Genomic DNA, 72,089 nt, shown 5'->3' with positions numbered 1-72,089 from the left:
ATTGAATGTTGATCAGCACATGTCGTGTCATCGTAATACTGCGTTGAAATTCTGTGTGGCTCTCTTGTAACTCCATTATTCGTTAGCAGAAGAATTCTTGTTGATGAGAGAGAAGAGAACGCATCTCTGCTAGTTCAGCAGCAAGGGTTGCGGTAGAGGGATGCGCCTGCGATGTTTCACCATCAATGGTTTGGGGTTGAGTAGAAGTGCCTTCACCCAAATCGTGGGTCGTCAACATGCGGCGATGGAGGAGAAAAATGCGGTGGAGATGGAGGTGAGGAAGATGCTGCTGGAAATGCGTTGGGTGAATCGGAAGCAAGGAGGAGATTTATAAATTGCTCTGGGAGTGGGGAGAGGGGTTCAGTAGATAGGCTTGGAGGGCGAATAACTAAGGGTAAGGGGTTCAAGGGTATTTGGTCTTGCATTGATTGCTCTTGGACTTTTTCCTTGCCTTTTTCATCTTTGCACTGTTTCTTCAGCTTGGATTGTTGCGACGCATTCAAATTGATAAGAGGCCGTTTAAGTGGAAGCTCGGGGCAATGAGGAGAGTCCTTGAGAAACATTCTCAAGATCTTTGTGTTGATGAGACCATGGACTTCCGGCATTGGCTCTTCTTCAATACCTACACCCACAGAGAGGCATAAGCTCGAAACCGTCCAAGGAAAGAAATATTGGCCTCTCACACGCCCCACAAAACCTCGAATTTACTTTGTGATCAGTTGGCCCATATCGATTGAAATACCGCGCGCTATGCAGTATGCGGCCATTACTCGATCCCTTGAAACTGTTTTTTCATGCGATGTAAGGATTCACCTTTTCACCAAGTAAACCCAAAGACGCGCTTCCGGAAGCAGTTTTTTGGACGCAAGGGTCTTAATGCCTTTCAAGGATACCGACCACTGAGTGCCCGGTTGCGTTAATACTCTCAGCGTATCCTCCATTTTCTCTTCATGGGGATCATCAATAATTTTTTTACCCGGCGCATCCAAGACGTCCTTCATCTTATATAATTCATTGATGTCCCTTGCACTGAATGACACTGTACACCCTTTCATGATCACCGCATCTTTGGTGCCATGAAGTCGTCCATTGTAGAAAGCTCTTACTATCGTTGGAATTATGATGGATGGGCATTGGCAGAATGTCTCCCACCCGTGCTCCAGCACAACACTTGTAATTAAATTCGGTAGTGGCATTGACGCAGGAAAGAACCCCATTTCCATCATCATGTCATCATTCTCCTTCTTCTTTGATGGGCGCCTTTTGGTCAACGCAGGCTCACTGCTTTCAACTTTCACTTTGCCTTTATCTTGTACCAACGCAAGGCGGGGCCTTTGTCTTTGTTTCCGTTCTCGTTCCTTGCGCTCATCTTCTTCTTCCTTTCTCCACTCCGCAACTTCTTGTCTTTTGTTCTTTCTAATGCGCTTCACATTTGCTTTGCGCCGTTTCTTCTTCTCTTCCTTCTTCTTCTTTTCTTCCTCTTCTTCTTCTCTCATTTCCCTTTCAAATTGCTCCGAGTCCAGCAATATGCATTGTTCATCCTCGAGCCTTTTTCTCTCTTCTTCTGCTGAAATTGCGTTGTTATGGTGCATTTCTTCATCTTGGAGTCTTCTTCTTAAATTGCCTTCTGCGATGATTTGTTGTGCTCGTAACATATTTTCTTGTTTTTCCTCTTCTTCTCTTTTTCTCCTTTCCTTCTCTTCTGCTACACTTTGGCAAAATTGTGGGTCGCTTGTTAACCTTTGCGGCGCATTCTCCTTGCGACACCGTATTAGAGGGGTGATGTATGGATCCTCTCGGTCTTCAATCGCAACCGTCTTGATATGCGTTGATGCCTCTTGAGGTTGCGCTGATTCTTTTTCTTGCGTTGACACCCCCTCTTCCACCCTTACGGTGGTGGATTCTCCATCGACATCCGGGCTTGCAGCCCTCTTCCACTTTTCTTCCTTCTTCAAGCGCTTCTCTTCTCGCCTGCACTCCCTCTTTTCACTCAACTTCTTTTCTTTCTTCTCCTTCTTTTCCTTCTTTGGCCGGCTTCTTCATCTTCTCCTGCCCGCTTCTCCTTACTCTTTCTTTTCTTCTTCCCTTCAGCCGTTTCCGGCATCTTCTTCGCTTCCACCTCCTCCAAAGCAACCCTGATGGATCCCTCATAGGATTCTGTTTGAACAGTTTCCTTAGGATCCGAAACGGCCAGGGCGCTTCTCTGCGAAGCTTCCGCCATCTCCTCCTCCGAAGGCAAGGGTTGATTAACAACTCCAGCTTCGGGTAGCCTTCCTCCTTCTCCATATTGCACAGGATGCTCCCAAACACTTCTCTGTCATCTCTTCTCTTCTTCTCGCTTTCTAATGATAGTGTTGGGAGTGGGCACTCTCCGTGCTCAGCCCCTCTCGGATTTGGAGTGGTTTGGCTACAAAAGATTTTCACTAAGGCTTTCTGGTGATTTTTTGGATGGGTTTCGGCTGGGCGGCGAAGCGGCGGCTTACTGCGAGGAATGCCGCCTCCCTTGCGGTGACTTGGGCTGAGAAAGGTGATGAAGGTAGGGAAGATGAATGTGAGGACTGCTCGGCCATGGCTTTGGTGAATGCTAGAGTTGGGAAAGTTCTTAGGACTTAGGAAGAAATTTCGAAGGTTGGGTATGCAAAGGATTCGCTAGGGTTTTCTTGTTTGCAAAAGATTTAAATAGACTTTCTCAGACGAAGGAGGAGGGAACTTATAGGTTGGGCCTTGATGGGCCCAATGCAAATTTTGCGTGGCAGGCCTCGAGATACTTAAAAAGTCTGCTCGCCGCGTTCCTCGCATTTATGAATTAGCAAAAAAGAACGTATTTTCATCTGCTAAGTCATCATTTCCTTGGAAGCCTAAGCGATTGGACTACTCTCTCACAAAAAGAATTTATTTTTTGTGTTTTATTCGGATGGGCGCAAAGTTAAAGATTAACGCAATGCATTCGTTAACGCAAATGCATATTTGCAGAGGACGAGCTATAACACATGCATTAATGCAACACACCCCTCAACTCAGCGCATTTCTTGAGGATGGGCGCACGATATTTCTACTGGCGCAACACTAATTTGACATAATGCACTTTCGCTAAGGACGGGAGCAAAATACATACGTGCGCAACACACCCCTCAGCACAATGCATTTGAGTAGGATGGACGCAAAGTGTATCTTGTCAGCGCAAGATGCACCCATCATCGCAATGCATACCAAATGTTTATTAAAGTTTATTATTATTATTATTATTATTTTCATCAACAATTCAAGTCACTAAGACTTTGCGGAGTTCATTTTCTTTTAGTCAGTCATTCACAGAGATTTAAGAACAACGCAACTAATGCAGAAAAGTAAGTGAATTAAACAAGGCATGAAAATAACGCAATTGAATTATATTGAAAGTAAACTCATAAAGCAGTAAAGGCTAATTCTAGTAAACAGTAAATAACGCAATGCAGAAAACCGTAAAGGAAAGCTGTAAAGAAAGTGATTAAACATAGATTTTAGAGATGCAGATTGAAATAATTTTCTCTCGATTACTGTAATCCACACCCCTGCAGGCGGTCAAGCTTGCCTGTGTAATGTCATCAAGGACATTGTTCCTTCCCATGAGATCCCGGGGCTTCTAAGTTACTTGGCAGCGTTCTCAGTGTTCTGTTGCGAAGCTCGGCTGCCAATTGCCTAACATGGATCTCCAAGTTCCTTATTGAAGATGGCTGCGACTGCATGACAACATCATTTTTCTCGATATACTGTTTCAGCAGGGACTCCAATGATGATGAATTTACAGAAGTGTTCGATGAGGACAATTGGTTATATAGTTGCCTTTGATGACTCTGATTCTGATTCTGGTGAAAAGATGGAGGATTTCCTCGATTCCCCGAATTGTTGTTCTAATGATTACTTTGGCCCTCTGGTTGTGATTCCCTCCCCAACTGAAGTTAGGGTGATTCCACCAACTTGGATTGTAAGTGTTGCTGTAAGGGTTATTTTGGATAGCAAACACTGTCTGTAGGTTCGATGGGCACATATCTGCAACATGGCCCCCTCCGCATTGGACGATACTTATTGCGGCCACTTGCGCAACACATTGGGTTGCGCTGAACTTTGAGAGAGAGCACCTTGATTAATTGCCATCGTTTGTAGGAGAGAGGTTACCGCGGCTTGTGTGGCCAAGGTTGTCATTGTATCCGTTGGTACAATGGCGTTTTCATTTCTTCTTCTATCGGGGCCTCTTCCCCTATACCCGTCATCCATCCAGTCATCCATGTTTCGCGAAATGCGATCAAGGATGACCTTGGCTTCCGTGTAGGTCTTATCCATGAATCCTCCTGATGCAGAGGCGTCAACAACGACTTGCATTGATCGATTCAGGCCGTTATAAAACATTTCCATCAGAACGCAATCGGGAATCCCGATATGCAGATAATTTTTCACCAATCTTCTGAAATGCACCCAAGCAGTGCTTAGAGTTTCATTATCCATTTGCTCGAAATTCAGCACATCCTTTCGTCTCCTTGCGTTGACGGCTAGAGGGAAGAATTTCTTCATGAACCGCTCCACCAACTGCTCCCATGACGTGATTTCATTTGGCTTCAACGAATGAGCCTACCTCTTTGCCTCATCCCTCAGTGTGTATGGGAAGAGGTAAAGTCTAATTCCTTTAGGGGTACACCAGGGATGGAGAAAGTGTTGCATATCTCCACAAAACTGGTCAGATGGGTGTGCGGGTCTTCACCTTGTAGACCTCCAAATTGCCCCGCATTTTGTATCATCTGGAGCATGACCGGCTTTATTTTAAAGCATGTGTTCTCCTCAACCATTGGTCGTGAAATCCCGGGCAAGAAGTCATAAAGATTCGGCACTGCATAGTTTCTTATGGGGATGTTGTGGTCAGCAGCAAGAAAGACAGGATCTTGCGTTGGCTGATTCGCCCCTTGATTTCCTTCAGGCCTTTCGTTGTTAGCCATATTTACTCTTCTTCGCCTGATTCTATTCTGGCGTGCCCTCACGCAAAAAGTACGCTCGATCTCTGGGTCAGCTTCGAATTCTGGATCAGTTCTAGTACTCATAAACCGTCAGCCTGCTCTTCGCAATAAACAAACAGTACAACAGAGATCTGTCCTGCAAAATACCACAAAAGTATTCAACATTAACCGTTACCAATCCCCGGCAATGGCGCCATAAACTTGTAATGGTAAAAATTAATCTTTCAGCATATGGACAATGTGAATATGAATCATACAAGCTCATGTCCCCGGCAATGAGGCCATAAACTTGTAAGGATACGAATTAAATGTTATGTTGTGTTATGTTTTGTATCGCTTATATACACTACTGATAGATGAATGTAATACAAGCTCATGTTGCCGTAAACTTGTGTGGATAAATGGAGTGTTATCTTTATCTATCGCGCTGATGAATGAATGAATGGTGCCCTATATGCGCTCAAGTGATTTGTGATAAAGACATTTTATGCTCGTAGTATGCAATGAAGTAGTGCGTGTCACAAGTTTCCTTGCGCTGAAACCAAGTATAATTCCAACGCAAGTTTCTCAAAGTGATCCGAGGTCGAACACGAGAATTTTTGTCGTTAAATGCGATACTTATGTAATACATGCGACCAGTTTTAATAATGAATAAAGAGTTTTGGTTTGCACAAAAATATAAACTGCGCTAAAAGTAAAAATGCGTTGATAAAGTAAAATGCGTTGTAAAGTAAAGATGCGTTGAAAAAGTAAATTCCTAAACTACTACGATACATGATACATGATACAGGGATCGAGGACTAGCTGTAAAGTTGTACAAAAGAATCAATAGAAGTGATGTCAAGTCTTATGAATGAGGCAGAAAGAGAAAGAGTAAAGAGTAAAAACATCGCAAGTTCGTCAATCATGTTAAGGACGCAACGAAGGTTCCGCTTTCCATTGGCGTACACCTTTCAATGATCGGCCGTGTTCTCATACGTCTATGGTGAAACAGAGATGAACGGGATGAACGCAATATTGTTTCCATTTCTGGAAATATTTCTCAATTTAGTTAACGCATTCTTCCAACCTTCTCTCGATAGGTGGAATAACATCTTCACTTCTACTCTCACAGGTGAAGATGCTGTCGAGCATGCTTTAGCTAAACTTAATTGATTCCTTGGCACAGATTAACTCACTCACTTAATTCTTGCTATTTACCTCGAGGATTAAGAACACATCATGGAGAAAATGGATGATAAATGTATGGAAAGAGACAGAGAGATGATAATGATGACGATGATAACATTTAATTCTAAAATTAAGTGTTTGATTCATGTTTGTGAATGAGAGATTAAAGAAGATGAACATAGAAGATGAATTCCAGAATAGAAACAAATATGGAAAAAGTGTCAACGTCTTGACACAGATCCCGATTGGAGAATTGTGCTTGCCGGCGTATGAATGTGGTGGAGAGGAAAGCTTCCCTCTCAGGCCTCTTTTCCCGGTAAAATTGACCTTTTGCACAGAGCTTCAGCTTCGGGAATTGGAAGAATTCTTTGCTCGGAGACTCACCTCTTGGCCTTGTCTCGTCGTTCTCCCAGATTTACTCTGTAAGTCTCTTCAGACTAGCCTCTCTCTTCTTTCAGTATATCTCTATATGTATATATCCCCAATATCCCAATATATCTTTTCAACGAATTTGAGGAAGCTATTTATAGGCAAGACCTTGGCTCTTTGAATTTGTGGTCCCCACTGTCTAATTATGGTAGTTCCTGCAATGGCGGAATGGAAAATTCCTTTCTGTTTTACGATCAATCTGTCAGAATTGCACAACTAAAAGCTGTACACTTGTCAGAATCGTCCGCGAATGCGTTGCTCTTCACATATTTGATCTATCGCCGCATGCGGTGTTGTTTGTGATTACCGCATGCGGTTGAAATGCGTTGATCGCTAAAGCTCTTAATCGATTGCGCATGCACCATCATTGTGTTGATCATCTCTTCATTCTTGATTGATGGGCGCATGCGATATAGATGCGTTGTACATTTTGTCTTTGAGCCATTAACGCATGCGGTGACCTATTTCCTGCAAAACAGAGACTGAAACATTCTATTTCGCCATCGCAATGGTGTTAGTGGGTGCGTTAACGAAATTTCATATTTTCTTATTTCTTAGCCAATTATTATACTATCGACGCAATTTTCCTTTCTTTTTGCCGCAATATCTAAATAAAATAGCATAAATAACTTTTATTTCTACAAGTTATCACAAGTCTTTGCTAAAAAACTTTTTCTTCATTCACCGCAATTTGCGTTTAGCTTTTGAGAATGCGTTCGTCAAAAATACTTCAAAACTTTGCGATAACTTATTCAAATGTGGTGTTGAACTTGGTTACGCCCTTCGTTTTGGCTTACCCCCAAGTGTGTCATGCGGGCATCCAACTTCGGTTGTGTTCCATATTCAACTCAACTCTTGTCTTGTTTGATTTGGCTTGCGCCGAACAGAGGAGTTGCGCTAATGCGCTGATCCTGGCTACTTGCCTTCGCTTTAGCTTGCCCCCACGTGTGTCATGCGGACATCCAACTTTGAGCAAGTGCCTTTTATAGCTTAACTCTTTTCAACATGGGTTTCCCCATTGCATTGACAGTAGAGTTATTATTCCCAAAATCTCACTTCAACTTTTTTTTTTCAAATGACCGCAATATAATGAACGCAATTCTCCGAGACCACTGCCACCCCCAAACTTAGAGGTTGGCAGCGTTTTCACCGAAAAGCTAAAAACAAAATTATAAGAATGCGATAATAAATGTTTGAACACAGGTTTGCGCAAAATAAAACTTAAGATTTTCAAAATTTGAAGAAGCTAATAAAAGTAAAGAATGCCTTGCGTTGATTGGTTAGAAGATGTGGTGAACTATACGTACCATCATAGAAACATCGCAAAACAATGCAATCGGGAAAGAAAGAATTTCAAAAGGATAAGAGATACAGATAACAGGAAAAGACCTTAGGCGGAACAACGCATGCGATCATGCGTTGAAGTTCACGCAATTGTAGCCATGCGTTGAAGAATGAAAGGAATTCTTCCGTTGACTACAAACCGGGGAGACTTATTGTTGCACCTACAAGAGCAAACGTACCACAACCAAGGAAGCAGCCATATATCCAAAATAACAATGAAAATAAAAAAAAAAAAATAACCTATACTAAGAAAGCAATGTAAAGATAGAGTAGAAGACGTCCCTGGAAAAATTGAATTGTTGTCACCGTAAGGAGTCTTCCATGCAGGAGATTGCTCCCAACTGCTTGGGTCAAGGATCATGCTCTGACCATTGGAACTTCCGGCAATTGTTGGGCGTATGTGGCTGTCATGAGCTTAGAACTGCCTTCAGCTCTTTTGCGACTGATTGCCCTTCTACCTTGGGGTGAATACTGACTTTCAGCGCCTCGCCTACACTCCAATATTGTTTGCAACCTAGTCGCACAAGCTGCAATACTCCCAAGATAAAAAGTTTGCTCGCAGAGACACAAAACATAACAAACATTTAGCTGCCAAGTTCCCGGCAACAGCGCCAAAATCTTGGTGATGGGAAATTAGAAGTCAATTTTACTCAACAACTAAAATCCTGTGGATGCGGTATGCGATGCATGTTCTTAAGATATGCATTGTTAGTCATGCGTTGATGATCATGCGTTGGAATGAAAATGCGCCAACAAATGTATGCGATGACCATGCGTCCTGTCACAAGTTTTCTTGCGTTCACGCCAAGTATAACATGAACGCAAGTTTCTTGAGTAATCTGAGGTCGAACACAGGGACTTGTAGCTATATGTATGCAGTGATGTGCATGCGGCGGTTAAATAAAAGAATGTTGGAGGGGTTACTAAGTTAATCCTACTCCTACTCCTATCTAATAGACAACGCAATGAGAATATGCATGAGAGGTAGAGATATGACAACACTTGACATGAAATAAATGTATGGGAAAATAGATAAAATACGGAGATGATTTCATTGCAACCCTTAAGAGTGACCGCAAGGGCAACCTTAGTCAACGCAAGCTATGCGATCATGCTACACACACGTAAACCTAACTCTAGGACGTATGCGGTGTATCTGCGATATTGTCGAGAAGCCTATGCCTGCCTAGACCTCCATAACCAACTCACTAGCTTCCGCCGCAGGAGCATGGCTGCCACATAACCACTTATCCTACTTCCTGGATGCATGCAAATTCATTCTGTAGGGTGCATACGCTGTGTGAAGCAAACAGAGCTTATCCCTAAGTTCCCCATTCTTACCTATGTGTTCCAATCCGCTCTCCTGAGTCTTAGATTTGTGTTTTAGACTACTCTCCCAAGTATGCCTAAATGATGAATGATGCGCTCATAGGACAAGGTTACCGCATGAACTTTGCTGACCTAAGATTGTTACTATCCCTAGTGAACAATGCATATAATGCTTAATGCGACCAACCACTTACTCTTTCGGGCAGTTGATTGTTGCTGACTTCACTCATAGACAAGCAATGCGTTAGCCTATAGACAGACATTGCAGCAGCTTCTCATTAAGCAAATAAGACTACTCACACACTCGCGCAACACACACCTCTCAGTGGGATGCTACATGCTTCATATCCTTAATCCACATGACTAAGTATGCGATACCCAAGAAATCCTGCTAAGTGTTGCAATGAAAGTAAAAATGCTAAGCAAGAAGATGAAGATGGAGTCGAAGGAACAGAGAAATGCATTAAAAACAAATTATATTAATTCCTTAATCTAAAAATGTCATACAATACAATATAAGAAAAGAAAGGAAAAATGAAATGACCAGCTGGAAGCAAAGACTTGCTTCCAGCAGATGTGTGTCAAGGCTGCCGGTGGTGCCATGGATGGGTGGAGGAGCTGAGTCTCTCGAGATCTAGCTCCAGTCGTCACTTGGAATGGATGAAGGAGGTGAAGAACTATCAGCATCTTCTCATGCATTTTGTCTGGATCACAAGGATCCGCCCTAGGCGAACCTCAGATGAAAACCTTTGATCCCTTGAATTTCCACTCATCGGCTTCTATTTATAGAGCTTGGGACGCCGACAACATTAATTAGACTGCTCTGAGTCTGACGTTCGGCGCATTAGTCCTTTCTGAACCTTTGTCACTAACGACGTGGCAGGTGAAATGTCAGCATCATCTTTTGTTTTTTCTCGAGGTAGATGCGTTGATGCGTTCATTCTACCAACCTTGCATTGATCCCATTAGAATGCATTGTCGCGTAGCCGCAATCATTTAATGACTGCATTCGCTTAATACGCAACCCTACACGATGACTGCAATAGCTAAGCGAGCGCAACTCCCATGCGATATACGCATACGGCTGATTATCGCAACATCCATGCGTTGATCGACGCATTCGGCCTTGCGATGGAGTGTTTCTCCGTATGCGATCGTCTATGCGGTGGTCCGGTTTTCGCGTTTGCATCATTTCCTGCTTTAGCTACAAAAATAGAACATTGAACGCATAATAACGCAAAATTACGAGTTAGCTGAGATTCAACATGCTGATCGACGCAAGCTCATTTACTCGTGAATTCCTATCATGATTGCCGCATATTCTACCTAACAACCTTCATAATTCTAAGTAAAAGGCCTAAGATGACAAGCATTTCTGCATGTCATCAGTATACGGTGAACGAGTTGAGAATGGTTTCGGCTAACACTTCCTAGGATGCGTTCATGCTTTGGGATCATGTAACATGCATACAATAGTAAATCATCTCTCGATGCGAATGCTACAGCTTCTAATGATAGAATGCTTGCGATATATGTAATAAGTCTATAGGACCTACACATAAGCCTCTATTCTCATTTATGTGATGACAAAATAACACACACACAAATAAGGCGACTACATAATATCATTCCTATCTATAGGATGCATGCGATGCAGGTTAGCAAACAGAGCTTATCTCTAAGTCCCTATCTCTTGTTTATGCAGTTCTAATCTTATGAATTTTGCAGGCAATCTTCCATCACGTGCCCATCAACGTAAGTCGCACACCTTGCGGTGTTTTGATGATTGCGTTGATTTACCCATTTTGCGGTGTTGGGCTGCTGATCACAATTCCCTGGATTAAGTTCATCATTGCGGTCATCTGATTTTGTAGTGAAGCAATAGCACCATTACTTGCGTCATTGTCTTTGATTCTCAATCTCTGGTCACTCTCTCTCTAATCTTCGTGGTTCTTAGAGATGCGATCCAAGATATTCTTTTACTCATCATACGTTTTATCAAGCAGACCACCAGCGGCTGTCGCATTGGCAGTGGTCTGCGAAGCGGGATTCAAATCATGATAGAAAGTTTCCATCTGAAGGTAGTCTGGCAAACCATTGTGTGGACAATCCCTAACCAACCTTTTAAACCTCACCCAGGCATCGCTGAGCGATTCGTCCATGTCTTGTTCAAAATTTGTAATTAGTTTCCTTTCGTTTGGCATTCTCAGTAGGTGGAAAGTATTTCTTCATAAACTTCTCCACGACCTGTTCCCATGAAGTGATCTCTTCTGGTTCGAGGGAATATGCCCATTTCCTAGCCTGATCACAAAGAGAAAATGGGAACAAAGTTAGTCGAAATCTTCGGCAGAGATGTTTGGGAACACAAAAGTATTACAAATTTCAATAAAGCTTCAAAGGTGGGTGTGCGGGTCCTCGCCACACCTTCCTCCGAATTGTCCTGCAGTTTGGATAATCTGCAGCATCACCTTCCTCCGATTCGAAATGATAACAATGTCAAAGTATTCGAAATGATTTCTGAAGGATGCCCTTGGTATTTATAGAATATCCAAGGTGAACGGCGGCTTCTCTCTCATGATTGCACAGATGGGACGACTTTAATTCCTTGACTAATGCACCGAATATTTGTCACCAAAAAGCTGAATGTACTTGTTATCATTAGCGGCTGTCAACTTAATTCGGATTTGACTGTCATCAACTTTCTGTTCCATCGTGATTAATTAGCCTTTTACTCAGATGCGCCCACCATGTTGCACCGACCAAGTTGCAGCAATCCTTCTCGAGCAAATGTTTACGAACACAATCACCGCAAAGCCTTGCGATGATGCTGTGCTCAACCAATAATTTCTTATAATCACAATTTTCGCCTTGCGTCATCGCATATTCTGCACAAAAATACAAAAAACAACTATTCTAATGCGATGAACGCATGCGGTCGCAATATTGTGAATCTGATGCTTTTTGCACGCAATTTAACATGTTTTATCAACGCAAGCCAGCATTTTTTAAGAACTTAGCACTATGATAACATGCATTTCTGCCCATTATCATCGTGTACACTTGTCGTCTACGCGATTTTGTCTCCTCCATCTTCTACCAAACTCACTAGAGCCCACTCTCTGGGTTTTTGACGCCGAGGATAGCCGGGTCTCCCTATTGGTGGTGTTGTCCCCGTCTTCTTGATCGTGTACGTCCGGATCGTGCAGTATCAGGCAAGAGTCTCGTCGGGGTGCTGGTAGATCAGTGGAGTTCTTTCGCTGTCGTGGGTTTATACATTCGAAGATCGTCATCCTCTAGTAATGAACCTCTTCTTTATGCTTTATTGTATATTGAGCATGCTGTTGTTGAATTGTATTACGCATAACTGTTATTTAGAATGTATATCGTTTATATTCTGGTCACTATGAAAATCGAAGCGATCTAAACCCGCTCATGGAATTCTCGGTTTTGAGTTCCTTCACCTTAGAAGACTGTTTCACCTTCTGCCAACTGTCTTCAGGAACTTGTTTCCTGTTCGATAGTACATACATGATTAGCGGCACCTGAATCAATTATCCAGATTTTATCGTTTTTCACTAAACATGCTTCGATAATAAGTAAATCATATTTATCTTGTTGTTTGAATTCAATATTCTCATCTACATAATTCATAATTTTAGATGAGTTTAGAGATAAAGGATAAACCTTTGTTAAAACTCTGTTGGTGTAATCGACCGCTAGTAATTTGTTTGTTGATTTGATTTTACTATTAATAATATCGGAAGTGAGTATTATAGAATTCGACATGCTGATAAAATTCAAAAAAATTCTAATTAGCAAACTATAACTAAATCCAAAATCAAATTTTTAGCAAAAAGTAATAATGTACCCATAACCATTATTTATTTGCAACGATATTTTAGTGAGTCAGAATATGCTACCATGGGGCAGTCAGATACTCCTTCACTAAAACAAACATTTTTGACCAAACACTATCCTCGAAATAACTCTTATTCCTATTATCTCCGGAATAACTCTTATTCCTATAGTCGTTTAGTTATCGTTTTTGGTCAAGATCTTTACTAACAACTTAGTAATTCTTGTAAATGTGACCCGCCATTTTCAGATCTTATAGGATGGTATGAATTTGCCTCCGAAATAGAAGACAACATCCAAGACGGAACTATAAGACTCTATTCATTTTACTGAAGTCTGGGTTGTTCCAAATCCTATGTTATAACCTTCCGTAGGGATCATCGCAGTCAACGACTAGCTAGTGCTGCATAAAAACGACATCAGACGTAACATAAGAATCTCACGGTTCAAACTAATGGAGGAGACCGTAGGACAATGTTGACACATTTCCTTCACCCACTTACTATGAACCACTTCTCTCATTCACCTAGTTATTGACCCATGCAAACACTTTCCGTATGGAGAGTCGAGATAAAATCGATAAGAAGCCGAGCATGGATCTCACGGTGTGAACTCTTGAAGATGTGAAAGCTAATAACTATATATCAAATATATTTTTAATCTCCCACTGAAGTGTTCTATTTGGGTAGATTTATACTTAGGTTCTTTTCGGCAATAAAACAATCCTAAGTTTATGTGGTTTGTCCAAGTATATCTCTTATAATTGGATTTTAACCTATGATGTCTAGGTGATAAACCATTTTATTACTTCACATCACTCACTTATGCTCATAAAACTGGTTACCAACGCTCAATTATTCGGCCATAATCCCCAGGTAGGAGGTGTTTCGTAACCCGTCAACTTAAGTACCCCCAGCCTTAGACAGGATTATATAACGGTTGGGTTTATAACCAGTTTTATAAGTTTTAACAATTAAAATAGGTGATCAACTTACATGAGCATGCAGCTGTTGTTTATGGATTTTATATGTCTAACCCAATTTTATAACAACTTATAAAACTTTAGACATGCTAAACATCCATAACATACATGAGGCATTCAACATTTAATATAAAATTTATATTAAATACGAGAAACCCCAATATGTATACTATATATTATAACAATTATAACATACTTTCAATGCATGTAACATGCTTCCTATGATGAGATTTTAAATCTAAATGGCATACTATATGCACATACAAGATTTATTTAATTATAACATACATCAAATGCATAAATAATTAAACATAGACTGATATGGTTTTTAGTTTTGGAAAAAAACAAGCAAACAAAACCTTATTATTACAAAATAGCTATCAAACCGCTCTCGAACCGCTCGAACCTCTCTAAAACGAACTCAAGTAGCTTGAACCGGACCCAAACCGTCTGAACCGGACCAGCCAAGAACTGGACCAGACCACAAGAGAACCGATAGCCCTTGCACATGTTCAACATCTCACTAAATCTCATCGTTTAGCAATGACGACCATTGCCTTGCATTTTTCCTGATCGTTTAGTAAATGCTTAATCGTCTAGCAAAGCTACGCGATTGTGTAGTATTTTCCTTCTATCGCATAGTGTCATCATCTAGTTCCGAAGGAAGCTACACGATCGCTTAATGTCTCACACTATCGTGCAGATCCATCGTTTAGCATGGACAATTTACTACACGATCGTATTGCTCCATCGTCTAACGCATGAAGCCGATCGTTTAACGCATGCAAAAGGCAAACGATTGTTTAATGCCATTGCATAGCATTCAACACATCGCCCAGCTGCCACACAAAGGTATGCGATCGCGTAGTGCTATCACATAGCAACTCGACGCATCGCATAGCTGCCACATAGAGGTAAACGATCGCGTAGTGCTATCGCTTAGCAACACAACGCATCGTTTAGCTATCGAGCAAAGATAAACGACTGTAGTAAGCGATCGCTCAGGGCTATCATATAGCTCTTCATCGCATCACTTAGTTCTATCATATAGAACCAAACGATCGCCTAACACCATCGTCTAGTGCTTCATGTCATCATTTAGTATCCGTCATAGCTAAATGATTGCTTAGCTTCATCGTATAGAACATCATCGCGTTGTTTAGCATCGTAGGTCAGCGATTTATTTAGTTCCATCGCATAGAAACTTCAACGTATCGCTTAGCACTTCGTCTACACGATCGCTCAGTGTTATCGCATAGCACTTCATCGCATCATTTAGCGCACATTATAGCTAAACGATTGTATAGTACCATCGTATAGTAAATTCAACGTATCGTATAATTCCCACGCCAAAACTAAATGATCGCTTAGTGCTATCGTATAGCAAATTAAATGCATCGTTTGACTCCCGCAGGTATACAATCGTCTAGCGCAGGATACCTCAACGATCAATGCCCAAAGCTACACGATCGCTTAGCTTTTCTTCACATCATCTAACACATGAAGCTAAATGATCGTTTAGCTATTGAAGCTCAACGACGATAAGAACAGAGGCTGGTTTTCTGGAACTACAACTCGGCCTCTTCGCTTGTTTCTTCGATTTATAGCTTAATTTCAACTCTAATGACTTCAAATAAATTATAGACTCTTGGGAACACATTAAGTTCATCAAGAAAGAGCCATTTACAAATTTAAATGAGAAATTAAAGAGAATTAAATAACCAAAACTCAGAAAACCATATCAGTGCACCAGTTTCATATTTCTCATATAAAACACCCACCAAACCACAATTAAACCAAATTGAATGCTTATTTGATGCTCTGATACTAATCGTAGGAATGTATCAACAACAGCGGAAGCACAAAGATCATCTAAGTACTCAAATTCACTAATTTTAGCAAAATATAAAGGATGCTTATGTAGAAACACAAGTGAGTTTCAAGACATACCTCTTGTAGAACTTCTTCAAAGCTCCTTCTCCAGCTGTTATCTTCTCCAAATCTTGTTGCAGACCACCCTCAAGATCTTCTCCACTATCTTAGTGCTCTAGATTGGGTTGTGGGACTCAAAACAAGCTTGAATCACAGGTAGAAGAAGAAATGCTCACTGCAGAAAACTAGCTGAAGAACTCTTTCTTCAAACCAAAATTTCTCTCAAAATATCTATAGATTGCATTCCTGATTTTCACTCCAATCTTTTCATTATATTCATATCAACATGCAAAGAAAAGAGTTGCATGAGTTGCAGCTCATGCTTGGAGAAGACAAGGCAAGAAGATGCAATACCATTTAAGTCTTTTGTTTTCTTTTCCTTTTTCAATTTTATCTCAAAAATCAAAATTTGATTTTATAAAATCTATTTTAATTTTAAAAAGAAAATTTAATTAATTTCATAAATTAATTATTAAATAAAACTTTATTAATTTAATATAAAATATTAAATTAATTTTAACACATATCCATCTTTATATATTTAAATCATATTTAAATATATAAATTCTCCTATTCCGTTTAATTCTAAAATTAAACATGTAATTATATCTCATAAAATTACTAATTCCCTTAATTCTAATTTGAATGATTCAAATTAACTTATTACACTATTCTAGAGCTAGTCGTTACGAGCTAGTAGGAGGACCTCGAGGACCTACAGATCATGGGCTCCAACGATCCGAGATTAATTGGCTAAACTCATTAAACCAAATTAATCCCCATTCTTAACTAATGGGTCACTCCACTAAAGCCCATAGTTGCACTCCCCTCACTGTAGAATATGTCCACATGATTTAACCATAATCAGCAAGTCGACCCTTCACAGGTTGTTCGTAATAACGGCTGGGTCAAATATCTGTTTTACCCCCGAGATTACGTCTTATTCCTCAAGTCTCCACTGATTCTCTAATGAACAACTGGTTTGTGATCCAATCACTAAACAAAACTCTCTCAGCCCAGTGAGAGGGTGGGACCCCTTGTTCAAGACCTGGATTCAGTACTTGAGAGAACAAACTTTCTTCTATCCCTAAATTGGGTAGGCGTGAACTCCATCTTGCAAGGTTATGTCCCCAGTTATTCATCTGGTCTTATCCCCAAAATGGTAACCTTATTGAGCAGTGTTGTTGGACTGCTCTCATCGTTTGCAGATCAAAGGATAATTCCAAACAAACAGGAGTTCATAGCTAGCTCAGGATTAAGATCGAGTTACCTAGGTCATTTAGGTGAAATAGTCAGTCTTAAACAGTAAACAGTATTATAAAGTAAGAGTGACTTATTTCTTGGTCCTGATCTTATGAAAACTCATTGCATAGGACGCCTTCACTCCTCATGTCATAACATGTACGAATTAGGATCACATTGTATGTAGCACTTTATAACTATTTGTAACAACTACAGAGTAGGCCGCATCCAATGGTGTTACCATAATAAGGTACCCAGCTTCATTCATGTACCATAGATTATTTTGACTATTTACTCGAACCCGATCCATTCTTATATCTCCACATAAAGTTCAAGCACTCATACTATATTCATGGGTCTTAGTTTATTGGATTTAGACTTTCATACAATTTATGAGATCAATAACAAGTATATTGATAATAGAAAACGTTTATTATTTTACAGACTACGAGTTTTTTGGTCATAAAACCCAACAATAGTGTCCACGATCGCCACGCCCTCTTACACTCGATGGTTGGCTTTCCTCTGTAAAGTGTATACCCTCCCCACGATGTCGGTATGTCACATACTGCTCATGGACATCTGGATGGACATATGAAGTTTGTCCTTCTTCCATACTTAGTGTATTGAGGGTTGTTGGAAAAAATTCAAATGTTAAGGGAGAGGACATCATGGAACTATGTGTAAAATGATCGAGTGGCATTGTTGGATATTCATTCCGACCATTAGGTCAAATAGGAACATCTTGATGTCTTGCTGGATCACCTTGTTCTTCCATTGGAACATCACCATCGAAATATCGTACCTGATATATAGAGGTGAGTCTACGCAAGGCTCTTTTAGCAGATAATTTCAAATTTGGAAGCTCGGCCTGAAAAAGAATTGAATAACAAGTTAATTACTTTAAAATTTATTTTGGTGTGCAATGAAGAAATAAAATCAAACAATCCTAGTAAACAACAAACTCATACCAACAAGTGATAGGATGCTCCTGCTTTAGTTATGTATCACCTACTCACAGTGGAATACCATTCAATATACCAGGCTCGGTATCTACATCGTTGTTAATAGGAGATCCATTAACAACCAAACTTTGGCGAATTTCCCATATTGAAATTTGAAGAGCCAAATATGCAATCCAGTTTCACTCATGCCTACCCCTTAGACCGTGTGAATGGAGTCGATCGTCTGTGTTGCAAGGTTAAGGAATTTATTGCAACATCCCAAATTGATGCATCACACGAAATGGGTGATGCCACTCCACAACTAAAAAGCATATGAGTGGACATCTGGATGTCTATATCTCATTATCATCGAGACAATATGGCGGCAATAGTTGGATGAGATGATTGTATGGCTCCCAAATAATCTGCATGCATATGTGTCAAAATATGACCAAAAGATTGAAACATTATCAATATATGATATATGAATGAATAAAATATTACCTGGTTACGTATATGCGTATCTAGTATGTACCTATACTGTACTAGAACATGCGTCAGTGCTCTAATTACAAAATAGTTGTCATTTCATCTACAACAATCACAAGTTGAATTTTAGCTATTAGTATTTCATAATGAACACAACAATAATGAGGTAAATATGCTTACCATACTGTAAATGGTCTTTCACCTAAGTTGTTCTCATATCGATGGAGTCGTCGAGGAGCTAAAAAAGGAAATCGATCTCATGCCCAAATCTACAGCAATAGAAGTGGGCCTACAATGTCTTTGCCATCTATAATTTCACCCTTGCATAGTTGCTTATATAACCATGCAAGACATCCAGCCCCCCAATTGTAAGTCCTGGCAACATTAAAATCTACCAAAAGAGGAAGATACATCAGGTGCACTCTGTTGTTGGATTTATCAGAAAATACCAATCCTCCAATCAACATGAGAATATATGCTCGAGCATGTCATTGTATGTCTTCTTCGTCTGCATTATCTGGTAGATGGGCGAAGTTGTTAAATTGATCAGCTAACCATGGCAGGCTAAGACGACCTCCCTTAAGAATGGTGTCATTCGTGGTTACGCCTAAAAGAAGGGCACAAAATTGTTCCCGGTCAAAATTTAGTGACCCGATCAATGGTCTTCTATTAATCGAGATTCCAAATTGGATAGCTACATTTTGAAGTGTAATTGTACACTCTCCATGCAACATGTGGAAACTGTATGTCTCCTGCCGCCATCGTTCCACTAATGTCGTTATTAATACGAGGGTCTGGGTTCTCTTGCCTTCAAATAACAGCCTCTCTTCACCGACAATGCATAGCATCGATATGCTCATCTTCCCAAACAACCTCGGATCTATAGTTGCGCTGTAAGTACAAAATCGAGTCGTTGTATGGCCCTATGGTAACATCATCGTACATCTGATCCCATAAAAATAATATTAAATTTAACTTAAATATTTACTAAAAATCAATGTGATTACGATCAATAAATACAATGACAATTAATAAAGAATATACCATTCATTGTATATATACAATCAACAAATACAATGACAATTAATAAAGAATACACCCTTCATTATATAAATACAATCAATAAATACAATGACAATTAATAAAGAATAAATAAGTAAAAGAAGTTACAATCAATAAGGACAATTAAAAATAAATAACTAAGTCGCATTACGAGCTCGATTGGGATAATTCTGTCTATTATGCCCTTACTGTCAGCAAATTGTGCATCGTGTCTTGTAACGTTCCCTCTAATCCATCTCATTTTGCATGCAAGAAGTACAAGGTCTGCCAACTTTCCTAACTCATGATTCGTCCGATAAATAATGGAAAAGTTAGGATCATGCCAATATTTTTTATCAGGGATGGGATCGAATTGGGGTGAATAACATGCCAGATAAGTGCGAATTTTGTAATAGTCTTCAATGTAGTGAAAATAGTCTACCCTAATGGTCTTACACGTAGCCATAGCGTGAGAACAAGGGATTCCAAAACTCTGCCACTTATTGCATGTACATGTTCTTTCACTTAATTTTATTCGGTGTGTGGTTCCATCCTTTAGTGTTATTGGGTTGATTGAGGTGGTGACGTCACACAACCCTGTTCGATGGTCAAATATGTTGACGGAATGTTTAGTTGCATGTTGTTCCCAATGAGTTATTTTTTTTACCATATACCTATGAAAAATACGAAAATTACTTAGAATACCTCTACAATTAATATAAAAACGTGGGTAACTAAGATGTGAATAATTTACCTTGTGAAACACTCTCTCGATTCAAGAGTAGTCTTTATTTCTACACGATGAGCAGCGAAATAAACAATAGTTGGATAGAATGTTGCTTTGACTAGTGCAGTGATGGGTAACTTTCTGGCTCCTTTCAGAAAAACATTTGTACTTTTGGCCACATTCGTGGTTAGCCATCCATAACGATGACCACCATCATATGACTGTGTCCACTGCTTAGGATCTATGGAAGCAAAATATCGTAAGCAATTAGGGTTTGCTGTTTGAAGTTCGACCATACAGTCATTAAATTTCCGAACATGAAATTTTGATCTTGCACTATACACCAAACTCTTCAATAGACTATTTTTATACTTGTCATTAAAATTACTCGCCACATGTCGCAAGTAGAATCTGTGGTGTACTCCAACCCAACCATTGTTAGGGTTTCTGACGGCAGATATAATGCCTTTGTGTCTATTTGAAATTAGACACATTGCCTCCCTTCTATGCACCACATGATCCCATAAAATTCTCAAAAACCAGCCCCATGAGTTAGCACTTTCCTCTGGTACAATAGCGTATACAACTGGATAGACGTGATCATTTGCATTGACTGAGGTAGCTATTAACAATGTTCCTTCATACTTCCCATACAAATGGGTTTCGTCAATTTGAAGTAGTGGCCTACAATGCTTGAAACCCTTAATAACAGGTCCAAAGGACCAAAACACGCTTTGAGCATTATAATCCTTTCATCACAATCCACCTCATTTAGCCTCCAATGGACAACTGTACCGAGGTTTGTGATTTGTAATATATTCATCCATCTAGGCAGCAAATTGTACAATTCGATCCAATCTCCAAATATCTTCGCAATTTCTTTTCTTCTTCTGTTCCACACTTTCCAGTAACTAATGGAATAACCATACTTTTTCAAGATAATATCTTGTAATGTTTTGATGTCAACTAATGGATTTTTTTTCACTATGCTACTTACTTCAGATGCAATTAGATCTGAGTCCAATTGATTTTGATCCTGACTCAGTCTTGCATACACACAGGAATGCGAGCCATTATATTGGGTAATTTTAAATTTACTGTGTTTTTTTACGGCAAACAGCGTGAAGTCTCCACATGTACCCTTTGCCATATCTTTTACACCTAACATCCCATGTTGTTTTCTTCGATTCAATGACTTCAAAATTTTGATGTTGAATGATTGAATAGTTTTTCACTGCATTTTTTAAATCCAATTTGGAATTGAATATCATCCCCTTAAGCAGTGAATCAGACCCCATATTACTGTCTTCCCCCGTTGTCGAATCGGGTTCAATGTTCATCTCGTTCAGATTTATCTCAGTAAATGTTTCAGGGACTTCATGAATGCCATAAAATTGACCAGGTAGTTGATCTAGATCGATATCATCATCGTCTATTTCAACTTCCTCATCGTTTGTGGCAATAGTTGGATCACAATGCTCATCCTTCACATTATGACTTTCTAACTCAATAGTAGTTTCAACTTCTTCTCTCGTTGAGGCTGGACTTGGGACACTGGGTTAGGATATATACAGTTCAACTCTATTGGGAAGGTATGGAGCTTTGCTCATCATGAACCGTATATCAGCCTCACTTCGTAATGAGATGGGGATATAGAAAGTAGATCCCTCTACATAACTACCATATCTAAATATTACCTCTCCCCATCATCTCTATTTATGGATTATGCATCACATAATCCATTGATTAATGTGTTGAAGTCAACTTGACGATGCATGTTTATATGAAAAGATAGTTGCCTATCATATTCTATCCCGTTTGACCCATTAACAATGTTTCCATGCATATAACATAAAAATTCCACAACGTCCATCGTAGTTTGGCCAATGCAATCTGATATTTATCATAATATATGTAAGTATATATTAGGTCAACTATATTAATGTGTTATTACTATTTTTATAAATGAATGTTTTTTCAAATAATAAAGGAATGTTTTTCTTTAAAAATAATATCCACCTTCAAACAAAATAATAATAAAAAGTAGGTACAAAATCATGATAAATATTGTTACTAAAGACATGCATCATCATTTGACCATAAATCAATGATAAATATTCTTTTATTTGAGAAATAAAACGTCCAATTAGCCGACTAAAAAACAAATTCTCCAAATAATCCACTATAAAATAAATTCTCCAATTAATTCATTATAAAATAAAACATTTAAGTTTGAATCCAATACCACTATTAACTTTAAATTCTTATTTAAATACCTATTTTTAGATTTTATTTTCTTTCTTTAATTCATTTTAGTTTTTTTTTTCTTCTCCCACAAAATAAAGTAATATCACTATTTTTTTCCATTAGAAACATATTCTTAATTTTACATTTAAAACTATTTTGGCAAAATGAAAAAAGATATTTGATTATGCTCTAATTGCTATCCTTTTTCCTTTACGTGTGATAGATATAGATAGGTATTTGATGTGAATTATAGATTTTTAGATAACATTAGATTTTTTCTTTGAACGTAAATTAAAGACAAATTTTGATTTTTAAAAATTTGAGTTAGATTATTTTTACTAAAAGTATGGAGAAAATGTAATTTTTTTTTTCTTGTAAAAAAATCTCTCATTTTACATGTGATGTTAAAAGATATGGAAAATATGGTTTTTATTATTTTTCTATTACGTATAATGCTCAAAAATAAGAGAAAAATAAATTATTAATGCTTTCAAATGTAATTTTTTTTTCAAAGATAATCATTTTAATATAAACAAAAATAATACCCTATTTATCTAAATAGTTTTAAAAGTGTCTTTTTATTTAATTATCTTTGTAAAGTACCTTATTTTTCCAATTAACCCGTTAGTACATTTGATTTTAATTTTATTAGGCCATTAAAAAATCTAGAATCATTTAGAAGTCTAATAACATATTTTTAATACTTAACCCGAACATATATAACACAATGTTAATCACAAGTAATTCTCCCTTATGATAATCTATGCAATTAAACCAATATAAAAAAAATATGAGAATCAATACAAAAGGAATTAACCCACTATAACAAATATATCAACTTATTAAAAGAAAAATATTGCACCTTATCAAAAAAACTTTGAATAATGATTTGTAGAACTTTTCTTCAATATAATATCTACTATAAACAAAATAAACATTAAAAAAATCAGTAAAGATTATAAAAAACTTAATTTTTTGTTAAATAACAAAAATATATCAACTTACCAAACAAAATACTGCACTGAAACAAATTAATAATATGAAGGTGGAAATGAAGGCAGAAGATGATCGATTTTGAAAATAAAGGACGAATGTGCAGAAATGAAGAGAAGAAAATAGGATTCGGGTGTTTATTGTTTGTAAAGGAAGAAGATGAAGAAATGAAGGGAATTTTCGGGTGTTTGTTGTCTGTAAAGGAAGAAGATGAATAAATGAAGGAAATTTTCAGGTGAAGATGAAGAAATGAAAATTCGGTCTGAGTGGAGATGAAGAAATGAAGGGAAATGAAGCGGTTTTTAAGTTTGAAATGAAGGGGAAAAAGATGAAATAGCAGTCAAAAAATCTAATTAACCCGTGTTAATGTGTCACACCCCGCTCCAGATTACCCTTATAACTTGGATGGAATGGTGACCTGAATCGTATATATCATCAATATACGAACATATTAACTCAGAACGTAACATATTTACATTACAGGTTTTCACAGCATTATTCGTACATGAATATTACAACTTAGTGAACCCCATCTAGAATACTAGTCACTAGACAGACACATGTGTACTAACTAATATAGGTCTTTAATTACGTTTCCTTCAACCTGTTTCTTTGAGTAGCAGAGCAGCAACAGAAAAGTCTTTTGGGAACTGACCACTACCTGAAAGGAAAACATTTGAAAACATGAGCTAGAAGCCCAGTGAGTGACTTAATACAAACATAAATCTCATGCTTAAACTGAAAGCTCAAAAACATAATACTAGAACTAAAATATGCCAAGTAAACGTATACATAAAACCTTTAAAACCATTGTATCTGAAACCTGAATCTTAGTTGAGAATGAACATTCATCGCTCTAATTCCCAATGCCAAGCCATGGCCAGATGAGACCCCTACTTCGATCTCTTCATACTAGACTATGGCTAGAAGAGACCCCTACGTCGATCTCTTTAAATATACCGATGGACATCTCAAGAAACTTCCTTTAAACATAAACATTGATAACTACTCTTAAACACCATTAAACATCATTATTCCCTAGTTGAGAACGAGCATACATCGCTCTAGCTACCAACGTCTATTACTGGCCAAGAAACCCATACTTCGGCCTCCCTTTGCTGGTATATGGCCTAGGAGACCCATACTTCGGCCTCTCATTCAGAACTATCTACGTGCACGTGGAGTTTTCTATGTACCGTCAACACCATAGGTACATTTATTCAGATACCTTCCTTACCTTCAGTATCTGGCTCACTTAAGCTATCAAGTTATCGAAGAGCATTAAAATAATAGTTTTCAAATATAGCATAGAAAACTCTTTAGGATATCTTCCCTACCTTCAGTATCCCTTTTCATTATGTTTAAGAATACTAACGCATGTACTTTGACAATCTTAGGTATTTAAAACATAGTACATCAAGTTTCATTCAACCTTATCTTTAACCCTAACACATGCTTCATACTTTGTAAAATAAGTTGGCTTATATCATGTTGAACTAGCTTGTAAAAACCATTGGCATGCGTTAGACATGGAAAACATACTTGAAAAACTCATACATTAGTAAACATCATGCATTGATCAGGCTTTCAATCATAGAAATAAGTTGCTTGAAATCACATAAAATTTAGCATAAGAATAACTTTGCTCAATCCCTCGACGTCGTATTACTTACGTGCACGTGATTATAACTGAGTACCATCATACCTTAGGTACTTAACTAGGATGTCTTCTCATTGTCCTTCAATATCCTTAGGATACCTTCTCATTGTCCTTCAGTATCCATCATATAACTAGTCATAAACATTTAGTTGAAAACTAAGGCTTAGTGCTCAAATCATCATACTAGTTCATCATGAAAATGGAGTTACTAAAACATGCTAAAAGTATTTGGACAAGATAACATACTTAAATCATGTCAATTTCCATGGAAAACATGCTTTACTTAGCATGAGAAATAACTTCAAACATATGTTGCTTGACACTTCATATAAACACTTAGCATGAGAAATAACTTCAAAGAAATCATGGTTTCTAAATCATTAAAACATTAAATCATCACATAGTCACTCACAGGTCCTTCAAGTTTACTTCCTTAAGGCTTGATAGGCTTTTCCAATGGGAGTTGAACCTACACATATAAGCATACTACTTAGTGTTTACATTAGCCTTCCTTTTAGGCCTACTCAATAAATCAAGCTCACATGTCAAACCATCACATTGTGCCTCCTACCATTCAATTTGAGGGTTAGACACCTAGCCAATTTGAAGGGATTGGGTGCCAAAAGAATGCACCCTTTGATCGCCCATACTCCCCACACTTAGAAGAATTTTGGACCATCAAGCTGCAGATTCAATTTCAACAATTCATAACTAAATTTCTAGAACTCATCTCAAGGAACTTTCTTCTACAAACTTGCTAGAATTAAGTTAGCAACATTATCTTTAAATTTCAGCTTAAAATTCTCCGTCATTTAATCTGGATATTCAAACCTTCATCATTGGTCCCAATTCAAGCAGCTGCCTGCTCGTTCAACGATTTCCAGTTCAAACTTCAAAAATATATAACTCGATTTTCAGGTCTCATCTTAAAAAGTTTCATCCTACAAAGTTGTTTATAATTGAGTTAACAATATTACCTCAAATTTTTAGTTTAAAACTCTTCGTAATTCGTCCTGTAGCTTCAATTCTTCACTAATGGCCTAGATTCATCCGAGAAACGAACCTTTCGTCTTTATTTTGTCCTCCGGCCTTATTCCGGCGAGTTTTCCCTTCAGCAGTACAGCCACAGAAAATAGACACACAGAGCTTTCGAATGCCACTGAAATTACATAAATAGCCTAAGTAGTTGTCCAAACCGACCCAATGAATTCGGCCTTCTTGCTTATACCACCGCCAAAAATCCTGCATGAACCCTCCTTGTGCCACTTTGCCCACTATTGGTGATAAAGGGTTAGGATTTAGCAAATTTTCTTTTGCTAACTGCACTCACAATATTACTTCAGCACTACACCTCATTAGATGGCATGGTCTCATCCACATGCTTATTATGTATTCCATCATCAAGCATGACCTTCCCACACTCGGCCAACCCACCTCATGCTCAGCTTACTTCCCAATTGCACACTATCGCCCACACATTTCTCCATCTCCTAGGCCCTTGTGCATGAGCTCCTTCCTTAGCCTAGCCGAGTTTTATCCTACTTTTACACTTAGCTACCCAGGAGCTTATTTCTTCTTGCTTCCATCTTCTATCCTTCTTAAGACATGGCTTCATTTACCTCATTAGAAGACATCACATTACTTATGCTTACTTACTTAAGGTAATTAGGGTTCAGGTTTTACAAATGTAACCAAATTAGTATCAACATTTTGCTTACCTCATTACTTTCTTCATCCTGCTCCCTTTTTCTCTCTCTTTCCTCGTCATGTTTGTAAAATTGTCCAAAATACCCAAAAATTAAGGTCCCCTTTGATAATTATTTAGTTTTTTTTTGTTAAAAAACAAAAAAAAAAACCTATTTCATCCACATTTCTTACAATAGTTTACATCTTTCTTAAATACAATAGTTAATTCTTAGCCAAATTCCAAAAACAAAGACAACTTTTACTTTTTAGTTCTCAAAATTTGGCTTGGTTTTTTAAACTATTGGTGTAAAGTAGATAACAAATGAAGAAATTTGGAGGTAGAACTAGTATCCAAAGACTTAATTTTCAAAAACAAAAATAAAATAAAATAATTATCAAACGAGGCTAAAAGTTTCTCAATGATTGACCTCTTCTTAAAAATAAGTATGTTTTTACCTTTTTCACATGTGAAATAACAATTTTACCCTCAATATTGAATGCCTTTTTATCTTCTATTTCCTAACTCTCTTTTGCTCTCTCATTCCAACAACCAAAAAACGAAAATTCAATGCATCATCAATATTCCATTCCATTTTCTGTCAACATTTATTTTACACAAACATTGTACCATCAGCATTCAATGTTATTGACAAGTAATGGAAGATCACCTTCAGTTGGACACTCTCACTTTTATAAGCATGGCTGGAAGGAACACGAAAAAATGTTTGAAAATGAGTGGTCATATAGCTAAAACGAAGTTGTAGCGACAAAGATATAACAAAAATAAAATTCATCGTTCGCACTGAAAAAGGATCACTTGCTTCAAATGTCTGATTGCTGAGCTCTTACTGTGCAATTTATTTTGATCATAACTCCCTCAATACAATTCCGTTTTAGCTAATTGACCAATCGTTTTCATACATTTTTTCATGTTCTTTCTAAGAATTCTGATAAAAATCGCAAAATTTAAAAGAATATTGAATATAAATGATTTTACAACATTTAAACATAGATATAATTTACTTTTAGATAATTAAAGGCAAATATTGTTTAAGTTTTTATTACGTTTATAGGCATGGTTAGAAAGAACACAAAAAACGTATGAAAACGAATGGTCATTTACCTAAAACGATGTTGTACCGATAGAGATATAACCAAACAAAGTTGTAAAGCGAGACCTTAGTGATCGCTCACTTTTTCTGTTAACAATAATTTTATCTTAGTCATGTCTTTATTGATACAACTTTGTTTTAGTTAAATTATCACTCGTTTTCATACGTTTTTTAGTGTTCTTTCCTACCATACTTATAAATTGAGTAAAATGTTAAAGCATTTTTATTTTTAAATGACTTCAAAAAATTTAAACTTAGATCATTCTTTGGTACATGATATTTTAGTCACATAAGAAACACATAGGAGAAATCTGAAAACTAAGGAGAAGTGAGAAAAGATTTATTTAAAATGAGGGGAAAATGGGTATTTCGCATCTTCCAAAGATAAAAAACAAACATGTTTCAAAAAGAGGTCAATTACAGAGAAGGTTTTTATTTTTGGGTCAATTTTGGTGATTTTCGCTTGTGCTTCTTTCATCTCTCGTTCCTCTCCTGCTTGCACTTGTGGCCATCATCCGACCATTCATCACCTACTTCAACGATCGCTCACGCTTGTGCTTTAGGCCATTAACTGACCGACATAACCTGCTCCAATGAACTCTCATGTTCATGCTTATAGCCACCTTCCAAAATAGTTTATCGTAGTACAAGGGCTTGAAGAGGAACACAAAAAATTGCTATGCATCTTGTGTGTTGAAGAGGAGAAAGCAGTCAACGCAATTTAAGTGATTTATGACTTAAGCATAAAGTTAATTTTGGTTGTTTTTAAATTTGGGATCATTGGATAATAACAAATTTGGATCATAGGCACAAAAATCTTTTTTAAAAAAAAAAGGTCCCACCGAGATTTGAACTCGGGTTACTGGATTCAGAGTCCAATGTCCTGACCACTAGACCATGGGACCAATTGATGACAGACTCGGTGAATTAACTAATACAAATACAATAATAATACGTCAATTTAAACCCCTTCAGCACCTTGTAGCGCAAAGCCCAAATGAGAAGAACCCTACTGAGACCTTCATTCCTTCGCTCTTCATATCGTCCCCTTCATTTACTTGATCCTAAATCATATTCTTTCTATGGAAATGGGAAATCGTCTTCGAAGAGTTCAGATTGCAATGTCACTTGCGGTTTCAGCGAGAATTTCAGGTTTGTATTTACAAACAATCTTCTCCCACCTCCCGAATGGATAGAACCTTTTGTAGATGTCTCTGATGTAATTTCGAGCTCTCAACGGCCAGACCCATCTCCATGGGTGACCCAAATTTTGAATCTTCTTGATGGGTCTTCGAACATGGAAGCCAATTTAGATTCTTTTTGTTGGAAGTTTTTGATTAAGTTATCGCCAAACTTTGTTGCATTTGTTTTACAATCTGTTGAGCTTCGTGAGAAGCCTGAAACTGCTATTCGATTCTTTTATTGGGCGGGTAAGCAGAAGAAATATGTTCATAAGATTGAATGTTATGTGTCTTTGATTGAACTTTTAACTTTTTCGACCGATTTGGTCAAAATCCGATTGGTATTCTGTGAACTTAAAGATAGGGGTTTGTTAATGACTCTATCAGCGGCTAATTCTTTGATTAAGAGCTTTGGGAATCTTGGACTTGTTGAGGAATTGTTGTGGGTATGGCGGCGAATGAAGGAAAATGGGATTGAGCCGAGTTTGTATACTTATAACTTTTTGGTAAATGGGTTGGTGAATTCAATGTTTATTGAGTCTGCTGAGAGGGTTTTTGAGGTTATGGATGGTGGGAAGATTCTGCCTGACACTGTGACGTATAATATTATGATAAAAGGATACTGCAAGGCTGGAAAAATGCAGAAGGCAATGGAGAAATTTAGAGATATGGAGATGAAGAATGTGAAACCGGATAAGATTACATACATGACATTGATCCAGGCATGTTATTCTGAAGGGGATTTCGATACTTGTTTGAGTCTTTACCTTGAAATGGAAGAAAGGGGAGTGGAAATTCCTTCTCATTCTTATAGTTTAGTTATTGGTGCGCTCTGTAAGCAAAGAAAATGTATGGAAGCTTATGCTGTTTTCGAGAAGATGAATCAGAAAGGTTGTAGAGCAAATGTTGCAATTTATACAGCTTTGATTGATTCTTACTCAAAAAGTGGGAGTATGGAAGAGGCCATGAGGCTCTTTGAGAGGATGAAAAATGAAGGGTTTGAACCTGATGCAGTTACGTATGGTGTCATCGTTAATGGATTGTGCAAGAGTGGTAGATTGGAGGATGCAATGGAATGTTTTGATTTCTGCAGAAATAAAGGAGTGGCGATCAATGCAATGTTTTATGCTAGTATAATTGATGGACTTGGAAAGGCTGGGAGAATTGAAGACGCGGAAAGTCTTTTTGAAGAAATGTTTGAAAAGGGTTGTGCTCGAGATTCATATTGCTATAATGCCATTATAGATGCACTAGCTAAACATGGGAAGATTGATCAAGCTTTAGCACTTTTTGGGAGGATGGAAGAAGAAGGTTGTGATCAAACAGTTTATACTTACACAATTCTTATTGATGGGCTGTTCAAGGAGCATAGAAACGAAGAAGCAATAAAGTTATGGGACACGATGATCGACAAAGGAATCACCCCAACCGTAGCTTCTTTCAGAGCTCTTGCCATAGGGCTGTGTCTTTGTGGCAAGGTAGCCAGGGCTTGCAAAATCTTGGATGACCTTGCCCCAATGGGTCTCATTCCTGAAACAGCATTTGAGGATATGATCAACACATTGTGCAAAGCCCGACGCATCAAGGAAGCCTGCAAATTGGCAGACGGAATCGTGGATCGGGGTAGGGAAATACCGGGGAGAATACGTACTGTTCTCATCAATGCCTTGAGAAAGGCAGGTAATTCTGATTTAGCCATCAAACTTATGCATAGTAAGATTGGCATAGGATATGATCGGATGGGTAGTATTAAAAGACGAGTTAAGTTCAGAACACTTATTGAAAATTGAGTTCTCAGCTCTGATGATTTTAACATCCTATCTCTAACTCTTGCAATGACCATCACAAGTTTTATTTTGTTCGTAGTTAATAACAAAGTTCTGGGGAAGCTCTGTTTTGACCGCCTTTTGGTCCATTGGGTTTATTTCTTGTGATGGTTGAACAAAACTAAGAACCTATAATGGAAATCATTCCAGGTGCAGTCACTATGTGAATCGTTCAACATATTGCGACCAAATACATAACCATGGCTCTTTTTCTTGTCTTTGATATGGATGCCTCTTTTTCAAACAAAAGTTTCTCATAGCTCAAGACAGTTTCTTTCAATTAATTTCTATTTTTGACACAAATCTTAGGTATCATACCTGTTTTCTGGTCTTTGATTGTATAAGAAGGGGATCAGGGTTCATATTTTTTAGGGACAGGTCGATTCTGTCGCTTTGTTTTTTTTTTTTTTTTTTTCTTTTTTAAAATTTCAGTAGCCAATGGGACATCCTTCCATGTTTTCTTCAAACTATACTGTACTAGAAAGAAACAACCTGAGAAAAGCTAGACGAATCCTTATTGGCTAAGAACGAACAAGAAATGTTCATAGTTTTCATCACCAGTCGAATGAATCCCCTGTTTTGAATCACCTCTTTCTTTTCACCCAATTTCTTAACTTCGATGCAAACAAATGACAGATCTTAGAATTGTCCGACTGTTTCCTGGCTATTTAACCTCCATTGATTCTCATTGTTCAATTCCCCCGCCATCACTTCAAAGTGATTAACTCCATTATTTGCTTACTGCTTCGATTTCAACCCTTTCCTTTTAAACATATGGGTTCGGTTTCAACTGCTTCGGCGTCGCCGTCTCGGCCACCGACGGGAAACCCACCAGCCAATTTCAAGATCTGTGTATCCTATTGCGGCAAAGATGCTTCACAGGGTGTTAACATGTCTAATTGGATTGATTGTTACGACCCACAAGACAACTCATGGAATAGAGTTACTACAATACCTGGACTTTTGGAAAATCACGCTCTCAAAGGGTTTTCGATGGTTTCAATCGGAGAATTCATATACGTCATCGGCGGTCGCCTCTGCGAGTACATGGCGTCAGCTGACAACCAAATAACGAGAAGCGAACTAGAAGTTCGGCGACAGGTTTTGCGATACAACATGCGTGAGAATAATTGGTACAAATGTGCATCGCTCGTTGTCCCTCGGTTCGACTTTGCTTGCGGTGTGATCGATGGCAAGATTTATGTCGCTGGCGGGAAATGCAAGTTATGCACTGCCACTGGAATGGCGTCTGCAGAAGTCTACGATCCAGCGTTAGACGAGTGGAAATCTCTGCCGGAGATGAGCACCTCTCGACACAAGTGCGTCGGAGTCATATGGCAGGGAAAATTTCATGTCGTCGGTGGATTTGCTGGAAACAATGACTACATTGGGAATATGGAGAGGAGTTCAGCTGAAGTGTACGATTGTGAAAGATCGTGTTGGAATCTGATCATCGGAATGTGGCAACTTGACATTCCGCCGTATCAGATTGTTGCTGTCGATGATAAACTGTTTAGTTCTGGCGACTGTCTAAATTCATGGAAAGGGCAGATCGAAGCATATGATTGGAATCAGAATATTTGGAGTGAGGTCGATGGGTCTCGATTTGAAGCTCTGTCGGCGACGAAATTTGTCACGATGGCACCTGCTGGAGCTGACTTGTACTTTCTTGCTGGGCGTAGGATGCCAGATCAACCGTCTAAGATGACTTTGGTTGTCCACGTATTTGACACGTCGGCTAATGGTGACGCGTGGAGGAGCATGGAGCCTATGGAAGAGGAGGGCGAAAAGGAGCTCTGCAGCCATTGCTGCGTGGTAATTCTAGGAGAATAAAAATTTTAAAGAACAAAATATTAAAAAAAAAAAAAAAAGATATATATGAAAAAATCATTATTTATCTTTGTACCAATTTTTTACATTAAAATTTTATTTTCATCCGAGTTAAACTATAAATTTGAATAAATGCCAAAGTGTTAATTTAGACATATGGCCCAATTCATCAAGTTGATATGACTTCGATTAAAAATGTTCAATTTTCAATAATAATAAATGTTTTATCGAGAGAAAATAAAAACAAGAGGTATTTCTATATTCTATCTATGCAATACTTGAAATATTAGCGAACTTTTGATAATCATTTGAGTTTTGATTTTTAATTAGTAAAAAATTAAGTATATAAACATCACTTTAGCCTTTAAATTTCTTGTTTTGTTGTCTATAATTAACAATTGTTTTTTTTTAAATGTCAATTTTTTTAAATTAAAAAAAAATCTAAAAACTTATTCTTGAAATTTGATTAAGAATTTTCAACTTTTATTTTAGAAATATAACAACTATGGTTTTTTTTTTAAAAAAAAAAAAAAAAAAAAAAAAAAAAAAAAAAAAAAAAAAAAACTAAGAAGTAGGTTTCATTTTACATGATCAAATGATTACTAAACCGAAAAAATGAATAAATAAAAAAAGCTATCAGAATTGTGGCCAACAGTCTGTCTCTATCAACTCCAATCCTAATCTTGATCCTGCCGATTAAAAAGTGGAATTTAATTTATTGAGTCAAATAATACAGAAAAATATTATTATTATTATTATTATTATTATTATTTCGAGAGAGTGTTATAATAAAAAAAAACCCATAATATTTATAAGATACATGAATAATTCTACTTATAATTTATTAATTTTGAGATAAAACCTCGTGTTATTTGATAGCAAAGAGTTGATGGAGACTATTGTAGTCATAATTCGTTGTTTGATTGTTTTGTGCAATGTTAGTATTGAGTTATTGAAGACGCTTTTGTCATATTGAGTTTTCTTTTAGTTCACCGACGTGTGGGGTCAATATTCGAACATCTGAATTTTTGCTTGAGGACATATGCTTCTCCACCCTATTTATCTAACTAGACTCAACCTGGTCCCATTTTTTAATCTTTACCAAAATTTATATAATTTTTCTCCTCAACTTTCAATGGTTTATCAACCATTTTCCAAGCTAATGTCTTATAAAAATTGTGTCTAATACGTTATTTAACTTTAAAAAATGGTTCATAAATCAAATAAATATCAGACATGAGATTCAAAATTTAAGAACCAACATAAACTTGTTAAAGTTAAAACAATAAATTAAACACTTCATTACAACTTTTAGAGATTTTTTCAGTGTAGATACCAAACTTATATGTTCACCTAATTTTTGTTCTATTCAATTACAAATTTAGTCATTGAGCTTTCTTAGTTATGTTCTATTTCAAAACTTTAAAAAGTATCTAATAAATCTTTAGACTTTAGTTTTGCTTCTAATAATTTTTTAATTTTAAAAATATGTACTTTCAGTTTTGGATCTTATAAGCTTTGAGATATTCGAAATTATTTAACATTATTGTATCTAGTAGACATTAAATAAAATTTTGTGTCTGATAGAATATGGAATCTTCAATTTTGACACTAAATATTATGTTTGAATTTTATATATCAAATGGATCAATTGTTTATGAGATTATTAGACTCAAAACTAAAACTTTAAAGGCAGTTCAAATTCCTATTACATTAAATTGAAATTTTTAGAAGGTATGAAATACTTTTGAGAGTAGACATAGTTGTATCATTTTAAAGAATGTATGCCCATTTAATTTTTTTGTTTTTTATTTTTGAAAATGAAGCTTTAAACACTTCTTCTATCTCTAAACTTCATACTTTGTTATCTACCTTTTACCAATATTTTTTAAAACATCAAGTAAATTATTGGAAACTAAAAAAATAAATTTTTAAAAACTTGTTTTTATTTTTTAAATTTAGCTAAGAATTCAACTCCTATATTTAAGAAAGTTGCAAATCATTCAAAACAGGAAAATATGCTTAATTTTCAAAAACAAAAAACAAAAAATAATTTGGTTACCAAAGAGGGTGTTAGTTCTTTATTTTTTATTTTTGAAAATCAAGTCTATTTTCTCTCTACTTTTAACATGATTTTCATCTTTCTTAGGTAAAAAAATTGAATTTTAAGTCAAATTCTAAAAACAAAAACAAGTTTTTGAATACAACTCTTTTTAGTTTCAAAATTTTGACTTATTTTTTAAATATTGCTAGAAAAATAGATATAAAAGCAATAAATTTAGCGGTGAAAACATATTCATAGACTTAATTTTAAAAAAACTAAACACCAAACCAGACATAATTAATCTCATTTTATATTAAAGGGGTGATCGGGCAAATGGCCAAAATAGAATTACATTTTAGAAAAATGACAAAACTGTTAGTTTAAGCAAGCTAACAACGAAAAAAATAGGATCATTAAGCACTCTAATTCTTTAATTTTAGCATGAAATCAAGCATGTTCATACAATATGAAGAGGGTTTCAGAAATACCTTTAAAGAACACTTTTGATCTTCAAATTCAGCTCCAATCTTCACAGCTACTAAGTGTAGATTATCAGAAGATCTTCCTTGCTATTCTCTTTGGACCTTAGATTGAGTTTTGGGACTCAAAATGAGCTGAATTAAAGGGAATTATGAGCAGAATTTTCAACTAGAAGAACAACAAATTCTTCAGCATCTCAGCCTTTCAATTCTCAATTGCATGGCCTAATTTCAGTTGACATTTCAGTTGATTGGTAGTGGTTTTATTCAGGTTAATCATACAATCAAATTGCATAATCAATTAACACCACCTACTTGATTTTTGTAATGGAATTAGGTGACTAAAGTGGGATAAACCCACTTATTTGAAAAAAACAAATTTTCAAATTTAAAATCAATTCTATTTAAAATTAATTTAAAATCAATTAATTGAATTTTTATAAAATTCAATTTTAATCTAATTTTCCAAAAATTAAAACAAAGTTGATTTTCTAAATTTGAATTTTTTTTCAATTTTAGATTTAATTGATTTAATTAATTGAAATAATTTAATATCCAATATTAAATTAATAAAGTACCAATTTCACAACCATGACTCTCTATTCATGAAATTAATATTTAAATGATATTTAAATATTAATCAGTTTCGCTTAATTCAATAATTAAACTTGTAATTATATCGCATATAATTATTTATTCCCTTAATTCGAATTTGAACGTTTCACATTAACTCATCACACTATTCTAAGGTTTATTCCATTAGTAAGGGACCTAATAGACCTAATGGACCTACAGATCATGGGTTCCAACAATCCAAGATTAACTCTTTTAACCTTCACTCGTTAACTACCAGGTCACCCTATTAAAGCCTAGTAGTTGCACTCTTATATATTGTGTCTACTCGATATAATCATTATTAGTAAGTTAACCCTTCACGTGTTGTTCTTAATAACGGTTGGGTCAATAGTTGTTTTACCCCCGAGATTACCCTCTTGTTCCTTAAGTCCCACTGATCCTCTAATAAACAATTGGTTTGTGATCCAATCATTAAATTGAGCCCCTCTCGGGCCAATGAGAGGGTGAGACTCCTTGTTCAAGACTCGGAATCAGCACTTAAGGGAACAACCTCTCTACTATCTCTAAAAACGGGTAGGAGTGAATTTCATCTTGCACCCTATGTCTCCAGCTATCTATCTGGTCTTATCCTGAAATGGGAGGCTTATTGAGCTGACACTATTGTCAACCCTCACCTATGCAAGTCTAAGGATAATCCCGAATAAACATGAGTTCATAGTTAGCTCAGGATTAAGGTTAAATTACCTAGGTCATCGCTTTGAAATAGCCAGCCTTAAACAGTAAACAACGTTATAAAGTAAGAGTGACTTATTTCTTGGTCCAATTTTATACAAACTCTTTACAAGGATGCCCTCACTCCTCATGTCTCCACATGAACGAATCAAGATTACTTCGTTTGTAGCACTTTACAACATTTGTAACATCTACAAAGTGGGCCACATCCAATAATGTTTCCAAAATAAGGTACCCAACCTTATCAGACCATTTTGGTTACCTACTCGAACTTGATCCACTCTTATGTCTTCACATAAAGTTCAAGTATTCATGTGTTAGCCATGGATCTTTAGATTATTGGATTTATTTCTAAAAGGAAATGAGCAATTTATATATTCAATAACTACTTTATTGAATCAAACTTCAATAACATTTTTATTGATTAACAGAATAAATTTATTGTTTACAAAAACCCAACAAAAATATAATTTTGTTTGTGAAAATGATCGAATAACTAATTTAGTAACTATTTTAAATTTAACCATGGACGAAAATACCCCACTACCAAATCCCTGTGAATATGGTGTATTTAAAAAAAAAAAAAAAAATCTAACAACCTAGATCTCATAACCATTCCAAATCTCCTGAATTTGAATTTTGAATATACCTATTGTGAAGAAAATAAAAAAAATACAATTTCTTAAATCATGGAATTATGAAATCATGAATTATAAAATAATAATTGAAACAATCTTGGATAGAAATAAAACCAAACAAAATCACACAGACTCAATAAATTATTCAACTACAAAATTACTAATAATTAAATCTGTTCCTAATCGATTAAGAAAGATTATAACAATCAATATTTTATTAATCTTCACTTATAAAAAATCTATTTTAAATCGAATATTAAAATTTTAATGAATTTTAGAAGAATTACTTGTATACATGATATTTGCAATGATAATTCACCCGAATTATAGAAAAATAGAGGCAAAAACTGTTAGCATAAATACTTTAAATCTATATTAAATAGATAAATCATAGGATCATTCATGCAAAATTGTCAAGAATAATAACATATCGGATTCTATTGAGAAACTAAGATAGCTTCAAGAAAGACTGGGTGTTTATTGTTTTGGTATATTGAAAACCATAGCCCTAAGGTCTCTTTATATACTAGTTCAATTAGGGTTTCCATTAAACCCTAATTAACTAGGAATGAGCTTCTATCCATTAAGTTCATACTCAATTAGGAATCCAGGGCCTTAATTAATTAGATCACATAATAGGGTCCAATCTAATATAATAACCCAATGTGATAAATTATTAGTCTACATATACAGCTCATACTTTAATTAAACATATTATTATTTAAATATGTCTAACAATCTCCCACTTGGGCTATGTCTGTGTACCTTATATAATTAAATCACATAAACCTTAAGCGCGCATAAACAAGTTATTTCAATTATAGAATTCCTTTTTAGTTCAATCGAGTCCATCTCCTGTATTAGTACGGAATCAAGGCAGCTTTCGTCACTACCCTTGTAACTAAACTTTCATTGATCATCAATTCCAATACATTCAATGACATAGATCAAGTATGGATGGATAACATGGAAACTACATACAAAATGATCTAGATCATGCCTGTTTTCAACTGGTCCAAATTCCTTAATGAGATCATTCTGAAAAACTTTATGCTAAATTGCATGCATGATAAACGAGTTCAAATAATAAAATATAAACCATTAACTTTATTCTATATAGAAAATAAACAAAATAAGGTCAAATAACATCCTCAATAACAAACGCCCACTAAACCATCAAAAAATTGACTAACACCCATGTGAGCAACATGCTCATGAAAAACTTTAGGTGGTAAACCTTTAGTCAATGAATTGTTAGGAATGTCCTAGAACTCGCAGTTCGTGTTAAACATTCTATTTTATCAATAACAATGACTTGTTGATTTTGCATCTTATTATGAAAATCCAATAAATGCATCATTGGCTATAGTCTGAATGCTGTAACTTTATGTAGTGACATAAACAGGATCAAGTTGACAGTATATAGCCTAAATGGTCTAATAAGTATATGGATGAAATTGGGTATCTCATCCTGGTAACACTATTGGATGTTACCCACTCTGTAGTTGTTACAAGAAATTGTAAGGTGCTACAAACGATGTAATTCACAAATCATTCATGTTGAGACACGAGAGTGGAGACATTGTATGCAATGAGTTTGCATATAGACTGGACCATGAAAATAGTCACTTTTCTTTATAACAACCGTTTACTATTAAAACTGACTATTTCATTTATTATATAACCTAGGTTAACTCGATCTTAATCCTGAGCTAACTATGAACTCTTGTTTATTTGGGATTATCCTTTGATCAGCAAGCAGTGAGAGTAGTCTAACAACACTGCTTAATAAGCTTACCATTTTGGGGATAAGAAGGATGAACAGTTGAGGACATAGCCTTGCAAGATGGAATTCACTCCTACCTTATTGGGTACATAACCAATCATGAGTACGATGACCTTTCACAGATGCTCGTAAGTACAACTGGACCAATTTACCGTTTTTCCCCTGTAGTTACATCTCACTTCTTAAGTATCACTGATTCCTCTAATGAACAATACAACATAGTCTAACTATGTGTGAACACCTCTCGGGCCAAGAGAAGGTGTGTGGCGCCACATCGTTCAAGTCTTGGAATCAGCCCTTAAGGGAGATATCTATCTACTTACCCCTGCTTCGGGAAAGGAGTGAATTTCTTCTTGTGTAGCTGAGTTCCCAGCTCCAAAATCAAACGAATCCCCAAAGTGATAGGTTTAAGTCGGCGACTTAGCCACTCGCACACATGCAAATCAAGAGACCGCCCTCAATGGCAGGAGTTCCCAACTCACTCAAGATTAAGGTCATGTTACCTATGATCATCCTAGTGAAGTGAAGTCTCTATCATGAATGGTGTTATATAACAAGACGTTAACACTTCGTGGTTAGGTCTTATACAATCTGTTTGTATAGGACGCCTCCGCTCACATGTCCCCTACACGAATGATCAGGATCAGACCATCTGTGACAAGTCACAACACTTGTGACCATTTCACAAAACGGGCCGCATCTGTAGCGTTACGGGGATAAATTTTTCCTCCTATATCCATATACTACAGACTATTTTGGTTATCACTTAAGATATGATCCACTTGTATGTCACCGCATACATGCTTAAGTTATATCCAGATAACTAGGGATTTTAGGTTTATTGGTTTGTAGCAAAGCAAATAAAACATTCAACTAAGAAAAATCAAGAAGTGAAGTAAAATATCATATATTATACATCACAAGCGTTCGTACAAACTGTTTACAGACTACAGGACACGAGACTTTAGGGCACCAACCCCAACAGTGATTACCCTAAAAGAGTCTTTCGATGAATCTAGAGAGAAAGTTTCTTTGTAATCAATGCCTTCTCTTTTAGTAAAACTGTTTGCAACAAGACGAGCCTTATATCTTTCGCTATTCCCATGTGAATCCCTTTTGGTTTTATATATCCATTTACAACCTATGGGTTTCACTCTTGATGGAAGTTCGATAAGTTCCCAAACGGCATTGTCTTTCATGGATTTTATTTTCTCTTCCATAGCACTTAACCACTTTTAGTAGTTAGAACTTTGTAAAGCTTATTGGAAGTTTATTGGATCATCTTCCATTACACCCACATCATCCTGATATTCTTGAAGAAACATGATAACTTGTAGAAATACAAGTTATTTATACTGTTTTATTTGGATTATGTGGCAAAAAGAAGGAAAAGTTGCATCGACCGTATAGAAATTGACTTAGAAATATGAAAATTGTAAAGTGTCGTGAACACACCCGCTAACCCCATTGTGATGGCGAAATGGAATGCCCAAGTCTTTGTTTTGCAGGAAATAAGTCACCGCATGCGATAACCGCTTGAGGACAAAAATGAACAATGCATCCATATTGCATGCGGCAATCAATCAAGAACGAAAAAGAACAACGCAATTGCAGGGCATGCAACGATCGATCACGGACTCAAATGATCAACGCATTTCCACCGCATGTAGCAATCGATAAAATATCAAAACAATTACACCGCATGCAGCGATCGATCGAAGATGTGAAGAGCAACGCATTCGCAAGGACTTCTGACAATTGTACAGCTTTTCTGTTGTACGATTCTGACAAATTGATCGTGGAGCAGAGCGGACATTTCTACCAAGCCATGGTAGGAATTATCAGATTTTCAAAGTGGGACCACTAATACAGAAGGAGCCAAGTTCTATAGATAGCTTCCTCAAATTCAATGAAATGGAGGTTGGTCTAAAGATACAATTTAGAGAAAATCTGGGAGAACGACGAGACAAGACTGAAAGGTAAGTCTCTAATCAAGAAATTATTTCCATCCCCGAAGAAGAAGCTCTGTGCGAAAGGTCACTTCTACCTGGAATTCAAGCCTGAAAGGGAAGCTTTTCACTCCATTTCTTCCACATGCCAGCAAGCACAACGTCTCCGATCAGGATCTGTGTCAAGACATTGACACTCTTTCCGTATTTTTTCTTATTTTCCATTCATCTACTGTGTTCATCTTTAATTCTTCATTCACTATCTGTACTAAAACTTATCCTTAGATTTTAATATCACTATCGTAATCATTGTCATTTCTCCATCCTTTTCTATACATTCATCATCCATTTTCTCCATCATGTGTAACTAATCCCCAGGGTAGGGGGAAGGATTAAGCAAGTGAGTTAATCCTTATTAAGGAAATCGGTTGAGTTTAGCTAAAGCATTCTCGACAGCATCTTCACTTGTGAGAGCAGAAGTGAAGATGTTATTCCGCCAATCGAAAGAAGGTTGGAAGAATGCATTAACTAAAGCGAGAAGTATTTCCAGAGATGGAAACAACATTGCATTCATCACGTTCATCCCTGTTTCACCATAGAAATATCAGAACGCAGCCGATCACTGAAAGGTGTAAGCTAAAGGAAAGCAGAACCTTAGTTGCGTCTTCAACGAGATTGACGAACTTGCGATGTCCTTTCCCTCAACCCATTCTCTTTCGGATTCATTCCACAAGACTTGCCACTGCATTCACCAGACACTTTTGCACATCTTCACAGCCAGTCCTCAACCTGTATACTAATAGTTTATTCATTTATTTTATCACCGCAATTTATTTTACTTACCATCGCATTTTATTCTTTACCGCAATATAATTTTCATCGCATTTTACTTTTCGCAAACCAATTCTTTATTCTTTATGTTTAACCGGTCGCATATACCACATTAGTATCGCATTAATTACAACAATCCCCATGTTCGACCTCAGATCACTCTGAGAAACTTGCGTTGGAATTATACTTGGTTCCAGCGTAAGAAAACTTGTGACACACACTACACGAGTGCATACTACGAAGCATTTAAGCATCATCACATACATTTAGAACATAGTATCGCAATATCATAAATCACAGTGCGCATAATCACAAATCATTCAATCATTCATTCAATTTTATTTTTACAAGTTTTTGGCGTCGTTGCCGGGGATTGGCAATTTTTTTTTGTTGAATACTTTTGTGGTATTTTGCAAGACAGATCTCTGTTGTACTGTCTGTTTAACGCGGAGAACAGGCTAATGGTTTATGAGTACTGGGACTGAACCAGAATTCGAAGCCGACCCAGAGATCGAGCGTACTTTTCGCGCACAAGCACGCCAGCACTGAACAAGGCAAAGGAGAAACATGGTTAACAATGATAGGCCCGATGGGAATCAATGGATAAATCGACCGGTGTAAGACCTAGTTTTCCTGACAGTCGACCGCAATATCCCAATGAGGAACTATGCGGCGCCGAATTTATATGACTTCTCGCCCAGAATTGCAAGACCAACGGTGGACAAGAATGCACGATTTGAGATAAAGTCGGTCATCCTTCAAAGATCCAAAATGCAGGACAATTCGGAGGTCTACAAGGAGAAGACCCGCATGCTCATTTGACCAGCTTTTTGGAAATGTGTAATACATTCTCCGTTCCTGGTGTTACTCAGGAAGGAATTAGACTGTATCTCTTCCCGTATACACTTCAGGATGAAGCAAAGAGGTGGGCTCATTCATTAGAGTCTAATGAAATCCATTTATGGGACCAGTTGGTTGAGAGGTTTATGAAGAAATTTTTCCCGCCTGCTGTCAATGCAAGAAGACGAAAGGACGTGTTAAATTTTGAACATATGGAAAATGAAACTCTGAGTACCGCCTGGGTGCGATTCAGAAGATTAGTGAAGAACTGTCTGCATATCGGGATTCCCGATTGCGTTCTGATGGAAACCTTTTATAATGGCTTGGATAGATCAACGCAAGCAGTTGTTGACGCCTCCGCGGCATGAGGGTTCATGGACAAGACGTATACGGAAGCGAAGGTCATCTTAGATCGAATTTCGTGAAATACAGATGATTGCATGGATGATGGGTATGGGGGAAGAGGCCCGGAGCAAAGAAGAGCCGAAAGTGCCATTGTACCAGCTGATACAATGACCACCTTGGCCGCTTAGATGACCGCAATAACCTCGTTCCTCTAGACTATGGCTATTAATCAAGAACATCTCTCTCAAAGTGTAGCGCAAGCCAATGCGCTGACGTAAGTGGCAACAGCAAGCTGCATCCAATGCGGAGAGGGGCCTCGGTGGAAGTCTGCCCGTCAAATCCACAATCCGTATACTCTATTCACAATAACCCTTTGAGCAACATCTACAACCCTGGTTGGAAGAATCACCCCAACTTCAGTTGGAGAGGGAATCACAACCAGGGAGGCCAGAGGAATCATCAGAAAAGTCATCCCAGGAATCGAGGTAATCTTCCAGTTTTCCATTATCAAAATCAAAGCCAGAGTAATTTTCAGAGTAGATAGCAACACAAACAACCGTCCTCTTCTAACACCTCTTCTAGTACCTCGTCTTTGGAAGCACTACTGAAACAATATATCGAGAAAAAACGAGGCAATCATGCAGTCGCAAGCTTCCTCCACTAGAAATTTGGAGGTGCAGATTGGATAGCTTGCGAACGAGCTTAAGAATAGAGCGTCTGGTATGCTGCCTAGCATCTCGAAAGCACCAGGACCAAGCGGCAAGTAACAATGTCAAGCTGTGACATTTAGAAGCGGTAAGAAGACGGTCCCCGTGCCACCAGTACCAGAACCAGTAAAATGGCCAGAACACTCAATCACCAACAATGACCATTCAATCACAAACAACAGATCTACCAGTTTAGAAGCAACTACCTCTACAAAGGATGAATCTCAACAAAACTCATAATCAAAGTCATCGCAACCTCCAGCCCCAAAAACACAGAAAGCAAGGGACCTCAAGCAACAGCTAAACGATCAGAAAGTACGGTGGGATCCTCCACCTTTCCCGTCTAGGCTGAAAAAGAAAAATGATAGTAAACAATTCAAGAGGTTCCTAGATGTTCTCCGATAGCTACATATCAACATTCCCTTAGTACAAGCGCTGGAACAAATGGCTAGCTATATGAAGTTCCTCAAAGACATACTCACCAATAAGAGGAAGATCGGGGAAAATGAAACGATCGTTCTAACGTATGAATGTAGTGCGCTCTTCTAGAGCAACATCCCCAAGAAAATGAAAGATCCAGGGAGCTTCACAATGCCATGCTCAATAGGGGGTAAAGAAGTCGAAAATGCGCTCTGTGACTTAAGGGCAAGTATAAACTTGATGCCCTTATCTATCTTCAAGAAGTTAAACATCAGCAACGTAAGACCCACCATAGTTATGTTGCAGTTGGCTGACAGATCAATAACGCATCCAAAGGGCAAGATAGAAGATGTACTTGTGCAAGTGGATAAATTCATCTTTCCTGCTAACTTTATTATATTGGATTATGAAGCTGATACTAAGGTGTCGATCATCTTGAGTCACCCGTTTCTCGCAACAGGGCGAGTGCTGATCGACGTACAAAAAGGAGAACTCGCCATAAGAGTCGACAATCAGCAAGCAAATTTCAACGTTCTCAATGCGTTGAAATACCCAGGTGATATAGAAAACTGTCAGTATATTGGAGAACTGCAGGAAGAACAATGGCACGAGTTTCGAGAAGAATCAAAGGAAGAAGACTTTGAGGTTGGCGCAATGTTGAAGGAGAATTACACCGCAATATAGACTGAACCAGATTTTGAAACAATTAAGTTATCTGAACGAGCAACACAGCGAACTAAGCCATCTTTGGAAGAACCACCCATGTTGGAGTTGAAGTGCACCTCAAATATGTTTATTTAGGAGGCAACAACACTCTACCAGTTATAATCTCTGCCTCACTGAGAAAGAAAAGGAGGAAGCACTTATTTAGATCCTTAAGAAATACGCGAAAGCTTTAAGATAGACCTTAGTAGACATTCGAGGGATCAGTCCCTCGAATTGCATGCACAAGATCCATCTTGAAGAGGAAAAAACAAGATCAGTAAAGAGGCAGCACCGTCTGAACCCTGCCATGAGGGAGGTTGTCAAGAAAGAGATTGTGAAGTGGGTTGATGCAGGCGTCATTTACCCCATATCTGATAGCAGCTGGGTAAGCCCAGTGCAGTGCGTTCTAAAGAAAGGGGGCATGACAGTCGTCACCAATAGCAAAAATGAATTAATTCCAACCAGAACAACCACGGGGTGGAAAATATGCATAGATTATCGCATGCTAAATTTGGCCACAAAGAAGGACCATTTTCCACTCTTGTTTATTGATCAAATGTTAGATCGGCTTGTGGGGAATGAATTCTTTTGCTTTCTTGACGGCTATTCAGGGTATAACCAGATTGCGATTACACCGGAAGATCAGGACAAAACAAATTTCACATGCCCATTCGGCACATTTGCATTCCGTCACATGCCATTTGGACTCTGTAATGCACCAGGCACCTTCCAAAGGTGTATGATGGCCATTTTCTCAAATTTCCTGGAGGAGTCAATCGAGGTGTTCATGGATGACTTTTCGGTTTTTGGCAACACTTATGACTCTTGTTTATCAAATCTGGAAAAAGTTTTGAAGAGATGTATTGAAACAAATTTGGTTCTGAACTGGGAGAAATGCCATTTCATGGTAGAAGAAGGAATAGTGCTAGGTCACAAGATATCAAAGGCAGGGTTGGAAGTTGATCAAGCAAAAATTGACGCAATATCCAAGTTACCACCACCAGTCAATATGAAAACACTTAGGAGTTTTATGGAACATGTGGGGTTCTATCAAAGATTCATCCGCAACTTTTCTCAAATCGCAAGACCCCTAAGTGCGCTCCTCGAGATTGATCGTGAATATGATTTTAATGATGCATGTGCTGAAGCGTTCCACACGCTGAAAAATGCGCTCATCATTGCACCTGTTCTGGTTGCGCCCGACTAGACGCAACCTTTTTTGCTGATGTGTGACGCAAGTGGATATGCAGTGGGCGCAGTCTTGAGCCAGCGCAAAGACAAGATTTTGCATCCTATCTATTATGCCAGTAAGAGGTTCAATGATTCACAAGAAAATTATACAACCATAGAAAAAGAAATGCTCGCAGTGGTGTTTGTCCTGGAAAAATTTCGGCAGTACCTGATTAGATCAAATGTAGTGGTGTATACTGATCATTTTGCGATCAAATACCTCATGACGAAAAAGGATGCAAAACCAAGACTGATAAGGTGGGTATTACTCCTGCAAGAATTTGACCTAGAGATCAAAGATCGGAAGGGCACTGAGAACCAAGTCGCAGATCATTTATCACGATTAGAAAATTGCGAGGTTCAAAAGAAAGAGAAAGAGATTGAAGAGAGATTCCCTGACGAGCAACTTATGACGGTATGCGTTAATGTCCCATGGTATGCGGATATTGTAAACTTCATAGTTTGCGGCCAAGTACCCGAAGACTATTCATACAGCAGAAGAAGAAGTTGAGGCATGAAGTCAAGTTTTATTTCTGGGATGACCCATTCTTGTATCGACTCAGACCTGATCATATTCTATGTCGATGCGTTCCTAAGCACGAGACCAAGCACATTCTAGAACTTTGTCATGAGTCCCCTTATAGAGGACATTTTGGGGGGCAGCGGACCACCGCAAAATTCCTATAGAGCGGCTATTTTTGGCCAAAGCTATTCAAGGACGCCCATGCTCATGTTGTGCAATACGACAGATGCTAGAGAACAGGGAACCGGGATGAAATGCCTTAGACTTCGATCTTAGAAATTGAACTGTTTGATGTATGGAGAATAGACTTCATGGGCCCATTTTCGCCTTCAGAGGGTCATCAATATATTTTGGTTGCGGTTGATTATGTTTCAAAGTGGGTTGAGGCCATCGCATGCACTAAAAAAATGCAGCCACGGTGGCGAAATTTCTCAAGAAAAATATCTTCACGCGATATGGAACGCCCCGTGCTTTAATTAGCGATGAAGGCACACATTTCATCAACCGCATCATCACCAACCTGCTGATCAAATTTAATGTCATCCATAGAGTTGCAACTGCATATCACCCACAAAGCAATGGGCAGGCAGAAATCTCCAACAGAGAAATCAAGACCATCTTGGAGAAGGTAGTCAGTACCTCCAGGAAAGATTGGTCACCCAAGCTTGATGAAGCACTATGGGCATACAGGACTGCCTTTAAAACTCTAATCGATATGTCCCCATATGCCCTGGTCTTCGGAAAAGCTTGTCATCTGCCTCTCGAGCTGGAACACAAGGCAATGTGGGCAATTAAAAAGCTGAATTTTGATCTGTCAAGTTCGGGGGAAGTCCAGAAGTTGCAATTGAACGAGCTGGTCGAGTGGCGAATGAATGTCTACGAAAATGCCAAGCTTTATAAAGAGTGAACCAAGAAGTGGCATGACGACTGCATAAGCAACAGGACGTTCTTCATGGGTTAACAGGTACTTTTATTTAACGCACGTTTGTGATTGTTTCCAGGAAAGTTGAAGTCCCGCGGGTCTAGGCCATTTCGCATCAAGACTATCTTTCCCCATGGCGCAATGGAGCTAACAACTGTGGATGGAAACAACATATTTAAAGTCAATGGTCAATGAATTAAGCCCTACTATGGGGGCAATGTGGAACGACACATGGAGACCATCGACTTAGGCAAGCAAGACTGATCGCTTGCAAGGATGCGGATTACGGTAACCTTGAAAAATCCTTTTTCAATCAGCATCCCTATCACTATTTTTATCGCTTTCTTTATTGCTTTCTTTATCGCTTTTTTTACTGCTTTCTTTATTGCATTGTTATTGCTTTCTTAAATTAGTTTTACTGCTTACTAAAATTTATTTCTACTTCAATTCCAGCTTGTGTTAGTTTAATTTTATGCATAGTTGAATGTATTTCCTTTCCAGCCTTAGTTTGCATTGATCTCAAAATTCTGTGAATGAATTTTTTTAAAAAAAATGAACACCGCAACGTCTTATCAATTTGGTTTTGGGATAAGCGTTGCGATATTGATGATACAAAAAAAATAACATCTGGTATGCATTGCAATGACGGGTGTATCTGGCTTTAAAAGATGCACTTTGCGCCCGTCTTCCACAAATGCATTGCGTTGACGGATGAGTTGCGCGCGTATGTACACTGCATCCGTCCTCAGTAAAAACGCACTATGTCGATGGTAGTGTTATGCTGGTAGAAATACCATGCGCCCGTCCTCAAGAAATGCATTGTGTTGAGGGGTGTGTTGCGCTAATACATACGTTGTGCCCATCCTCCGCAAATATGCATTTGTGGTAACGGATGCATTACGTTGAACGTTTAACATTACGCCCATCCGATTAAATGAAATAAAAAAAATGATAAAATATTCGCGGAGAGAGTAGTCGAATCGCTTCAGCTTCCGAGGCAATTATGACTTAGCAGACGAAAGGACGTCCTTCCTGCTAAATCATAATGGGAAGGGCGCGACGGCAGGCTTTTTGGAATACCGAAGCCTGCCACGCAATGATTACGTTGGCCCCATCAAGGCCCAACCTATAAATTGCACCTCCTTCAACCGAGGAGCGCATTTGTATCTCTCGCGATAAAAAAAACCCTAAGTAATTCTCTCTACATACCCATCCCTTTCCGATTTTCTTCCTAAGACCAAAATTTTTTCCAACTTCTTTCACTTCACTGGAAAAATAGTCGGGCAGTCATCACATTCATCCTCTCAACCATCATCCCCTTCCCAAGCCCCCGTCACCGCACGGGAGGCTGCTTTCCTCGCTACCAGCGACAGCCTCGCCGCCCAGCCTAAGCCTTCCCCAAGAATCGCTGGAAAACCCCGGCGAAAAACCTCTGTAGTCGAAAAACCACCCACCAACCGAGAGGGACTGAGCACGGAGAGTGCCTCTGCCACCAGACCTGAGGTGGCACTCCCAGTACCTTCGACTGAAAGCAAATTGAAGCAAAGGGATGACAATGAGGTATTTGGGAGTATTTTGAGTAACTTAGAAAGAGAGGGGGGCTTACTGGAGGCAGGAGTTATAAACCAGCCCCTGCCATCAGAGGAGGAGTTGGCAGAAGCTTCGCAGAGAATAGCCCTGGCTGTTGTGGATCCTAAGAAGACTATTCCAACAAACTCCAATGAGAGACCCATCAGGGCCATTTTGGAGGTCGTAGAGGCGAAGAAGCAGCCAGGGATGGCCGAAGAGAAGGAGAAGAGAAAAAGTAAAGAAAAATGGATGGAAGGAGATGAAGCCGCCCGGTTGAAGAAGGAAAAGAAAGAAAAGAAGATGAGTGAAAAGAAACAACGCAAGCGGGAGGAGAAGCGCCTAAAGAAGGAGGAGGAAAAAAGGAAGAAGGTAGAAAGTCTAGATTTTGATGGAGAATCAACCACCGCAAGGGTGGAAGAAGGGATGTCAATGCAAGTTAGAGCATCAGCGCAACCACAAGTTTCATCACCGTATACCAGATTGGTTACGTCTGAAGACAGAGAAGACCCTGACATTACTCCTCTTATGTGGCATCGTAAAGAGAATGTGCCACAAGGGTCCACAAGTGATCCATTATTCTTTCAACGCATAGCAGAGGAGAAGGAGAAAAGAAAACAAGAATTAGAGGAGAAGAAAGAAAAGATGTCACGTGCGCGCCAAACCATCGCATCGGGCGATTTGGCCAGAAAACTTCACGATGAGGAGGTCCGCCGTGACAACACAATAACGGAAGAAGAAGAAAGAAGAAGGCTCAAGGATAAGCAATGCATTATGCTCGCCTCAGAGAAATTTGAAAGAGAAATGAGAGAAGAAGAAGAAGCAGAAAAAAAGAAGAAGGAGGAGAAGAAACGACGTCGCAAAGCAAAAGTGCAGTGCGTCCGAAAGAGGAAGAGAAAAGAATGGGAAGAATGGGAAGAGGAAAAAGAAGAGCAACGCAAGGCAAAGGAACGCAAACAAAGACAAAAATCTCACCTTGCGTCCAAAAGGGCAAAATGAAAATGGAGAACAGCGAGCTTGCGTCGACTAGGAGGCGCCCAACACCCAAGAAAGAAAATGATGATCTGTGGATAGAAATGGGCTTCTTCCCTGCGTCGACAACACTACCGGATTTCATCACCAGTGTTGTGATGCAGCATGGGTGGGAAAATTTCTGCCAATGTCCATCCATCATTATTCCTACGGTAGTGAGGGCCTTCTATCACAGCCAGCTCCTTGACACCGAAGATGCGGTGATCATTGAAGGGAGGGTAGTGTCGTTCAGTGTAAAGGATATCAATAAGCTCTATAAGTTGAAGAATCTCCTGGAAGCACCGGGTAACAAGCTAATTGATGATCCTAAAAAAGAGCATACGGAGGATGCGCTGAAGGTATTAACGCAACCGGGCACCAAGTGGTTGGTGTCATTAACAGGCATAAGAACCTTCGCCTCTAACAAGCTGCTCCCAGAAGCGCGACTTTGGGTTTATTTGGTGAAACGGCGACTCATCCCAACAATGCATGATAAAACAATTTCAAGGGATCGAGTTATGGCCACATACTGCATAGCGCGCAGCATTCCAATCGATGTGGGCCAGCTCATTGCGAAGCAGATTCGAGCTTTTGTTGGCCTTGTGAGAGGTAAATACTTCTTCCCGTGGAAAATTTCGAGCCTATACCTCCCTGTAGGCGTAGGCATTGACGAAGAGCCCATGCCTAAAGTTCACGGCGTCATCCACACGAAGATCCTGAGAATGCTTCTCAAGGATTCACCACATTGCCCCGAGCTTCCAACAAAAAGGCCTCTCATTGATCTAAATGCACCGCAACCTCCAAAACCAAAGAAGCAGCGCCGCAATGATAAAGGAAAGGAAAACGTCCAAGAACGATCACCGCAGAAACAAACTAGTCTACCATTGGATCCTTTACCTTTAATCATTCGCCCACCAAGCCCTCCAAACGAACCCCTTTCCCCTCTTCCCTAACAATTCACAAACCTCCTCCTTGCTCCTGACTCCAACCCTGCATCTCCAGTAGCGTTCCCCCACCATCCATCTCCACCTCACTTTTCACCCCCATCGCCGCATGTTGATGACCCACACAATATGAGAACAGGCTCTTCCGCTCAACCTCAAACTGATGTTGGTGAAACATTGACGGTGCAACCCACTACCGCATCCCTTGCTGCTACCTTAACCGATATGCAGGTCTTCTTATCTCAACAGCTTATCTTCTTCCACCATGCATTAATGAAGTTGCAAGAGAGCAATGCAGAGTTGCGAGGCAGCAACATAATGTTGCGGCAAGCGATGGTCAATATTCAACGCAACATCTTTACCATTCACTTGAACCAAAGACAGATGGTTGAGCGCAACCATGAGTACTTTATTTTCTTAATGACATATCTACATGGTCCCATGGTGCCTCCACATCTACAACAACCTCTGCAATTTCAAGAAGCGCCACAAAGAGCTCCTCCACAACATCCTCCTCATCAAGAGCCCTCGCAGCAACTCTAAGTTTGGGGGTGCACCACCTTCTCCACAATTTTGCAATTTTTCTTTGCGGCCATTCATGTTTTTTATAGAAATCTATACCGTGTATTCTTTTGTACATACTTACAATTTTGTGTTGCGATGTTTATAATTCTTTGTGTACTTAGACAAATTTTATACAACTGAGTAATCATTCTTTTCTTATACGTTGGCCTCTTTACTTTTATCATCCTTTGTCAATTTATTGCGGTAATTCTTTTCTTTTCTTTTGCATTGTTTATTTGTGCTGCCATGATGAGTAGTATGCATACCCTTAGCAAAATTTCTTTATACGTTGTATTTTCTGCCTAACACTTAGACAATTCATCGCAATAGCTCTGCTTTACCTTCTCTATTACAAGACTCTGCTCAAACATTCTTTTCAAAATTTTGACTAAGTATTTTGTCTTTTCTGTAAAAAACAATGCAATGAGGACCTTGCATATCTCTAAATTTGGGGGTGGGGAAGGTCTGAGCAGATGCGGCAATATCAGGCAAATGCGTTCATCATTGTCAAAAAAAAACATAAAACTCCGCTGTCAGCACAAGGGAAAATCCCAACCTGATAAGAGTTAAGTCGTGAAAGGAACCTACTCGTAGTTGGATGTTCGCATGACACCCGTGTAAGCAAGCCAAAACGAAGGTAGGTTTCCAGGATCGACGCAATAGGAAAAAAAAAAAAGGAGAGAAAATAAGGATAAAAGAGACAACTCCTCTGACCAGCAAAAGTAAAACTTGGCTGAGGATTAAGAGTTGAAGTTGAGCTTGGTACACAACCGAAGTTGGATGCTCGCATGACACACGTGGGAGCAAGCCAAAACGAAGAGTGTAACCATGATCAACATTCTCTATACGATGATGCAAACCAGGCCACCGCATAAAAGAAGCACTTCGTTGTTTTCGCAAGAAGAGGTAAAATATTATTCTCAAAACTAAAAGGGAACTTTGGGTAGAGGTTTGTTTTAGATAAGAATAAAGTATAGCATGTTGAAGAATTGTCAAAGGATAGAAGGAACTTGCGGTGTTGAGAAATTATATAGAGGTGGAGCATTTAGAGTAGTCGATCGACACAAAATTAAGATAGGAGTTGAGCTGAATTGCCTTAGTCGAGGATATGCTTGAGGACAAGAATATATCTAAATTTGGGGGTGTGATAACTTGTAGAAATACAAGTTATTTATGTTGTTTTATTTAGATTATGTGGCAAAAAGAAGGAAAAGTTGTGTCGACCATATAGAAATTGGCTTAGAAATACGAAAATTGTAAAGTGTCGTGAACACACCCGCTAACCCCATTGCGATGGTGAAATGGAATGCCCAAGTCTTTGTTTTGCAGGAAATAGGTCACCGTATGCGATAACCGCTTAAGGACAAAAATGAACAACGCATCCACATTACATGTGGCAATCAATCAAGAACGAAAAAGAACACCGCAATTGCAGGGCATGCGACGATCGATCAGAAACTCAAACGATCAACGCATTTCCACCGCATGCGGCAATCGATAAAAGATCAAAATAATTACACCGCATGCGGCGATCGATCGTATATGTGAAGAGCAACGCATTCGCAAGGACTTCTGACAATTGTATAGCTTTTCTGTTGTATGATTCTGACAAATTGATCATAAAGCAGAGCGGACATTTCCACCAAGCCATGGCAGGAATTATCATATTTTCAAAATGGGACCACTAATACAGAAGGAGCCAAGGTCTATAAATAGCTTCCTCAAATTCAATAAAAAGGAGGCTAGTCTGAAGAGACAATTTAGAGAAAGACAAGACAAGATTGAAAGGTAAGTCTCTGAGCAAGAAATTATTTCCATACCCGAAGAAGAAACTATGTGCGAAAGGTCACTTCTACCTGGAATTCAAGCCTGAAAGGGAAGCTTTCCACTCCATTTCTTCCACACACCGGCAAGCACAACGTCTCCAATCGGGATCTGTGTCAAGACATTGACACTCTTTTCGTATTTGTTCTTATTTTCCATTCATCTACTGTGTTCATCTTTAATCCTTCATTTACTATCTGTACTAAACGTTTATCCTTAGATTTTAATATCATTATTGTAATCATTGTCATTTCTCTATCCTTTTCTATACATTCATCATCCATTTTCTCCATTATGTGTAACTAATCCCCAGGGTAGGGGGAAGGATTAAGCAAGTGAGTTAATCTTTGTTAAGGAAATCGGCTGAGTTTAGCTGAAGCATGCTCGATGGAATCTTCACCTATGAGAGCAAAAGTGAAGATGTTATTCCGCCGATCGAAAGAAGGTTGGAAGAATGCATTAACTAAAGCGAGAAGTATTTCTAGAGATGGAAACAACCTTGCGTTCATCACGTTCATCCCTGTTTCACCATAAACATATGGGAACGCGGCCGATCACTGAAAAGTGTAAGCCAAGGGAAAGCAGAACCTTAGTTGTGTCTTCAACGAGATTGACGAACTTGCGATGTCCTTTCCCTCAATCCATTCTCTTTCTGATTCACTCCACAAGACTTGCCACCACATTCACTAGACACTTTTGCACATCTTCACAACCAGTCCTCAACCTGTATACTAATAGTTTATTCAGTTATTGTATCACCGCAATTTATTTTACTTACCATCGCATTTTATTCTTTACCGCAATATACTTTTCATCGCATTTTACTTTTCGCAAACCAATTCTTTATTCTTTATGTTTAACCGGTCACATATACCACATTAGTATCGCATTAATTACAACAATCCCCGTGTTCGACCTCAGATCACTCTGAGAAACTTGCATTGGAATTATACTTGGTTCCAGCGTAAAAAAAACTTGTGACACGCACTACACGAACGCATACTACGAAGCATTTAAGCATCATCGCATACATTTAGAACATAGTATCGTAATATCATAATTCACAGCGTGCATAATCACAAATCATTCAATCATTCATTCAATTTTATTTTGACAAAACACAATATAATCATCTGAAATTGCACTTCTTCTCTCTATAGTAGATCTTCTTAGTGGCACTTCTTGAGGTTGTTGAGTTTGAACTTCAAGTTCAACAACAGGGACTTCAATGTTGTCTTGTTCTATATTTGGTTCAATAGTGAAGTCAGGAATTGGAATCTGGACATCATTTATAACCACTTGAGGAAAAGAAACTAATTCCTCTGGATTCTCTATTTAGAGATGTGACCTAATCGTTTGTGCCATAACATAGCGGAATTCTCATTTAATTTACGCTTTGTACCACTTAAATTAGATAACAAGATCTTGTTAAATGAAGCAAAAGAATCAAGCATATATAGACCATTGCCACTTCTCTATATTAGTTGTATTTGGTTGTTCCTCAATAGAAGTAGGTTTATTAGTCCTTAATGCAAGGTCCAAATCTACACACCCGAGAAGTATCTCTAGGCTTTCCTTCCAAATCTTGAAGTTCGATCTATTCAACTTAGGGATTGAACTCATATTTCCAGATATTTGAGTAAGACCAACTGAAACAATAAAAAGCAAAACATATGCTCACAATTAAATTATAATAAAATAATTTCACATATGTGATGGGCCACTTTTAACAAGATACCTAGCACAATATTGATGTCCAACCTTTGGGCAAAAAATACCAACTGTAAATGGTACTCTCAACGTAGTAATCAAAGTATTGACAATAAACTCTGTCAAAAAATAGCTTTTCTTTGGACCGACTATTTTTTCACACGAACAATCCTTATAATTGCCACATACTCATTACCACATGCATACCCACAATTTGGCCAAATAATTATCTTCCTTTGGGCCAATAATTATTCGCATAAATTCATGAATATGCACGTCTTATATTTCATAATTAAACTAATATAGATGATAGAGGCTACTTTGGTAACATATTATTTTTTACCAATTCAATCTAAAATATAAGACACAATAATATAATAATTATATTGTACAAAAATAAAGGAGGAAGAACATCAAATAGTCTTTACCAATATTCACTTAATAATTGCATACACATAATACAATTAAAGCAACATAAACATGTGAATATCACCAATATCATCAATCAAATTTAAATTGAAACCACAATATGATCAATTAATCTTTGAATCCACAACATGATTAATCAAATTCAAACTTAAATCCACAATATGATTCATCAAATTTAAACTTATATTCACAAATGATTAACCAAATTTAAGCTTAAGTGTACAAAATCATCAATCAAAATTTAAATTTTAAATTACAAAATTAGCAACCAATTCGTAATTGTACATTAGTTGCCTACATGATGATTAATTTCGACTGATCCATTATTAACAAATTCAAAATCTTCAATCAAATTTAACCTTAAAACCCACGTAATATCACAAAATTCATACAATTAAAACCAACTAAAATTCACCGAATTTATCCAATTAAGAAGTTTTTGGGAAAAAGAAGAAAAAAAACTTAAATGGATTTTTGATGGTTCTCGGCAGTTTCTGTAATTGAAAACTCATGAAACCATAACCGGCCATTGAATCACCTACAATGCCGATTGATCATGGGTTTTCATGGTGTGAGGTTTGTGTTGTGTGTTTCAACCCAATGAGGGATTCAATTTATTTTTTTGGAAATTTATTCTTTAATTTTTTTAACCAAAATCAAAATTGAATCACAATCCCAATGGAAAACAAATATAAACCAACAATCTAACATGAAAAAAATGCTTTGATACCACTTGTTAACATAAATACTTTAAATCTACTCTAAATGCTCTTAGTGGGATCTCTCTCTAGATGAGATTCAAGAAAGGTGCTTATTGTTTTGGTAGATTGGGTTCTCTTTATATACTAGTTCAATTAGGGTTCTCATTAAACCCTAATTAACTAGGAATGAACTTCTAGCCATTAAGTCCATATTCAATTAGGAATCTAGGGCCTTAATTAATTAACTAGGAATGTGATAAATTATTAATCTACATACATAGTCCATACTTTAATTAAACATATTATTATTTAAATATGTCTAACGAAAACATTTAGGTCATAATATTTGTAACTTATTGAAAATCTAGGTGTTCAAAGTGTTGGCATAACAACAGGTAAAAAAATAGTGTAAGAAAAATATGCAAATACTTAGTATGTGCACCTTTAAAGTTCACTTAAAATTGGAAGGAAAAAAAAACGGTAGAAGAATGGTAGAGTCAAAAACATTTAATGCACGCAAATATTTTGTATTTGCAACTCATCCAAAATCTATTAAGTGTTGGAAATAAAATTAAAAAAATGTAAAGAAGGCTTTAATAAATTTTAAAAAAAATCTAAATATCGATGTTTGCAATGTTACATTGAAAATTTCCCATTAAAAACATTATTTTATAAGAGGGATAATGGCACATTTCTTCTCTCTTTATTTCTTTTGGTTGAAGGTGTCTACATATTTTCGACAAAATTAGGAACGCTTCCAATGCTAGTCTTGCAAGAGCTAGTATAAACAATGGGCTCTCAAATTGAGAACCCTTCAATTTAAAGGAAGATCTCTTCAACCTTTTTACTCATGACGACAATCAAGCATTTGACAAAATACTTGACAATCACCATGTACTTTTTAACTCTTTCTTGATCTTGCAAAACTCAAATCGCTCATCCACTCTGTGCTCTTGGAAACAATCAACAACCTAAAAATTATTGTGTTGCGTAAGTGGGAAAATCTGAAGGGAAGCCATGTATGGGAGCTGACAAAACATCATTGCACTGGAAAATACAAGAGAATAGAGTCATAGGTCTTCGACTACCATAATTTTTGTTATGCATTTGGCTCTGTTGAAGGATCAATACTTTTTTTCTTTACATTGGCATTTGGTACTGAGAAGATCGTGATTTGTGGACATAGTGAAGTAATTTAAGAGAGAATAAAAATTAGAGTTTGCTAAAATTGTGGAAAATATAATCAACCGTAATATGGAAGCATTAGATTTGGGGGACAAAGTTGGAAAAGTAAGTAGGGAGATGGGGCCTTCCCTATCAACGTACTGACCATAAATCATAAAATTTAGAAAAGGGTTATTTATCCAATTAGGGATCTTTTTATGGCTATTTTGTGCAATTTGTCTATTAAAAATGATGTAATTTAGAAAACAAATGGGCCAAAAGATGAGGAAAAAAACAGTGGGCCCAATTTCGAAGGTGAGAGTAACATGAAGCCCAACTTGTAAAACAAGCGTGACACAGAGAGAGAGAGAGAGAAAAGGTACACAGGAAGTTGGTACAATTCACGTGATTCCAAACTTTCAGACCCGGGTCCACTTTTTCTGACCCAAACCTGCTCCATTACTCGCCCATCCTCAACCCGGATATTATTATTACTGTAACCAAGCACCCAACTTTCAACGTCCCCGGTCCAAAAATCCACGGTCCTTATCAAATCCCGCGTTTGATAAATCCCCACCGTCCATTATCCTTCTCGTGATTCTGCGTATGCCGAGTCATACCTGACAGCCAATGAAAGAGCGCCAAGTGGCGAGATGTGATAGGATGAAGGCTTGTGCGTGTCCACGTTGACGATGTGGTCCCTCGGGGGTCAGGTTTGGGTACGGTGCTTTTTTGATGTGTCGTATGCAGAAGGCACGTGAAACACTGAACGACGAATTTATGCGCTGACACGTGTTTGGTAGCACGTGCCATTCGCCCTACCAGATCTCTGAATTTATAATTTATACACACATATGACTGCCAATATGGGTGGAATTATGGGATAAAATAACTTCCCCTCCAAAATTACATTTAAAATTTTGTTCAACATAAAGTATGGTTACATTTGATATATTTATATTTATATTATACCCTGGAGATGTTAATTTTTTTTAGTACAATTGAGAGAGAGGAATTCGAATCACATACCTCATGATTACTAACATAGTCGTATGCCAATAAAAATCAACTTTACCGAAGTTATTCACTAAAGATAAAATTCAAATTTCATCAACGAGATTTAATCTATTAATCAAAGACATGTTCGAGCAATGGCCAGCTTAAATATAAGATATAAATACTACTATACTTATGAAGTTATATATTTTATATCTACTATACTAAAGAAACTTTCAAAATTCAAGCCAGAATTTGAAAACTAAAAACTAGCTTAAATAACAAATAGGTGAACATCGTAATAAAGTTGTAAGCACAAATTTCAAAAACATAAAATCGAAATTGAAATCTTTGTCAAACAAGACTTAAAGTGATGCATTCGAAATTTCAAATTTTCAACAATACTCTACCTTAAACCATCCTAGGTTGGCCTAGTAGTAGAAATGAAATATAGTTCTTAATAAATGGCTAAGAGGTCAATAGGTCAATCTATTTTGACCATCTACCTATGAATTAATTTCCTAAAATAGATTAATCAAATTGAGTGTAGACTGGCTCAGACACTCACTCACAGATATAAAATTAGAATTTAATCAACAAATATATTATTCCAATCCAACCTGCCTACTTACATACATGGAATAATATTTTAGATGAGTGGTTATTGAGGTTTCTAATCCATCCTCACAAAATCCTACTACTATTTTCACATGTCTAAAAGCTGCAAGGCTAAACCATAATGTTTTAAAATGTAATGATTGTAAAAACCTCATTATAAGCAACCTATGTAAGAGTCAAATGTGAACATCATCACTTAGAGCAAACTTAAAAGATTATAATCAACATGTTAAGTGACTACATTATTGTTACAAATAAATTAATTAAACAAGTTACAATTCTCAATGCAATGCAATCAATTAAGCATGGCATTTCCAATCAATTCACATCTTTTTATTTTCCTTTTCATTCAACCATACTTCTGTAAATTCCATATAATCAAAACTTCTAAATATCAAACCTTTTTTTAATCATAAACATTCTCTTCATTCCATTAACATAAACTATAAACATAGCTTTGAACGTAATTAAGTAGAATATATATATTTTTTTAAAAACTCTTTTTGATTTTCTCAATATTTACTAAAGAAATCATCATCATCACTCAGCCCAACAAAAAGTCCTTTGTTTTCTTTCTTTTTGAAAGCCACGTTAAAAGAGGCCTTGCTCTGCAAACGATCTTCTCTTCTGCAAAATCTCCATTTCTTCCTCCCTTTCATATTCTTTCTTCTTTGCTCTGATTATCTCATTGCACATGGCTTTTGAATCACTGGTCTTCATGTAATCATTTTACCCATCTCCTCCTTTAACTCCCATCTTCTTTTTTCAACCCAATTTTCCTTTCTCTTAAAACCCACCATTCTCTGCAACTATGACCCTTTGCCATTATTAGAAGTTCTAGCACGAGAGGGAAAACAGAGTGGGTTTTTTTTGTTATTACTCTACTGGGGTTTTGTTTTAATGGGGGGTGAGCAAAAATGGGGGGCTATAGCGCCGGCGTTGCCGGCGGTATCACCGTTAAACCCTGAAAGAGAGGAGTATTGGAGCCGTTTTGATGATTCGGTTAATGCGGTGTCGTTTGGGTTTGTAGCTACTGCCATTCTCATCTCTATGTTCCTTGTTATGGCAATTTTTGAGAGGTTTTTAAGACCTAGGTCGCCGGCGGCCATCGGACGGCCGCCTTCTGATCTTGAAGCTCAGATGGTGTTTGATGGAAAGCCTCGTTACCCATCTCCCAAGGTTTTTGTCTTTTCTTCTTTTCTTCAACTGCATGCTGATGGTGGCTTACATTTTGTTTGCTCTTCAAAATTACGATTCATGTTTCTTCTTAATTGTTTTGTTTTGAGTTTTCTTTTAGTTGGTTGGCTTATGGGTAAGTTGTGATTTGTGAAGCTGATTTGTTTGTGTAAATGATTTCATTATCTTCAAGAATAATGGCATAGCTTGTTGGCAGTTAGTTCCTTTAGTGGGCTGAATTATTGGTCTTTCTAGTTATGAGCTGTTTTGTTGTATTTCATAATCTAAGCATGAAACTCTTTTGAACTTTTAAGACTTTGGAAAATCATATTCACCACCATCTTACAATATTACAAGTTTATTTGTTTATCATCTTTTGAATGGATGAATCCCATGCCATTTTCTTAAGCTTTAGAGTTGTAGATCAATGTCCTCCTTGAAGTTGTTGTATAGTATTTGTTTGTTATGGAAGTTTGTTGTGGGGCCTTAGAGTTATAATGTTGTGGTGTTGCTTCTAATTTAAATGGTTTCTGCTTTTCCTTAGAAACGTTATTTGTTAACAAGGTGATAAGATCAGGACCGTAGTTTTATCTGTTTCTGTGCAAAACCCATCCTTAAAAGGATCACCTTTTTTAAAAAAATAATAAATTCTTTCGGTGACAATTAATAATGTTTAAACTATTTTCAACTTACTTTATCATGGTGAAAAAATGCAGCTGATGAGATTGGTATTTTAACGAGGTATTTGAGAAATGTCTCTTTTTCATTAGGAATTGAGTTGTGGCTCGTTGTGCTACTAGTTTTTCTAGTTTTTTCTTCCTTCAAATCGGGAAGATTTTAGGAAAAGTTGGGTTGCTATTTTTCTCAACTAAGTCTGCGATGTTATTATTGGTGACCTTTTATTTTTGTTACTTAAAAAAAATAAAATAAAACTGTTTTCAAACAGTTCTCTTCTGAAAATTTCTATACTAGCTCTGTTTGTTAACATTAATACAATAGTTTTCCTCATTCTAGATTTTAAGGATAAGGGTCCACAGCATGTAGGTAGCATGTGTTTTTGTCTCAACTGTTATAGCAATCCAACCAGAATAAAATTTGATAGGTAAAACACATCCAGAAGGCTTTAAAATGTGCAAGCTGCTCTTAATTTTTTAAGTATTAGTCGCTTTTGAAGCTGTGCCAAATGACATTTTAGAAAGAACAGATAATTCAAAGTTATCTCGATGTAACAAACTTTGTCAACAATATGATCCTACACCATTAAATGCATTGTTCATATCAAGCAAGATATAGCACAACTGTTCATAAGCCTTTAGGTGCAGTAGCAAGTTATTTACAAACATAATCACATGCTATGTTTCCCTTTCTGATTACACTATAGTAATGTGCACATATTTTTTAAGTATTTTTTTTAGCTTTATAAAGTGTCTCAAAGTCTCAGCTGGCACCATTTTCAATATCTTTCCTACATTCTATGAGATATACTTGTACCATACCAACATGTACAGCTGAGTTTGGTTGGGAGAGTATTCAAAGATTTGAGTAATAGTTAACAATTTTATTGTGTTGGGAAAAATACTAGCAGAGTAGAATGGTATTGAAATAGGAATTCCTGGATCATTCAGAATCTACTTCCACTAGTTTGTGTCCTATTCTTGCATCTCAAGTATGATAAAGTTGTCCTCCTTTTTGCTTATAGGCCAGCTATTTTCAACTGAAAATCAGAATGGTGATCATTATTATGAGTTTTCTTTCTTGTTTGAGGACATTTGCTTTTAGTGACCATCATGTTTGATCATGTGGCTTATCTTTCTCTTCACAAGGGGAAAAAAGGCAAAAGAAAAAGGGAAAAAGGGTTCAGACAAGCATTAATGTTCTATTGGAGTGAGGTTTTGATTCATCTATCTTTTAATCAAATTTATAATTCTATACAGTTATCAACAGTGGCTGTACAGTGTTCAAGTCATTAAAATCACTCTTTCTCTCTCTCTTTGATGAACAATATGCTACAGAATTCTCATGCAAAAAAACCTTCTTTATTGCATCTGTCAAGCATGCTTAGTCATTTGTAGACGATGACTTTCTTAATCAGAACCATTATATTAGTAGCTACTTTATTCCTGTCATGAAATATACTTCTACTGATAATTAGGGAGTAGCAGTCAGCAGAGAAGCAAATTTTAGGTTTAACTTTGTACCATTGCGATTGACTGATTCATTTTTTTTTTTACATGATTTATGTAGATGACGGTTTACGCTCGGGGAGTATCCGTATTGATGCCGGGTGAAGAAATTCCTACCTACATTGCTCACCCTGTTCCTGCACCTTGTCCTCCAGAACCCATTTTGAAGCCTCTGCATCAACATAGCTTGAGCATCTGTCCATCATCAAGCTTAACATCAACCTCCGACATCAGTTGACCTGAAAAAATAACATCACAATAGAACAAGGGTCACCCCACACTTGGAATGAATTTCAGCTCATTCTGACTTGCAACTTGACATTCTAAAGTTGAAAACATGGTGAAAGTCACATCACTTCAGTCTCTAACTTCAATATGTAGAGAGGCCCTGTAGGTTATATTTGATGATGTTGATTTGGGCCTTCTCTTGGCCCCCCACCAAATTAAAGAGAGGATAAAAATGAATGATTGTTGCAAGCTGGGTCAGCTCCTGTAATCCATGATTAGTACCCTGATTGTTATGTTCATAATGAATCCCATGCCTCGTTCACTGACATCAAAACACATGGTTAATTATCCACACAATTCTACCAACCATGAAAAGAAGTAAAACGTCAGCATCGAGAACACAAATTAAAGAAGAAAATTAACAGAAGATGACCATTTAAAGTTCTCAAATACTGCTTCTTACATAATGACCATTATTATCAGCATTTGCAAAAGAATTATACTAGTTTTTTGTGGGCTCTTTCATTTTTACTTCCTAATATAGCATTATCAGCAGACAAATAGAGATGATGACTCACAATATTGACAGAAATCTTCGTGCAAATTCTCCTTGGACTTTGTGCTACTTTTGTTGACCCCTCTGTCTGGAGTGCTTGGGACAGCACAGTCCACAATGTAACACATAGAGAAAAGAAAAAGAGAAGCGTTTCAGTGTTAGCCCCACCAGAGAAGACATAACCTGTACTCCATGCATATTCAATACAAACAATGAAAAAAGATGATGAAAGGAAAAAGATTTCACTTTTCCCAAAAACAATAAAAGAAAGATGCCAACTTGGAGGACCATTTGAATTTCAGATCCCCATAGCAAGTTGGAATCTCAAAACCAACGAGAAATTCTAGAGTCAAAACATCCATGTTACCACTTACCATTTACAAAAAAGAGGCAATCCAAGTAAACGGCAAGCAATCATAATAACTACAGAAACTAACCAAGTCTTGTATACAACACATTTCCAGAAATTTGACAAGAAATCAACACCAACCCAATACACTAATCTGCATTAGAATCTACAGAAAGATGAAACATTCAAGTGAGACAAGTGGATTTTCGATGGATTCATTTGGAGGCTGAATTGCATCATCCATTGGCTTCTCCATCTTTCCTTCACCTGTTTTCTCGGTGGTCATTGTCTCTGGTTGGTCCCCAGCTTGTCCAGTCATTTTCATGCCACTGCTTTTCATATTCCCTGTCTTATTCGTTTCTCGAACTGTTCGAGTTGCTGGTGACCTCGAACGGCGGCCATGGCTAACTCCAGATTGTTGCTCGTGCCGCCCTCCATTCAGCTTCCTGGTCCTTGCCTCTCTTGATTCTGTCGTTCCATGTGTGTACCTGCAATTAACACGAGACTTCTTCTCTGGTAAAAGTTCAGCAGGTCTCTTTGTTGCACATTTGTCTCTCTGTTCTCTTCGGTATGATGCGTCGCCGGAGTATGGCCGCTTTCTGCGAATCTTCGGTTTTGTATTTCGACCAATTTCTCTGCTCTTACTTGATGCTTCATCCCCTTCCCTTTGCTCCGAAATGGTGGTCGCCATTGACATGCTTTCGCTCACATTGCTGCACCATTCTGTAACCTGAGATGTCTCCGAAACTGAAACGATACTTTCCTCCCTTTTGCTGAATGAACCATCCATTTCACTTGCTTTTACTTTCAGCTCGGAAGACTTGTTCTTTGGGACTGTTTGTTGTACGGTACATGGCTTAGCAATGGGAGTCTCTGAGAGGACTTCTTTGACGGTTTCTTCTTCCGGGGTTCCATTGGCTGGGATGTTCCCAACATCAGTGTCGAACCATCCCGGTGACGGAGGTTTAGCAAAACGATGATGCTTATCCAGGATATGAGGCTGACCTCTGTCCAAGGCTCTGCTACAGCAACAACCCATAGAGTGGTGAATGTCGAAAATGGGAATGGAGATGGAAGATAATCGGAATGAGATATTAGAATTTGAAATTTTGAATATAACGTTCGAGGGTACTGAATTTTGGGTGGGAAAGGAAAGCACCTGGGCGAGACCCTCCAGAAACAGAGAGTGGAGCTGTGGCAGAGTTGGCAGTGAAATGGCTCGACGCCCAGTACCAATGTAGAAGAAACTGTCAATGCGTGTTTAATACGGGGCAGGGGATTGGCTTAAGATATAACTTGAAAATCAGACGGGAATCGTAAAAAGATGTTTAATGTTCACTTGACGTTCCTTTTTAACGTTCTTCTATAAAACATATATATATACATATATATATATATAACCACTCTACAGAGAACTTTACATCTTTTCCTAACCTTATCTTCTGTAGAGAATGAGGACTAGAGAAGAAAATTACCAGAGCCTTTATGTCAACTCGTTCACAGTTGAACCTGCTTTTGCATTGAAATCCAATAATTGAGTTTTTGTATGAACAAGCAAAATGGTATAGACGTAAACCTATACAAATAGCAAATAAATATAATTCCAATTCCGATATTACAAGAACAGCGATACCCCCACGCTGATCAGCAAGAACAGGAGGAAGGGGAGATGTTATTAAGCAGCAGAGCAAAATCTATGGCTACAGTGAATGATATACATCTGCAGCGGATAAGGAGCACAAGAATTTGACAAATGCATCAAATCAAAAGTCCAATTTGCCAACGTGTCAACTTACATGCAACATGGTTAAATTATGTAGGGATTGTTGGGGACAGATGACCAATAAAAATGGTAACAATAATCAAGGTCGGGTAGGCTGTGAATTAGAAGCTGCACGATCTGATTCAATCATTGACTTGATATAGAATTCTCCTGCCTTGTATGAAGACCTAACCATTGGGCCAGATGCCACATACCGAAAACCCTGCCACAACCAAACAAAAAATGGATTTTTAGATAATTGTTGCTCCCTCAAGGAATGGCAAGTAGTAACTTCATCCATTAAAAAACTATTGATCATGTAATACTTGATGGTAGAGATTTCCTATAAACTTATAAATGAGGGTTATGCATAACAGTGTGAACTAGTATATGCTTTAAGGTAAACCATGGACTCCCTCAAACAATTCAAACACACATAAAATTACAACGGTACAATGCAAATGAAAGTTATTCACTAGGTACAAATCCAATAGGATCTGTTTGGATTGAAATTGTTCTAGAAAAAGTTTTATAAATGGGGAAAAAAAAAAGTAAGCACTTTGTAAGTTGATTCGTCCTAGTTTGATGGGAAATTACACAATAGCATAAACTTTTTTAAAAAATCAAGTAGACTTTAGCCTTAAAGGACTTGATTAATCAATCCCTTGCAGAACAAAGAAAACAGTACACGATCAAAATGTTCAAATAATGAGAAATAGAGCGTACCATTTTCATGCCAAGATTTTGATACTTCTCAAAAGCCTCAGGAGTAATGTATTCTGATACAGGCATATGGCGCTTTGAAGGTCTCATGTACTGACCAAACGTCATCACATCAACTCCAGCTGCTCTCACCTTCTCCATTGTTTGCACTACTTGGTCTGGTGTTTCCCCACAGCCCAACATAATGGAAGTCTTTGTAAGTGTTCCAGAAGGAGCAAACTCCTTGGCCATAACTAGAACATCCAATGATTGCTTGAAATTAGCACGGTGATCCCTAACTGCCCCCTGAAGCTCTTCAACTGTCTCTATATTGTGAGCAAAGACGTCAAGGCCCGACTTTGCAACTTTCTCTACACAGCCAGTGTCTCCTCGAAAATCAGGAACTGCAAAAAAAAAAAAAAAAAAAAAAAAAAAAAGAAAAATATCATCATATTGTACAGGGAAAAATTCCTTAGTTGGACCGAAACTGGATAAAATAAGGCTCTCTAAAATCAAGGATCCTCCAATGCACAATGAACATGACACAGTCATAGGTAAAAGAGACTAGGGAATTAGTACCTAATGCCTCAATCAGCATATTTGGCTTCAAAACCTTAAGTTTATGCACGGTCTCTGCAAAATGACCACTCCCCTGATCGGGCAAATCGTCACGATCAACACTAGTGATGACCACATAATCCAAACCCCATGATGCGATTGCCTCAGCAACATTTGTCGGCTCATTTGGGTCTGGTGGAGGTGGAGTCCGTGAAGTCTTCACATTACAGAACCTGGAGTTCAAACAATCCCAAAACAACAAGGGAATGAATAGAAATTTTGTGACACTGAGATGATATCAAAGTAATCAACAGGATCATTTTCTATGACAAAAACAATCAGTTCTAGATACATTCTCGCTCCCCACTGAACTATATATACGTTGACATTATACACAATAAAATAACCAGAAATTACGGTTCTTCAGTCGTTAAAAACACGTAGGCAATTAAATAAACATAACGAAATGGAATGAATAGATTGAATTATTACTAGCCTGCAACCACGGGTACAAGTATCGCCAAGAATCATAATCGTAGCAGTGGCAGTGCCGGTTTCTCCACCAGACCAGCATTCCCCTAAATTAGGGCATTTAGCCTCCTCACAAACCGTATGAAGCTTCAATTCGCGGAGCTTCTTCTTAATTTGAACATACTTCTCACCACCAGGCACCGATTCCTTCATCCATTTAGGTTTAGGAAGGGGCTTCTTCTTCGTACCAACTTCCACAGAATACGAATCAGAAGATTGCAAGTCAACGAAGTCGGAAAGTGAGGGGGACTCGGCGGCGAGTCGTTCCCGGAGACCGGCCAAAGTGCGGGGGAATTGGGAGGAGGTAGCAGAGGCGGAGGTGGAGGAAGATGAAGAAGAGAAGGATCTACTGACAGATTTGAGGATTCGAGTAAGGCTTTGGCAGCGTTTGTTCATCGTGGTTGGCGATCTCGGAGAGAAGCCTAACCGGAATTTGGGTGGCTTCGGATTTGGACAGTTGAAGGGCGTTCGTTTGTAAGGCGTTTTCAACCATACGAAAAGGGATTATTGGGCTTCATGATAGAATATTTGTGGCCCAATGTAGAAGTGGGCTTGACTTCATCGATGGGATGGACTAAAATTTTGGGTTTCTACATGCAAGACCACCGATATTTGATAAATGTCTTAAAATTTGAACTTTTTTCAAATACGACTTTTAGAAATGGTTTATTTTGTGGTAATCTTAGATTATCCTACATGAGTATCTAGATTCATTTGATTGTAATGCAGTAATTTTAAAATAGTCAGACATCTAAAGATATCGAACATCCTAAAATTCCTCCATTATAAGCATCTCCATCTCCATTCTCGTTGAAATAATAGGTTTTCAAGATTCCCTACTATCATACGTCCATAAAATTACAATTCTTACCTTTATCTCTAATTAGTATAATTAGTCACCACATTGTTTTCTTTATCTTGCCACTTTTTAATTAGGATTCATTTGCATAGAGCCACTCACATGTAACTCTATTGAATTTTGTGCAAGGTATTTTCACATTCCTCTTTTTTACTTTTTCTCCGTTTTGCAACCCCTTTCTAACTTTCTTCTTAGTTTTTTCTACCCCTTCACTTTTTTTGTTATTGGTATTGTATATTTAATTTTGATCATATGTTTTTTTTTTTTTTTTCATATGAGATTTATGTTGAAACCTTACTTTGAAATTGGAGGTCCCGGTGTAGAGATCGTTTTAGATTATGTTTGTGTATTTTCTTTATTAAGACTAGACCATAATTAGGGTTAGTTTGTGTATGTATGTGTTTTTTTTTTAGAAAAAAATCTTGATTGTGTTTTTTTTTTATTGAGTCCGTAGCACAATTTAGAGTCCTTTGTATTATTATTTTTTTTTAAAAAAATATATTTGTTCTCCTTGTTGAGTCTTGAGTCAAGACCTTATTATTATGATGTGATTTTCATTTTATCAAACTTTAATTTTGGAAGTGTCTATAAGTTCTTTTAAACTTTCGATTTTTTTCTTTGAAGTTTTAAAAAATTTCTAATAAGTTCTTAAGCTCTTAAATAAAATTAAGTATCATAGATTCTCAAATTAAGTGAAAACCTAGTTATATTGTAAAATACTACAACAACAATAATAATAATAAATCGACAGAAAGTTCAACGATGGAATGAAGATAAAAGTTTTTTTTTTTTTTTGTTAAAAGATTAGATTTTGTGTTCAAGTTTGTTTCAAAATATAAAAAACCTACAATTGTTTGGATAGAAAGTCCAATGATAAAATGAAGAATTTTTTTATTTATTATTTTTTTTTTGTTAAAAGATCATATTTTTTATTCAAGTTTGTTCCAAAATATATAAAATCTACAATTATTTTGATAGCTAACGATAGAATGAAGATAGAAAATGCGTTTTTTTTCTGTTAAAAGATTGGATTTCATATTCAAGTTTGTTTCATCATATATATATATATATTAATTTCTTCCAATTAGATGGTGTATTTTCATTTTCTTCCAATTATATTTTCAATTTTAATTTTTGAAAATTATTTTTAATTTGTTATTTCCTACTAATTAGATCATGTATTTTTTATATACCTTTTATTATTATTTTGTTTTGTATGTATTTTTAATATTTATATTTATTATTGAAACAGTATTGATATGATGGTTTTTAATTGAAGTTTTCTTTTTTCTAGACATTTACGAGGTAAATTTAGTATTCATATTGTTCATGTTTTAAAGCTTATTTATGAAAAGTATATTTATATTATTTACATATATGGATCATCTTACTTTGGATAATATTGTGATAATGTTAATTTTTGATATAGAACAAAATATTAAATTAATAAAGATTAATTTGTTGGAAAAAAACAACATATAAAAATAAAATTAGATTAATAAAAAACCAAATATGTTTTATGAATTCGAATTATATTAAAATAATGAGAAAAATACATGAATATTCGTATGGGCATTATTGGAAGACTATGTAAATTGAAGACATTCACATGTACAAGTCTTACAAAACAAACGTAGTTATTAATAATTCTCAGACATCTATAAAACATATTCCTATGAAACAAACATGACTTTCTAAAGATTCCAGGCGAGGCATTTGTAATTGCAGTTATCTATAATTCCAAACATCTAAAGATTCTAATAATTTACATTCCGAAAAAATAAATGGCCCCCTTAGAGTTAATTTTGGACAATTATACCATTTTTCATCTATATATATCAATTTTTTAATATATTTTTTTTTATTATTTTTCGGAGTTATTTTAATGATGTAGAGAGAAAATACATTTATTATATAGAAAGAAAATGTATTTAATATAATTTGTCTCATTTATCAATTGGAGAGAGAAAATACATTTATTGTAATTTTTTCCATCTTTTAATTTGGAAAAAATACATCTAATGAAATTTTATTTTATATTTACGTTGGTTTTCACGTATCAACTTTTTTTTTTTTTTTTTTACAGATTAATTGTTATTTTGAATATACTTTAGAATATTTCGTTAGGTATTTGAAAATATTCTAACCAATATATGAAATATAGTACAGTTCATACATTAGAGATTGACTTAATGTTTAACATAAATCACAGTATAAACCAATATATGAAATATACCAAAGTATATAAATCTTCATAAGTTTCATTTACACCACAATATATATATCATAATACATGGAGTCTAAATAAAAAAAGCACTCTCATTTATATCAAATAAACGAATACATATACCATAGTGTATATCAAATTTCATACAGAAGCTAAAAAGAAGGTACATATGTATCACGGTATGTATAAAAAAATAGAAAAAAGATAAAACTAAAAGTCGAATTGGGGTCGTCGTTCGTCTACTCCAAGTCCGCCGTCACCGTTCATTTACTCAAGTCTATCATCGTCGTTGATTTGCTCTAATCCATCATTGTCGTTCGCCTGCCATCATCGTTGTTGTCGTTTCGTGCTCGCCTCGTCGCCAGATCGCCCATGCCATCTATCTCTCGCCTATAACTCACACCATCAGAAAGAGAAAGGAGAGAGAGGAGAAAGAAATGACCTTTAAGCATGGGGGAAAGAAAATATGCATGGGGGATAGAAATATATATATATATAATGTAAGTGAGGATTAAATTATAAATAGTCACTGATATTAGTGAAAATAGAAAGATCAATAGGTTTATTTTTACAAAAGATGAAATGTCCATGATAACCTATTTTTATGACTTTTTATGTAGAAATCCCTAAAATTTTTCTTAGATAACCTTAATTATTATAGCTGATTTCGTTATGCCCTAGCCTTTTGATTATTTGCAACCTTACCCCTAAATAAATTTGTGAATTTATGGGCCGTTTGGCCCACCGGGTGGAATTAACAGGTTTGTGTATAAATGTAAAAAGTAAAGAAAGCTGAGAATGTGGAGTTATTCCATTAATGTGAAAATTAGAGATGGGTCACTTTCACCTTCTTATGTTTAGCAATTAAGACATCTATCTTATGTATAGGTACATGTTTTTTTTTCTATCAAGATGTTAGAGATTCGAGTATCCATGCACCACAAGTTGTTTAACTCAAGAAAATAAATAATAACAAATAAAAAAAATCCTAACATATTAGACATTTACACACTATCATATTTGTACATTTATCTCTTAGTTTACTTTAAAAACTATTGACATCTATCACTCTTAACTGACATTGAAAATTTGGAAAAATATAATTGAGTGGACGAGGCATTATTTACTATCTTAAAGAAACTTGAATAAGTATTACAATTTTAAGATATATGTTTTATGCAAATTTAACTATGTTAAAATTGACAAACTAGATCCGTATTAAATTTTGTAAGTTTGAGGGATTAATTCAATCATCGATTTTATGCACAATTTTGAGTTTTTTTTTTTAAATGAAAAAAAAAATCTGACCTCACTTTAAGAAGAAAAATAAGAAGAAGAAAAAAGGATGAATGCAATGAAAGTTGAAATAATGTAAATATTGTCCCATGTCTCTCTAAATTTAAACTTGAATTGGATTAAATTTTACAGAAAATTTATAGTAGGCCATGTTCCAACTTCCAAGGGTATAATTTTGTTTCTGTATAACTTGATATATTAGAGTAGTAATTTGTTTTATTCCATTAATTAATTAATTAATTTGTTGTTATTATTATTGTTTGAAAAGAAGTATTTGACAGTTGTTTCCAAAAAAGAGATCTTTTTTGTGGGCCTATCATAGTTACATGTAGGGCCTTAAATGGTGTATAAAACTATTCTCATTTACATCAAGGGGCCCAATAGTGAATGCAAAAGCATCTTAT

At 37.0% G+C, this 72,089-nt stretch overlaps 5 protein-coding genes and 1 non-coding gene across 6 annotated transcripts; 3 read left to right on the top strand and 3 right to left on the bottom strand.

The window, feature by feature from the left end:
- Positions 1–29,000: 29,000 nt before the first annotated feature.
- On the bottom strand, positions 29,001–29,072 carry TRNAQ-CUG (transfer RNA glutamine (anticodon CUG)). The gene has a single exon. It is a non-coding gene; the product is annotated as a tRNA-Gln (tRNA).
- A 68-nt stretch (positions 29,073–29,140) lies between these two features.
- On the top strand, positions 29,141–31,163 carry LOC120078150 (Pentatricopeptide repeat (PPR-like) superfamily protein). The gene has a single exon (XM_039032372.2). It carries the CDS (start codon positions 29,165–29,167, stop codon positions 31,136–31,138), a length of 1,974 nt encoding a protein of 657 aa, XP_038888300.1. The 5' UTR covers positions 29,141–29,164; the 3' UTR covers positions 31,139–31,163.
- A 785-nt stretch (positions 31,164–31,948) lies between these two features.
- Positions 31,949–33,177, top strand: LOC120077415 (F-box/kelch-repeat protein At1g16250-like). Its single transcript, XM_039031297.2, has one exon. It carries the CDS (start codon positions 31,949–31,951, stop codon positions 33,005–33,007), a length of 1,059 nt encoding a protein of 352 aa, XP_038887225.1. The 3' UTR covers positions 33,008–33,177.
- A 26,429-nt stretch (positions 33,178–59,606) lies between these two features.
- Positions 59,607–63,179, top strand: LOC120077851 (uncharacterized). The gene is made up of 2 exons (XM_039031927.2): positions 59,607–60,437; positions 62,679–63,179. The coding sequence occupies exons 1-2, from the start codon at positions 60,159–60,161 to the stop codon at positions 62,853–62,855; spliced, it is 456 nt and encodes a 151-aa protein (XP_038887855.1). The 5' UTR covers positions 59,607–60,158; the 3' UTR covers positions 62,856–63,179.
- A 622-nt stretch (positions 63,180–63,801) lies between these two features.
- LOC120077414 (uncharacterized) lies at positions 63,802–65,067 on the bottom strand. The gene has a single exon (XM_039031296.2). The coding sequence runs from the start codon at positions 64,787–64,789 to the stop codon at positions 63,917–63,919; it is 873 nt and encodes a 290-aa protein (XP_038887224.1). The 5' UTR covers positions 64,790–65,067; the 3' UTR covers positions 63,802–63,916.
- Positions 65,068–65,232: 165 nt separating this feature from the next.
- Positions 65,233–67,785, bottom strand: LOC120077850 (lipoic acid synthase 1). Its single transcript, XM_039031926.2, has 4 exons — positions 67,269–67,785; positions 66,794–67,005; positions 66,239–66,618; positions 65,233–65,735 (listed from the first exon to the last, which is right to left on the bottom strand). Exons 1-4 carry the CDS (start codon positions 67,697–67,699, stop codon positions 65,613–65,615), a joined length of 1,146 nt encoding a protein of 381 aa, XP_038887854.1. The 5' UTR covers positions 67,700–67,785; the 3' UTR covers positions 65,233–65,612.
- Positions 67,786–72,089: the final 4,304 nt, after the last annotated feature.

The sequence above is a fragment of the Benincasa hispida genome, chromosome 5, assembly GCF_027475165.1.
Source record: "Benincasa hispida cultivar pf3 chromosome 5, pf3_genome.v1.1, whole genome shotgun sequence".
In the NCBI taxonomy this organism is placed as follows: Eukaryota; Viridiplantae; Streptophyta; class Magnoliopsida; order Cucurbitales; family Cucurbitaceae; genus Benincasa; species Benincasa hispida.
Note: the sequence above shows the minus strand (reverse complement) of the source record. Positions and strands in the feature narration are given on the sequence as shown.

What these genes read in the sequence shown, in the direction of transcription:
- LOC120077851 (XM_039031927.2), top strand. Translation starts at nt 60,159, where the DNA reads ATGGGGGGTGAGCAAAAATGGGGGGCTATAGCGCCGGCGTTGCCGGCG. An exon ending in CTCGTTACCCATCTCCCAAG is followed by an intron (nt 60,438 to 62,678) that starts GTTTTTGTCTTT and finishes TGATTTATGTAG; the next exon opens with ATGACGGTTTACGCTCGGGG.
- LOC120077414 (XM_039031296.2), bottom strand. Translation starts at nt 64,789, where the DNA reads ATGGGTTGTTGCTGTAGCAGAGCCTTGGACAGAGGTCAGCCTCATATC.
- LOC120078150 (XM_039032372.2), top strand. Translation starts at nt 29,165, where the DNA reads ATGAGAAGAACCCTACTGAGACCTTCATTCCTTCGCTCTTCATATCGT.
- LOC120077415 (XM_039031297.2), top strand. Translation starts at nt 31,949, where the DNA reads ATGGGTTCGGTTTCAACTGCTTCGGCGTCGCCGTCTCGGCCACCGACG.
- LOC120077850 (XM_039031926.2), bottom strand. Translation starts at nt 67,699, where the DNA reads ATGAACAAACGCTGCCAAAGCCTTACTCGAATCCTCAAATCTGTCAGT. An exon ending in ACTTGTACCCGTGGTTGCAG is followed by an intron (nt 67,006 to 67,268) that starts GCTAGTAATAAT and finishes TTTGAACTCCAG; the next exon opens with GTTCTGTAATGTGAAGACTT. An exon ending in TATGCTGATTGAGGCATTAG is followed by an intron (nt 66,619 to 66,793) that starts GTACTAATTCCC and finishes TTTTTTTTGCAG; the next exon opens with TTCCTGATTTTCGAGGAGAC.